Below are 60,948 nucleotides of genomic sequence, written 5' to 3' on the forward strand. Positions count from 1 at the left end.
CAAGAAGACCTGTCCCCCATAGGAAGACTTGTACCGATTTCTTGTTGGAGACATTAAAACCCCCTTTAACTAAAACACGTCTGTTGCCTCTCCATCCTGCGCCACGCAAGCCTGCGCCCGCTACATTCACTCAATCGTGAGCAAACATATTCAGGCAGACCTATGGAGATATATAAAAAACAAAACAAGCCAAGAACTTATAAGGAGCAACTCAATCACCGAAGCAATGTGGTCTTTGCATGTAAATAACCTCTATGTAGGTGATCAACCAGGAGTCTCTCAGCTTGAACACTCAGATCTTTCTGATGATTCAGAGGATTGTGCTCCCATATTTACTACTAATAGCATTCAAAAAGTACTAAGCAAAATAAGATCTTCAGGTGCACCTGGTCCAAATGTCCTCCAGGCCCAACTGTTCAAAGAAGACTTGTCATTATGGGCCGCAATACTTTCCTTACTGTTTACAACCTGCACTAAACTCCATCAAGTGCCCAACAGCTGGAGAGGTTCGATATTGCACCCAATTTGTAAAAAGAGTGAGAGACAGAATCCCTGTAATTATCGGCTGATAGCCTTACTGGACATCGAGGATAAAACCTATGCAGCTGCACTCCTAAAAGATCTAGAGGCTTGGGCAACAACAAACACAATAATTCCTTTCTGCCAAACTGACTTTAGACCCAATTCCTCCAAACTGGATAACATAATCACCTTATCCTACCTTGTCCACCAGGCAAATAACAGAAGACATCAGCCATCTACACATGCTTTGTGGACTATTCATCTGCTTTCAATCTGGTGGACAGAGGTATCCTTTGGAGAAAACTACAGGCGTGGGGCATTCCCAGCAGCCTCCTCAACGCCATCATATCGCTACATACAACTACCTGGCTGAGGGTCTAGTTGTCAGACAACGCATTAACCAAGAAGATTAACACTACCCAAGGGCTAAAGCAAGGCTGGGTCCTTGCTGCAATGTTGTTTAATTTATGTACAGCGGATATGTCCCGGGCACTTACCAACGCTAATCTAATCTCTCCAAAAATCGGCAATACAAAGATCACAATATTGCAATACACGGATGATATTGTCCTCCTTGACAACTCAAAAATAGGACTCCAGAGAGCATTAGATTCCCTTCACTTATACAATAGCGTAAACAAGATGAAAGTAAATGAATCCAAAACAAAGGTTCTATCCTTTGGAAGGACACTACAAAAAATAAATAATAATTGGTCTCTGGGTCCCTTAAAAATCTCTGGAGCCAAATCTTATACCTATCTGGGCACATGGTTTTCTGCAAACGGTGCATCAACAATACACAAGCGTCTCGTAAAGAACAAGGCAGCATTAATAACTACAAGACTTTGTCCACAATATACAGCCCTTGACAGCCCCACCTCAGCGCCAATTAGAAAGGTGCTCAGGGCAGTATTACCATCCGTAATTATCTACGGCAGCAAGGCCTTTCCATGTCAACTCACCAAAACCATCGAAAAATTACATCTAAAAGTACATAAAAGTGTTTAAATTGCCCTATTACACCAGGGGACCCTTGGTGAGACTTGAATATGGCCCGGAGGGCATCGTATGGTAAGGTCTAGTATGGGGTCTTTTATAAAGTACTACCACAGATGCAATACGGCAATGCCGGGTACCCTGAAATTCATTTTGTAAGACATTTTCAAATATAAAATCAACCCATGGTCCACTTACTTAAGGACGGCAGTAGAAACTCTACAAATAGACCTGACGACTCTAAACACTTCTTCACTTACGTCCACTGCAATAAAAAGTATTATGAAAAAACAGACTAAACTACTTTCCAAGACCACTGACCTGCAAAAAAAAATTTCTACATCGCCATTAAGGGCCCTGATAGCGTCATACATCAGTGAAAGCCAAGTTGGACTTAGAGCACAACCTTACCTTAACTGCACAATAGGGAAAGCTTGCCTGACTAAAATCTTTGCAGTAAGTATGCTGGCATTACAAATCAAAGATTTTAATCCTAACTAGCCGCTGCTCTCTAAAGTAGGCAAGTGTAGACTCTGCGGCTACAAATCGGAAACTCTTTTACATCTACTGTCCGACATTGCTCGACTGCCGCCGAACCTTATTAAAGCCACTCTTCTTAATTCATGGTATAAGAACATGCAACCATGCAATGAACTGGATTTTGACCACCATGGTCCCCCTCGAATTGGCAAGAATAGGTAAATGTTTTAAAACAGTGCAGGACTTCCTTAAAAACTCCCAACAAAGCACTGAGATGATCATGAACAGTTAACTCTTAGCTCTTGGATCACGGACATTGATGCACAGTAGAGTTTGACCACGCTGTAATTGAGTTCTCTTTTTAGTTGAAACTTTTAATCCATTTTATGGTGGATTTTTAACTTATTTTTTTTCGTTATTTCCATAACAGATAAGGGAAAGGGAAGAAGATAGAGAGAAAGCCTGTACACCAAAAGTTTTCTTTTTTAGGGCACAACAAGCCATCTACATTATAAGCTCTTGTAAGGAACCAGTATTCTCTTCTGCCTTTGTATAATCATGTTTCTTCTAATTAAATGTTTTCTAATGTCATGGTTTTAAGTAATCTACACAATAAACTTTTTATTGACTTGACTTCACAGTCCTCACCACCGAAGACACACAGAAGACGATGAAGTCAATCCACTACGGGGCCCCCACGGACCCCAGCTCCCACCACATTTTCAACAGAGCCGCTGACGCCATAGCACCCATGCTCTGCCACACCATCAACCGCTCCCTGGCAACCGCCTCGTTCCCTGATGACTGGAAACACGCTGAGATCAACCCCCTCCTGAAGAAACCCTGGGCGGACCCCACCGATCTCAAAAACTACAGGCCCATCTCCCTGCTCCCATTCCCAGTGAAAGTCTTTGAGAAAGCCATCAACAGCCAACTCGCCACATTCATCGAAGAGCACAACATCCTCGACTCCTCCCATTCCGGCTTCAGAAAAAAACACAGAACGAAACCGCCCTCCTCGCCGCAATAAACAACATCCGTACCTTACTGGACAAAGGAGAAACAGAAGCCCTCATCCTCCTCGACTTCTCAGCGGCGTTTGACACAGTCTCTCACCGCACCCTAATACGCAGACGTCACGACACAGGGATCCAAGACAAGGCCCTCGACTGGATCCGCTCCTTCTTCTCCAGCAGAACGCAGCGGGTCAGACTCCCCCCTTTTCTCTCGGACCCTACACCTACCACCTGCAGACTCCCCTAGGGGTCCTCCCTCAGCCCTACGCTCTTCAACATCTATATGGCTCCGCTTGCCCCCATTGTCAGAACCTACGGACTCAAGATTGTGTCATATGCAGACGACACCCAACTCATCCTCTCCCTATCCAACTAACCCAACACCGCCAGACACAACTTTTGAGAAGGCATGGAAGCCGTTGCCAAATGGATGAAAAACAGCTGCCTACAACTAAACACAAACAAAACAGAAGGACTCATCATGGGCCCAAACCCCGATGCCTGGAACAACACCTGGTGGCCTTCTGCCCTTGGAAGCCCCCAACTGCCATGGACCACGCAGGCAACATGAGAATCATCCTGGGCTCAGAGCTGAAAATGGACCTCCAGATCAACTCTGTCTCGTCCTCCTACTTCCACCTCCTCAGCCTCCTATGTAAGACCTTAAAATGGATCCCCCTCGAACACAGAAAGACCGTCACTCACATTCTGGTCACCAGCAGGCTTGACTTCGGCAACGCACTCTATGCCGGAATAAACAAAAACCTCACCCGCAAGCTACAGAACATCCAAAACGCCGTCACAACACTGGTCCTCAACCTGCCAAGACACTGCCACATCTCCCAGCACCTGCGCACACTCCACTGGCTTCCCATTGAAGGTAGAGTCACCTTCAAGATGCTAACCCACGCTCACAAGGCCCTCCACGACACCGAACCATCATACCTGAACAGTCGAGTCAAATTCCACACACCCCAAAGGACCCCACAATCAGCACAGCTCTCCTACGCCGGGGTCCCCCACACCAGAAAGATCAGATCGGGAGGCCGCTCCTTCTCCTTCTCCTTCCGCGCAGGCCAGAGCTTGGAACGAACTTCCGCTCTACCTCAGACAGATAACATTGCTTCCCATCTTCGCAAGAAACCTCAAAACCTGGCTCTTCGTCAGACCCCCTCCTTGATGGACTGGAACCTGCGACCCCCCCTCCCCAGCGCCTTGAGACCCTTATGGGATAATAGTTGAGCTTAACAAACACCTGATTGATTGATTGATTGATTGAAACGTTTTTAATTAATTATTTTGTTTTTTTACCCAAGTCTTTGTGTTCTGTTTGCAGGTGCTGTTCCATGGTCCTTCTTTGTAGTCTTTCTGTTAACTTCACCACAGGCCACGACTTTATGACCGTGTTTGTAGTATATCCGGAAATGCTGGGTATTTTCATCATTTTCTTCTTCTTATTGCAACTCCAGTTGGTTCTCTTTCTATCGCTTGCTTCTTTGGTATTCCTGAATGCGCTATGCTGTTTGGGTGCATAGTCCTCAGGTGCTTTCACATTTCAGTGGTACCCATTGAATACTTGTCAGTTCTGTCCTCCGTAGAACACCTTTTGGCACAAAGTGCACATCAAACCCAGCACACAGTTTTTTATTTTGCCAGTTGTAAGGTAAAAAACTGCCACACCAGTGATTCCTTCACTGTCTTTTCCTCCTGTGGTGCTGACGAAGTGCTTGAGAGAACACAAACATCATCTTCAGATGCATAAGCCTGATAGATGATGCACTTAGTGTTTGCTGGCCTCCATTTTCTTTCTGAGGCCATGATGGGTTTGGATTGTGTTACTGCAAACAGTATCTGCTAAATCCCAATCGAGTACTGAGGGTTAGCAAAATCATTTGAGGTTGTTTCTAAAGGGTGTGTTCTTTTAGTAGTGTCTCCTGGGTGGCTAATCAAATGGCTGCTTCATTTTGTTTGTTTTTTGGACCTCTCATAGGTACTGCGGTATTCCTGTGGGACCCATAGAACCAAATGAGAGGGTCCAGCTGTAATACGGTAAGTTCCAGGAACCCTCGAACCTCTGAAATAAACTTTTATTTACTATGAATGGGTGATTATTTTTCAAGTTTGAGGCTGGAGGTTTCTTCTTAGGCACAATTATGCGAGATATCTTGTGTTTCTTTTGTTAAGTGTTTCTGTTTTTAGGTGTCACAGTGCAGCACATAGTACCACAGTACCTGGGACGCTGAGGAAAGACATCTGATTGGTTGTAATAACTGGTACATTCACAAGAAGATCCCACAGTTGCCTACCCATTAGGGATTAGTACTTGGGGCTGTCAGCATTCTGTGCTGTGCACTAACACTCTTTCTGGAAAGCTCTTTTTTTTTGGGGGGGGGAGATTTAATCTAAAAAAATATGACATTTGTAGGAGAAGACAGACCTGAGCATGAGGTTGGCGAGAAGGAGAAGCCCTCCAGGACCACACCAGAATCAATCGTATACCAATATTTTTCTATACTACCCGGAGAAAAAAAGAAATTCTACCAAGATTTTAACTTGTAACCTGTTACAGAAGGAGTTCAGTAAGGTTACTGGAAAAAAAGTAGTCTTCACAAATTGTGTAGGAGAAAACATCTGAAGGTCTGGCATAGGAACCAATGTGCTCATGCAGAGCCAGGACATGAAGAAAAGGAGGCTTCAAAGTCAAATGCAGGACCCAATGTGCAAGCTGGAGACTCCTTACCCTCTCAAATCATGGTTGTGTACTGTACCAAGTGCTCATAAAATGTTGCAGTTGGAGAGCAAAGTACACCAGCACGGGACAAGTTGGTCTCTACTCATCAATCAGAGTACAGCAAATATTGTTTTTTGGTTCCAAGTTCATATACGTATTTCCTTTTTGAGTTTAATACCCCCCCAAAAAAATGTCAATAAAATTAAAAAACTTCCAAAACAAGGCTCTTTCTAAAACCACTGTTAGCAGTTAAAAAATAGAAAAAATGTTATGTTGTGCGTTATGTCTGTCTGTTAATGGTAATATACCTTTAGCCTGGCTGATGAGGGGTGTTACCCCGAAACCGGTCCCAGGATGTTTGTTTCCGGTCCAGGGAAGACCTGGTGTGGCAGTTCGGGCTGGACTGTTCCCAGGAGGCACAGGTTGTAGACTGATTTGCATATGGCTGGGTCTGAACTGCGGTGGCGAAGTGAGCTAAAGAACGATGATGGATTCAACCCACATCTGCGACTGTGGGTGTGGGTCTGAAAAGTTTCAGCGCTCTGTTCATCATCAGCTTGTGTTTGCAATATACCTTTAGAAACCATTGTAGCAGGCTCCAACAGCCACTAAAAAGCTAGTCCACTGTAATAAGCCCATTTCCTGTACAGCCAAAGGCTGGGAGTTGGACACCAGCAGTTGGTTGAGTGCATGGCTTGGCTGTAGGCCAGCCCCTGCAGCTAATCTCCTGTTGCGCATAGCTGAAGGCTAGTTGTGGTAACCCATGGGAGCATTCAACCCCTTTGTGTGCAGCTAAGCCTCACAGCTGCATGGCCTTTAGCCGTGTGTAGCGTGGGGCTGGCCTGGCTAAGCCGAGCATCCAACCCCACATGGGCAGCCAACCCCACTTCCATGCACAGCTGATAGTCAAAGGCATTAATGAATGTAATGCCTTCATCAGAGGTTGTTATCTGTTGCTAATCATCCACCCTGCAATTATGGGCCTGTGCCAGAGCTAATTGCACATAATGTTGGGAATGGCAATTAACATCTGCTTACACCTAACAACCTGTTGGCAGTAAAGCTATTATCACTGCTTCCCCGACTTAACTAGACCAGAGATCCCCAACATTTTATGTAATAATAGCTACTTATGTTTAATGAACATCACCCTACACTACTAATATTATTACTGGAGTAATAATGACCATATAAGAAAAGATTACATTAGTGTGGCTACGATATGCAAGATTATGAGCAGTGATCACCTAAATCTCAGCTTGGTTGCCAGCAGTAATGTACAAAAGGCTTTGTCAAAGTGGAATGCTTGGGTAATACATAACAACCACAGCTGCAATGCCACTGACGCCAAGGTAGTAATAGTAATGATTCTCCCCAACACTGTATGATTTATCACCCAAATATCAGCTTTAACTATTTTTGGGATTTCCAACCATTAATCTCCAAACAACAGCTTATAATTTCTGAAAATACACACATTTTGTGTCTTGAATACACACTTTTTAATTTTAAAACACATATTAATTCAACCATGCAAAGGCTTCTGATTTAGTAGATGGGCTACCTACAGGAGAGCTACCAGTAGCCCTCGAGCTACTCATGGAGAAGCCGCCTCAGAGTCACAGGGTCCAGATTTCTGGCACTATGGACTCAATCAATGTGCCAACATGACTCAGAACACCAGTTGGACTGTAACCAATACACAACCCACTGAACAATGTTTGCATAAGGTATGTTTCTGGTAATGATCAGTCCCATGAGTCAAATCACAGGGACACTTAGTGGAAACCCAAACCCTCTTTCATTAATGAATAACCCTTACAAGGATCAAAAGAAACAGACTATGCATTTTAAAATATTGATTTTAAAATCCAGATATAGTGCACATGTTCAGAACTATAAAAACATAGGGGGTCATTAGGATGGTGGGCGGACTTTGCCCGCCCGCCATCCTCGCGGGGATTGGGACCGCCCGCCATAAGGGCAGGGGTCCCGTGGGGGTATTAGGATGCGCCCGCCACTGTGGCAGGCGCATCCTGAATGTTTAGCATTGTGGCGGGCGGTGCTATCAGCACCGCCCGCCACAATGCTATAAATGCACTTATGCATTTGCATAAACAAAGCGGCAGGCACCGCGCGGTGCCTGCTGCTTTGTTTATGCAAATGCAGGGGGGTACCACAGGTACCCCCCCGTGTGCACCCTTCACCTCTCCTTCACTCTGGGGGCCCGCAGGGGGCCCCCAGAGTGAAGACCGCATAATTTTCTGTGGCGGCGGCGCCGCCACGGAAAGACATCTGTTTTGGCCCGTGTTAATATGGCTGGCGGTGTCTGATAGACACCACCACCATATTAAACCTTTTCTGCCCTGGCTGCAAGGCGACAGGGGCGGAAAAGCGGCGTCCACCGCGGTCCCCCCCGCCATAGTAATATGGCGGGGGGGAAATGGGTGGCGGGCGGGTATGGATGTCTGGCGGATCGCCACCGCCCGCATGGCGGTGGTGATCCACCAGACATCCTAATGGGGCCCATTGTTTTTACAACAGTAGAGCAGCCCAACAGATTATGAATAATATTCTAGCATGATAGATGCATGTTTATATCCCTAACATCTACATGTTGCTATTTCTAGGCGCTATGCTAGTTCTAGCAGATTAGTGAATACGAAGCCTATTCTTGAGTTTTAAAGATGGCGACCATCACATACCTGTTTCAGTACAACAGGCAGGTTGTGTCATATGGAATAGCAAGCCAGCTATTCCTGTCACAAGGGCAAGGGCAATCATGTCTGTTAAAGAACAAACACAGCCTCAGCACCAGCCAGTGAAGGCTAAACGCCTCACAGAATACTTCAGTTAAGGTGGATGCTGATGCATTGCCCGACCTGATTTTAATTGCCAGCGTGAAGTCCTCACCAAACTCTGGCTTGATATATAGAGCGGCCAATTTACAAGCCACTTGCGCCACCAGTGCATCACTCTTTGTGACCCACCGGCGACGCAGTTTGCTGCCACATATTTACAAGGGCACGAATAGCCACCCTGTGTGGCTTTTCCTGTCCTTGTAAATATGGCCCCTTTGCGTGAAAGGGGTGTTCCATGGGTGTTGCTGCGGGTGTTCCCACGCAAGACCCATGGAACCTGACACATTTCCAGATTTACGCGAAATCGTAAACTTGGAAATCATCTGAATGTTACACCTGCCCAGGGAAGGTGTAGCGTGGCACCACCAGGAGAAATGTATTCATTTCTACTTGTTTTTTCCCGCTTTCTATGCATGCTGCATTCTGCAGCACACATAGAATGAGGAAATCACCTCTTATGATTGTTTATGTACAGGAAGGTGTATTTTCCTGCACATAAACATTCATTAAAAAAATGGCATTTTACAAGTTCTATGCGTGCTAATGCAGCACACACAGAAGTTGAAAAACGTCATTTCCTAATTTTTATGTGGAGGAAGGGACACCCTCCTGCACATAAACAATCTTCCCATGACAGAGGCATCCTTGCACCATGGTGCCAGGGAGCTTGCGTCGGCGCATGCCAGCTAATTGTGCCCCAGCGTAGGGAAGAGCAAAGGGATCAGTCATATCCTTGTAGATATGACGCATCCCTGTGATTTGAAAGTTCCACAGCGTGGCGCCGCCAAATGGCTTGCGGCGCCGCGCTGCGGCATTTTCTTGTAAATGAGGCCTGAAGTTTTTAAAAGGTTAAGCCAGAAAGCTTGTTGAAAAACATTGTAATAAATATAATTTAGCCAGAGAGCTTGTTGAAAATTAATAGAATCAACATTTTTTTTAAATTCAGCCGAATGTTTGTTGAAAATTGCTAGAATAAATAATTCCAGGACTTGGATAGATAGCTTGCTGAAAATGGTTAGGCTAAATATTGACCAAATTGGCCTTGCAGCTACTACTGGATTGTTTTGCAATATTCCTTCCCGAAGGATAACCAGGACTGAGGCCCTAAATCACGTATCTTCTAGAAATTCTGTTTGTTAGAAACACCTAACAATGATATGCTCAAACAGAGATGTTCAAGTATCATGAATGTATTTGCATAAGCTTTATTATCACCATTTTATGACACATTTGTGACATGGGAAAACATTCTATGAGTGTGCATTTGATGACATTACAGCTAATCACTTTTATAAAACAAAATGATGCCTTGGACTTAAGTAGAACAGAAATTATTTCAAGAATGGGATCACTTAATTATCTCATTCTATACCTGATGTATTTGTATGAATCTAATTCTTATGTTTCATTTCACAGATAACCCCACCCTGCACAAAGAACACCTAATATTTTTCTTTTGATTTTCAATTTATTTTGAAAGAAAAAATAGATTTTTTATTTATCTTTAAGAGTCTCTTTTTACCTTATTTCAACCAACAAATATATATACAAACACACATATTGTTATTACACAGACATATACAATATATACAACGATGAACAGATACTACAAGATTTTTTTTAGTTAGCCCAACTTGTTATACAGGATGCTTTGCTTTTACTATAGCCTCAGCATTCCTTTCAAACAATAAGTAAGTACCCCAAACCTTTTTGCAAGGAGTCTATCAGATCCTATATAGTTTTTGATCTGTCTCAAGTCTTTTTTACTCCTTGTAAGGTCAATTGTCCAATTTACAGTTTTCCAATCTTTTGGTTGGGGTCTTCTTTTAAACAAAGGTGTCGACGCGTTTCAGCCCTCTCAATATGGGCCTCATCAGGACTTGGGCCAATACAATATTTCGTCTACAAAAAGTATACAAAAAATCAACATTTTACTCAATGTGTTCGTTACTCAAACAATTTAGCGACAGGGTCCTATATACACTATATACAAAGCATTCATTACCAAACAACCTCGGAGTGGTCAGACTGGGCAAACATATAGCCCCTCTCTATATACCAAAAGCCATTAATTTTAAAGTCACCAAGCATAAACCTATCTATGCTGACTCCTTGACGTGAATCTCATATTCTACCTATTATTAGTGAAATATCACCAACTTCCATAGTGTCAACCTTATTGCCCATCGGTGCTTATGTAACATGCAACTCCATGTTATTCTTTCGGAGGTACTTACTCTATTGTGGCTTCTCTCAATCACCCAAACGCTACTTCCAGGGGTGTTAGCCCTCTTTAAAGATCCGTCATGGCCACGTAAATATGGACTACACGGGACAAGGTAGAAACGAGTTTTAGCAAACAATATCTCATTCTCGTTCTACACAACCTAATTCTCTTGATGCAAAACTATTCCGCCCACCGGTTCTGTAAACTTACTATAAGGTTCTGGAAATCCGATCAAATGGGTTATTTTCAGCGCGGAGCGGCTTCTCAGCCTCTTTCTTTCCGACTCCTGTTCTGGCGACCGGAAACAGATTCCAGGCCCGTCACGTGAACCCCTTCTAGGGCAATCGACACTATAAGTGGACTAATGGGTCATGTCCTATCATAGAGATGGTAGAAATCTACACCACTTGTTCTAACAGCGACAACAGGGTATAATTAAAATATATAAACACCTCGAGTAGAGACAATAATAGGTGTATTACAAGAGATAATTTTGCCTAAAAAATATTTTTTTAATAAATATGGCCAACTGTGACATTATATCTTTTAAGTTGGGGGTGATGTCGCCCGTCGTCTGCCACTCCTCACAATCTTCTGTGCATACATCACGTATTTATTAGTCCAAACAATATTTCTAAAAATACTCAAAGAAAACTCAACAAAAAAATACAAATATTCTATATACAGTATGCCATTTTTTATGCAGTTCAAACTAAGCCTCGTGTACCAGCCTGAACCGGCCCACATAGTTCTAACATCAGATTAACAAGATCTAAATATACAGGTGAGGACTCAAAAGACATTCCTCCTCTTATATTAATGCCCACATTTCATCTCTGTCATTCAACCCCAAAGTTGCCGTCTTATATTTTTCGATCAACCTAGCTTCCAACCTGTCCAATCTTGTTTTCATGTCATCTTGTTTGTTTTTTGTCACAACACATAAGACTGTCCATGTAATGTCATTTTCTGTATGTTGGTGTGTTTCGAAATGGTGTACCAATGGTGCTCCCTGCACTTTACATTTCACTCGCGATTTGTGTTGGAGAATGCGTTTTTTAACGGCTTGTGTAGTCTGACCAATATAAAATCTTTTACAAGGGCACTTAATACAATATATAGTATTTTTCGTATTACAATTCGAAAAACTTTTTTGATAATGTCTCTGTCCATTAATATCAAAATGTTTTGTGTCGGCTGTTTGATTGCACGCCACGCAGTTGAGACACCTGAAATGTCCTATCGTTGGTGGAAGATTTAAAAGTCCTCGTAAATCCAGCGGCCGCTGTGATTGAGACTTCTCTTTTCTGCTCGCTCTTACCAGACTCTGTCTTAAATTCTTGCCTTTTTTGAAAGCAAAAAGGGGTTTTTGTATTCCCAGATGTTCAATAACCTTCCAATGTTTTTGAATAGCTTTTTTGACCTTATTTGCTTTAGGGTCATAAGTAAGTACACATGTCAAAGGGACATCTCCTTCTTTGATCTTTGGTACCAAAAGAACTTCTCTTGGAGTAAACCAAGCTCTTTTCAGTGCTATTTTGACCAGCCGTTTTGCGTAGCCTCTAGCTACTAACTTGTTTTTAAGATGTTCTGCATTCTTAAAGTACTCCTCCTTCTTGCTGCAATTTCTCCTAATGCGGAGAAATTGCCCATAGGGCAAATTCTCTTTAAGTGTGCGTGGGTGACAGCTCGTGAAATGCAACAATGTATTGCGATCCGTGCTCTTGGTATATAGACTAACTTCGAGTTGACCATTGTCCACACCAATATTCACATCGAGAAAACTGAATTTTTTACGGTCATTGGACATCGTGAAATTGAGTTCAACAGTTCTTGTATTAAGCCAGTTGTGAAACTCTTTAAGTGATGTAATATCTCCTTGCCATATCATAAAGATATCGTCGATATAGCGACACCAAAAATTTACCATGATTTTAAAAGGGTTGGTGTCGCTATATATCCACTTTTTTTCATATTCTGCCATGACCAAATTGGCAATCTCAGGGGAGAAGCTACAGCCCATCGCCACTCCAGAAACTTGTAAATATAACTGACCTTTAAAGTCAAAAAAGTTGTTTTTCAAGCAAATAGTGGCTAATGCAACTAAAAATTCAGTGGGTACCTGATGTGGTCGTGTTCTCTGCTCTAATACATGCTCCATTACTGCAATTGCTTCATCCTGCGGAATGTTGGTGTACAATGATTCTATATCAAAGGACACCAACAGCTCACTCTCGCAATCAAAGGAACGTCCCTCTGTCTTTGTTATAAAATCCATAGTGTCACTTATATAGGATTGTGTATCTTTTACCAAAGGAATCAGGAAAACATCAATATATTTGGCTAAAGGTTCCAACAGTGAGCCACACGCTGAAACTATCGGTCTACCGGGGGGTTCAGTGGTCGATTTATGTACCTTGGGCAATACATATATATTTGGTACCTTATTTTGTTCTGAGTTAAGAAAGTCTAATTCTTTTTGACACAACCATCCTTGGTCCAGACCTTCTTTTGTTGTATTAAAGATTTTTTCTTTTAAACCTATTGTGGGGTCTTCAGACAGTTTCCTATAGTGGTTCACATTGGATAATTGTCTATTCACCTCCAAATCATATTTGTCACTGTCCCAAAGCACAATACCCCCGCCTTTATCCGCTGGTTTAATTACCAGCGTTGGGTTCTTTGCCAGATTTTTTAAGGCCGCCCTCTCTTCTTTTTTGCAGTTTGAATTAAAAAAGATTTTTTGGGATTGCAGCTCATCTAATCCCTCAGTACCAAATCTTCAAATATTAATATTTCTGGTGGTAATAGTACACTTTCAGGGATGAATGTGGACTTGTTTTTCAAGCCACTGATATTATGGGACTCATTAGTTTCTCTCTCCAAAAAAAAGGCTTTAAGCCTAATCTTTCTAAGGAATGTTAGAACTTCTTTTTAGGTCTCTATAGGATTTTGTAGAGTCGATGGAACAAAAGACAGGCCTTTTGATAAAATAGACATTTCTGCTTTTGTTGGATTGTAATTTGAAAGATTATATATTGGTATGGTATCACTCTCATTGGTACCCCTTGTTGTATTTAACGTCTGTACGTTTTCTTGCGTGTTCTGAAAGGTTCGTTCTCCTGTACCAGATATGTATTGGATTGTGGAAACTGCCCTGGGGGTGGAAATTGCCCCATCTGTGGGTTGTACCCTCTCCATCTCGACCCTCCTCCCCTTGTTCGAAATCCGCCTCTGTTTAGAAAAGGTGGGAAGGCTCTGAGGTATTGGGGGTACTGATAATATCCACTCTGTTGTCCTTGATCTGAATCTGAAGAACTTTCTGAGAAAGTGATAAATGTGTTTCTTGATCGCCCTCTGTATTGTAAATTTAGGGCACTGGGATTATTGTTTGTAAAAAAATCTTCTTTTAAATAGGGGTATACCTCATCCAATTTAAAGTTTGTTATATCTTTTGCTACCTTATTGGTTTTCAAATCAGTATTATAGGTTGTAAATTCAGCAAGTGTTTTGTCTAATGCCTCCAACAATTTTTTGCAATCTATGATTGTAGTATCTTCCGATATTTCTTTCTCTAAGGCTGCAATCTCTTTCAATTCCTCTTCATTTAATCGTAGTGCAGTTTCTATTGATAATACCATCCAGTCAATAGAACATTTAGTTCCCACCCCACCAAATCTGTTTAAATAAGTTTTGTCTGCCACAAAAATTACTGGTATGTTTTTGACCTGCAGGCCCACTGGAATTGTTTTACTCCTGAGGTGTTCAGACATTACTTTAGCATGCAGCTGGGTTCTGATGTTTTTCTTTTTCAATTGTTTTAATTTTTCTATTTTGTCTAAATTTGCAGTTTGGACAGCTGCTTGACTCCCACTTAGCAATGTAGGTGTTCTTAGAAGTATAGCATTTATTTCCTCACTACTGTAACTGACCACCACCGGTTCTGACATAACACTCGACAAAGTTATATCTGCATAAACATCAAACAAAGATAGCCACAATCTACAGCAGTTCTATTTACAACAAAATATATATATATACATATATATACCTGTCCAAAAACTTATGTAACGAACCACACCGATCAACCTGTACAAAACATAACATAGAGGGGTTCTATCCTTGCAAGGCTAGGGAACCTGGTAACCGGAGTATTATTTTCTCTGGCCGAAGGGAATCTAATACGACTCCAGTCGAGATATCTCAACAAACAAGACCTCACACTTAACTAAGTGCAACAAAATACTCCTTAAACAACAGGGGTAACCCGGTAAACCTATGGCATCTGGGTATATACAATTTTATAAAACAAAATGATGCCTTGGACTTAAGTAGAACAGAAATTATTTCAAGAATGGGATCACTTAAATATCTCATTCTATACCTGATGTATTTGTATGAATCTAATTCTTATGTTTCATTTCACAGATAACCCCACCCTGCACAAAGAACACCTAATATTTTTCTTTTGATTTTCAATTTATTTTGAAAGAAAAAATAGATTTTTTATTTATCTTTAAGAGTCTCTTTTTACCTTATTTCAACCAACAAATATATATACACACACACATATTGTTATTACACAGACATATACAATATATACAACGATGAACAGATACTACAAGATTTTTTTGTAGTTAGCCCAACTTGTTATACAGGATGCTTTGCTTTTACTATAGCCTCAGCATTCCTTTCAAACAATAAGTAAGTACCCCAAACCTTTTTGCAAGGAGTCTATCAGATCCTATATAGTTTTTGATCTGTCTCAAGTCTTTTTTACTCCTTGTAAGGTCAATTGTCCAATTTACAGTTTTCCAATCTTTTGGTTGGGGTCTTCTTTTAAACAAAGGTGTCGACGTGTTTCAGCCCTCTCAATATGGGCCTCATCAGGACTTGGGCCAATACAATATTTCGTCTACAAAAAGTATACAAAAAATCAACATTTTACTCAATGTGTTCGTTACTCAAACAATTTAGCGACAGGGTCCTATATACACTATATACAAAGCATTCATTACCAAACAACCTCGGAGTGGTCAGACCGGGCAAACATATAGCCCCTCTCTATATACCAAAAGCCATTAATTTTAAAGTCACCAAGCATAAACCTATCTATGCTGACTCCTTGACGTGAATCTCATATTCTACCTATTATTAGTGAAATATCACCAACTTCCATAGTGTCAACCTTATTGCCCATCGGTGCTTATGTAACATGCAACTCCATGTTATTTTTTCGGAGGTACTTACTCTATTGTGGCTTCTCTCAATCACCCAAACGCTACTTCCAGGGGTGTTAGCCCTCTTTAAAGATCCGTCATGGCCACGTAAATATGGACTACACGGGACAAGGTAGAAACGAGTTTTAGCAAACAATATCTCATTCTCGTTCTACACAACCTAATTCTCTTGATGTAAAACTATTCCGCCCACCGGTTCTGTAAACTTACTATAAGGTTCTGGAAATCCGATCAAATGGGTTATTTTCAGCGCGGAGCGGCTTCTCAGCCTCTTTCTTTCCGACTCCTGTTCTGGCGACCGGAAACAGATTCCAGGCCCGTCACAGCTAATCACATCACTTATTTAAAGAACAAAAATGTCATATTAAAATGAAAGTTTCAACAACAAAAAAAACGTTTTTTGCAAAAATGTCCCCAGTGGGTTGGAGCCCTTGGAGGCGGGGTATGAAAGCTCAGGACAGCTCCTGGTGCCTCTGTAACTTTCTTCAGACCGCTGAGGTTAATTGTAGCAGTCACTGGGAGAGAGAGAGAGAGAGAGGGGGAGAGGGAGAGGGAGAGGGAGAGGGAGAGAGAGGAGGTAGAGAGAAAACGATCAGAGAGAGAGAGGAGAGAAGGGCAGAGAGAAAATGGATGATGGAAACAGAAAGACTGCTCAAGGAAACAAAGGGAGCGCGGATGTTTTGAATGTTTTTGCCAGGGCGGCTTTTGGTTCCTCAGTCTGGCGCCATATTTGTCTCCTCTTCATCGCTGCACTTCTTCTAATCACTGTACCTTTTCTTTATCACTGCACCACTTCCATCTTTATCACTGCACTACTTTTTCGGTTACACCTACTAGAAGGCATACCTGCCTGGTAAAATAAAACATGTTATCAGCTTATCAAGTACCTACAGTGGACTTCAAGCCTGTCCATTGCCTACCATTGATTGGCTTTATTATCATATAATGTGCTTGCTTCTTATTCGCTGCAGGCAGTGTCCATCGGTGTTTGCCCCTCACACGGAGCAAAGCCGCTTTACTTGTGTCCTCCCACTGCTCACTGTGAGGGAACAACTTTTTTTCTTTTTGCTTAAGCACTTCCTGAAAGTGAATGTGTTTTCAGTTGCCTTCCTGGTGTGCTTCCCTCCCCCCCCCACACCCTGTTGTACTCTCTCATTCATATGTTTCCCTTCCCCATGCTCCTTTCTCTTGTCTTTTTTCTTCTTCCCCAAGCTTGATGTTGCATTTTCTCGCTTTTGTGCTTCTCACCCATTCCCGATGCTGCTGTCCTTCAAGTGCTTCTTTTGCCCTCATCCACTCACTTCCCATATCTTCCTGCCCCACACACTCCTTTATTGCCCCCATACCTGCAGTCCTATTTTTAATTACATTTCTGATGTTTTTTAATGATTGCACGCACTCAAGTCATTCTGTAATTGCGGGCACGTATAATGATGCATGCTTCTAAAATGACACAACCACGAGTGCCTGTCTCATCAGGCCTTTTTTCCCTCTTCTTGTTCATGCTCTGCAGCAGGAACAAAAGTCACTGGCAGAACCAATAGTAGGATGGACCAAAATGACAAATGTTGCCTGATGCAATAACTAGAACACTCCCCCTGAGGAAGGTCCAATGTTTGGTCAGAAATGCATTGGAGATTAAGCGAGGAGCATTAGGAGTGATTAAATGCCCTGGATATACCTGTAATGACAAAGAAAAATATTAAGAATTTGGATAATCAACTGAATGGTGTTTTTAAGAAAAAGTTTGGTCAAATGAATTAATTATACACACGCATGTAAGAAACTCTTGATTACTAGGTAGCTGATGAATGTGAAACCCAACTGTGAATCCACGATGGACTGTGGAGGCCGCTAGCAAATTAGGGAATGTGTCAAAGGACTTTCTTTACTTGGGGAGAAAGCTATATGCACGTTTACTTTTTGTGCCCAATGGGATTGGAGGGCATTCTTTGACAGCACCCGATGCCTAGTCATTGATTTGTGGACCACAAAGTGATTAAAACGTGTGCAGATAAGGGAGCCCTTACTGGATAAATGTGTCATCAGAAGTTCCCATCTGAAGCCCTAGGGTTTCACCGGGAAGCTGACTTGTGATTCCAAGGGAAGTCCCTACCTACCTTGGACCCGAAAGCCTTCACCCGACTTCACCATCTATATAGAGTTTCATAGCTGATAGCGAACAGATAGCATCACAGAGCATGTTTTTGCCTACCACAATCATCATCTCGCATTATATCACCATGAACATGAAGTTTCAACCAATGCATGCCCCAATCCCGGCACTGATGTCCACAGGACACTCCCTACAGCCATGACCTACATGAAAGGAAGTCAAGCAACAGGAGCAGGATCTGGGTGTCATGAATGAGAATTGATGAAGTGTGGGTGACAGAGAGGAACCACAAAGAAACCCACTTGTCACAACATGGGTAGCACATGGGAAAAGAGGGACGGAGCAACCTGAGTGTGGACGATCAGAGAGGGAATAGCAGAACCATGGCGGATTAGTCGCCACCACCCCATTCTTGAAACGGCCAATTCCACCGAAGGGACAATTCCAGACTGTAACCAATCATTCAGAGTATCAGTCAATGATGCAGATATTATTATGCTGGTTGCATACAAAAAAAGACTGGACCATTCATACACATCTTTTTCACAATAAGGGAATAATTTTGAGTACCCCATTAAATTGCAATCCCTACACAAATAATATTTTGTGCAGGGGTCGCATCTATAAGTGATGTGCTGTTTTTCACACCCAGTAACTATAGAGTGCGATAAAGTTCACACCCCTGCATATTTCAGTAGATCAATCCTGCCGGAATTTAATGGGTGAACGAGGGTTGGCAATTAGACGAAATTGCAAATTCTGCTGCATGAGCACCACAATCTGCATGGTATTTGCCAGTCCAGAGAAAAAACTTGGAGAAGGTCCTTTTTATCTTACTCAATAAGTTCCGAGCCCTATGGTTGGATTTTATAGATCGTAAAAAATATGTTATACCCTCTGGGGCAATTGTGATCAGGCCTTTACAGGAATAATTTACCTTAGAATGAAAACATTTTAAATATAATTGGCTAGCCAATTTAAAAAGTGCACTTTCACAGTCAATGAGTAAATTAAAGGTGCTACTTATATGTTTTAGATCTGGCCTTCGAGACAGGTATAGCTGTCTTGTAAGATTATTGTTTGTCCCAAAAATTAATAAGTGATATGCATAAACAGAGGGGCTTTTGGTCCGTGGGCTTCATCCATTGGTCTGTTAATTTATCATTCACATTTTTCTTCTGCCCATCACAGCATGCAGCATGGGCCAATGGGTCAGCCCACTTTGCTCATTTGCTCCTCTTTCTTTAGAGGCTACACAAATCCTGTGAATATTATTCAAATCCCCCTACAAATAGTCCCCGTCACTTCAGTGACAAAGCTGGTTTGAATTTTATTAAAATAACAGCTATTTATATTTCCTGCACTTCAACTGCCCAGTGAGATCGTGATTTAATTTGTAACTGCTTTATAAAGTAGCTGGTAAAAAGTATTTAAGTGACATTGTAAAATTGTAGCTATCTGTGATTTTAGAGCTTGGTTATGTGGTGTATTACAGCATTCCTATTTAGAAGACAGTCTAATTTATATATTTTTTTGTGGTATATGCCTGCAATAAAAAATAACAACTTTTGCAGCAGCTTGCCAAGGCCAGAACTATTGGCTTTGGTAATGCTTGATTAAAACGGTGATGGTTTAGTGTATTAAGTGAAGAATGGAACACAAATGCATTAACTATTTGAAAATATATAAGCAGATCATGTTATTTACTAAGTGACAGGCAAACAAGCAGCAGAGAATCCCACAGGAATAAAATATTTTTCTTGGAAGTAAGGATTTTTGGCCCAACTGTACTAAGACACTTTGCAATTGCAAAGGGCCTGGTTCACCAAATCAGACCCTTTGGCACAGCAAAATGGCCTTTTGGTATGCACCAAACCCAAACTGCGATACAGTAACACGCTTCCAAATTGCAATTTGCTTTTGTGACTACATACAGAATCACTATTTTAAAGTGGTGTGTTTAGGAAGTCTCGTCCACATAGCGATTTGCATTGGGACGTATTAAAGTTTTGTGACCAAAATCCAGTCACAAAACATTAATATTTTACTGACTACTGAAAGGTAATAGTAATTCAATCGCAAAAAGCCCCTTCTCCTATGTGAATGTTGACAAAAACATTTTTCAAGAGTAGTAAGTGGCCCATGGAACCACTGCCTACCCTTAAGAAAAGTTTGCAAAATGTATCTTTTTTTATAGACGCATCCAATTTTCCATTGAGGAAAATGAGCTGCATATTAAAGAAATGATTGCTTTATTTAAAAGCAATCAAAGACATGCTGGTCTGCTGACCCCAGCCAGCCACCATCCCTGTGACAGCAGCGAATGGTAGCGGGTCGTAATTTTTGACCGACCTCATTAATATTCATGAGGCATCAATTACCTCCACAGCACATACCTGACGCCTGCTCGATTGCAGAGACTCTTCCCAAACAAACCCTCAGCTTGCCCGTGTTGCTGAGAGCATAACAGTACGAACTCTGCACCTGAACTGGATGTGTAGGGCACTAGAGCGGACCGGTGCTGGACGATGATAGTGGTGATACTTAATAAGTCTACTCGCCTTAGGCTCATGAGAACCGTGAAGTGCTGCCTACCTGGCTTGATTCCTAAGTCTCATAATGGACAAATGCAGCATGCATTCACTGCTGTGGGTCTCCTGTTAGCCAAGAATGAATAGCAGTGCAGTGACTCTCAAAGAAATGCCCCACAGTCTCCATGGGGAGCTGAGATATAACAGAATGGGCACTAGCTGAGGAAGTATGACTAGAAAAGGTGTGAACGGATGAGAAGGCGGAAGAAGAGTTGACACTCAGAGCTGAAAGGATGCAGTCTCTCATGGGCAGGCAAGGAGAGGGGAGTGGAACTGGGGTAGACCCTGAACCCCCACAATCCCAAGACAGCTAAGGCCTGCCTATTAACACACAGACATGAATTACAAAAAGGGAACCTAGGCAGGGGGCAGACTGATGGAGCAGGGAACCATTGCATAGTCACACTGAGGATAGGAGGACCACACATTACGGGGGACACAGGAGGGCATGAACCAGGACTGATAATACCAGGAGGATGGTATATGATATATTAGCTACGTTCCTCAAAACTTTGCAGAGATCCTTGGGTGAACACATACAGAAAAGGTTTTATTGTTGCGCTATTGCTGGAAAATGTAAATAAAGATCATAATTAAAAAAAAACTTAAAACAAGATATTCATGAGGTAGGGTGAATTGTGGCACACTACAATTTGGTATTTTATGAACTGACCTATTTGTACATCAGTCGGATCGCAAAATACCACACTGGTCACAAAAAAACTGTTACATGTATTGTGCAACCAGTGTTTAGTACATCTGGCCCCAAGCAATCTCTCATCTCTTGTATCCTCAGGCAAAAGTCTTAGTGAGCATGGTTATAAGGCTGGCCATGGAGTATTGAAAAATGTACATTAACATTTTCCACATTAACGTTTTTCACATTGTATGTATAACAAGCATTTGCAATGCAATCGGTCTCGCCTTTGGGACCTTATATGTATTTAGCTATGCAGCACATTGACCTGTGTGCTGAAACATCTACTGTTCTTTAACATGGAGGGAAAGTAAGCACCAAACTGAGTGACAAGCCAGGTATGGAAACACATGGAGAGAAACATTGCCTTTCAGTGGGAAATGGTTTATTCAAAAGCTCTTTTTTAATATAAAATCAGGGCCTTTGGTGGTCATATCACTGAAAATACAAGATTTGAAAAAAATATTATTGTCTACAGGTGCTTGTGGAAGACCATTTCTATGGACTGGAATCTAGAGAATGCTAAAGTGATTCTGGTATTTTACTGACCTTTGCTGGTCGTGTTCTATCAATAAAGTTAAATAGAGGCACTTGCCAGAAAAAAAAAAAGAAATCTCTCAGCGGATAGCAATTCTGGTATTTTACTCACCTCTACTGGTAATTTTCTATCAAGACAGTTACATTGAGGCAGTTGAACAGAAAAAAGTCCCTAAGTGTGAGCAGAGAAGTCCTAGAGCTGATCTCTAGAGCACACAAAGTACATACACATATAAGTATATACTAAAGTATATAAGACGTTTCGAATGCTCCACCTAAAAATGTGGAACTGAGGAGAGCACTGTTTTACAAGACAGAATAGGACTCACTAGTGAGGTAGCAGATGACTTTCATTTCCCTTTGAAACATGCATTAGGATGAATCTGCAGCAGTTGTGTTCGGGCAGCATAGAAATTGTTTATAATAACGTTGTGCGTTAAAGGCATTGAATACTAGTTTTCAATTGGTAGGAGTGGGACAGGGTTGGAACTGAACTATTGGGTTAATAAATCATTGACTGAAATTTGCTTTCCAAACTCGCTGATAAATTCTAAAGGGGCCTTCTAGCACCGGAGGTCGATGAAGCTAGGAGCTAAATAACCAAGTGATCAGACTATGTGACCTGAAGAGACTTTAAGAGTAGGAGAAAAATAATCAAAAAAAAGTTCTCTCGGTCATGCACATGTTCCCCTCTTTGTAAATGTACCACTTCTTATTCATGCCCTCTTCATTATGCACCATTTTCATCTTTACTGCCCTGTTTGCCTCTCCATCAGTGCACCACTTCCCTAATTCATGCCGTTTGTCGCTTCATCAATGGACCACTTCATTCATTCATGCCCTGTTTGCCTCATCAATGCACCACGTGTTATGATATGTTATAAAATGTATAAGGCACATTGCTGCCCCTGCGACGCGGCTTCCCAGCGCTAGTCCAGAAGTAAAAAACACAACGGCAGCAATGGCCTGAGACGAGGATACCCAAAAGAACAAGCATTGAAAATGCAATAGGTCTCGCCTTTAATTAAGTTAAAGCCATTTGCTTTGCTATACAATACCATTAGCAAAGCAAATCGCTTTAACTTAATCAAAAGCGAGACCTATTGCATTTTCAATGCATTTTCAACTTTGGACCATAGGGACAAAAAAACTTGTGAAATTATGGTGTGCAAAAATGAAACGTATGCTTGTGTGTCCCTAGATGTCCATTCATGACTTGTAGATAGCAAGCAGTTTACACTTTTGAATCCTGGTAAGGCCAATTTAGCCTTTCATCCTTCTGAGGTCAGTGAGTTTAGTACCATTAAACTGGTTTTGGTAGTAACTTTCTTACAAGGCATAGAAACAGCAGAAGTGTGTTGAAAAAGCTACCTAAAATCTAATTAGTATTGTCCATAATTTATAATTTTTATACAGACATTTGTTTCAGGCATATTCTGTGCATATGAGCGATACGGAAGGCCAAGTTCCTTTATAAGAGCATGAAACTCAGAGGTGACTTTTAATACCCTTTTAATGTATGGCAGAAGGTATTTTATAGCTTATCATACAAAGTCATACCATCACACTTCCCATAAACCGTATACATCCTTGTTGTCTTGTGTTGTCAGATGAAATGATAGTATGGATGCATGCATGAAGATTACAATTTTGATCTGTAGTACACAATTAAATACACCAAAAAGCAGTTAGTAATCTGCTCCAAATATATCACAATCATCCTAATGAAAATCGGAAACCCAAAGAAAAAAATAAGTTGTGAACGGGCAGAAAAATGCAAAAAGATTCTATACTTCCTGTAATCCCCCATAGAATGCAACAAAAAATAAATTGCTATGATAGTTCCCTTCACGCTGATCAATGTTTACTTTACAAAAATGAAAAGGCATTGTTATTTACAATACCAAAATCCCCACCAGCCTACTGACGGTTCGCAGCAGTCAGTCTGGACATCTGATGAGGACTGGCTCTGTAGCACCTTGCAGAATTACACACTGGAACCCCTATCTGCCTGTCACGTGACCCACCCCTCCCGCAGTCTGCTACATGCATTAGGCTCATCACTGAGCCGCAGACCCCCCGCACTTCACCCTTCTACAATGTGTGTAGGTGTGGAGAGCCACTAATATAGCTCGAGCTATCTAGGCGCTATACAGCCAGGCATTACAGATCCTGCGAGGAGTGGATGGACAGAGAGCGACACGACAGACAGCTCGTGAACATGAGGGACGAGAGACAGAGGGCGCTATGGGCAGAGGAAGAGTATGAGAAGATAGAGCATGTGATGAAAGGAGGAGACAGGGAGAGAGGAGACAGATCCCATGACGGAGAGAGGAAGAGTACGAGGAGACAGAGCATGTGATGAAAGGAGGGATTGGAAGCTGAGAGACAGAGTGCGCTTTGGAGAGAGGAAGAGTACGAGAAGATAGCGCATGTGATGAAGGGAGGAAACAGGGAGAGGAGAGATCGAGCCCGCCACGGACAGAGGAAGACTATGAGGGGACAGAGTATAGGATGAAAGGAGGGACAGGGAGACGAGAGACCAAGCCCATGTCGGAGAGAGAAGAGTATAAAAAGACGGAGTCTCCCGTTGATGGTTGAGCATGTGATGAAAGGAAGGATAGGAAGCTGAGAGACAGAGGGCGCTATGGAGAGAGGAAGAGTATGAGAAGATAACGGATGTGATGAAGGGAGGAAACAGGGAGAGGAGAGATCGAGCCCGCCACGGACAGAGGAAGACTATGAGGGGACAGAGCATAGGATGAAAGGAGGGACAGAGAGACGAGAGACCAAGCCCACGGCGGAGAGAGAAGAGTATAAAAAGACGGAGTCTCCCGTTGATGGTTGTTAGGGAACCAGGATGCATGCTTGATAAGGCAGAAAGGAAGAAAGACTGTGAGACGAACAGAGAAGAAGGGATAAACTGGAATGGACAGTGGGAATCGCAAAAAAGATGAGTACAAACGGGGGAAAATGGGGAGAAAATAAATAAAGTTGAACCAGTAAGTGGCACCATGTTGAATTCCAGCATGTCATGGGGACGGGGGTAAAGCCTGGGCCCGGAAGTTGCTTAAAGAAGAGACACGTGGCTACACTACTATAACAAGGGAGGATACCCGGAGAAAAAAAACGGCAAGCTCGAGGGACAGACAACACGGCATTTTAGGACAAGTAAAGCACTCCAATTACGTTGGTCGAGTTTGCGCTTAATAGGAAAGGACGAGCCCTAAAAATATAATTTGTGGCATCACTCCCAAATAAATAAGGAGAGGAGGCAGTGGTGAAAGGTTTTGGTGGTCTGGTCAACATGGCATGTTGAGGGGAAGAAGCGCTGCATAGAGGAAACCAGGATTGACGCTTGTGCTGTTTAATGGGGGGCTGACGAGACGCATGGGGAGCAGCAGCCTTTGATGTGCCGGCCGGCCGGCCATGCAGTGAATAATTAGGGGAGGAGAAATGCCGGCCTGAGGCCGAGCGCAAAGCAACAGATGGCTTTGATGTGGAGGCAGGCAGCTCGGGCGAATTGAAGCGCGTTCACGAGACCTCATGCACTCGTTGAAAAAGGAGTGCATGAAGGAGGGAGGGAAGGAGAGACCAGATGGCTGGAGTGCAGACGGCCCATTCACGAAATGCAGTTTGCAAAACAAATTGTGCAAATGACTTCAGAGATGATGCGCCCATCTTTAATCAAATTAGACATGCGAAGAGTATTAAAATAACAACATGAGTGAAAACAGTACAGTAGCATCTTAATGACATAGTGAAAATGATGGGAGCGTTGGACAGAGATAATGGCCAATATTGTTCGTTGTATATAGTGCTGTTGTGGTGCCTGATGGCCACTTCAAAGCACTCTGAGACAGTGTAGGTTTTATTGCTAAGGGTTGCTTGGGTGGCTTTGCGCACTTTTGCATCATGCCCACAGGAGTTTGAAAAGGAAGTAACTTGAAGCAATGCTGTGCGTTACTTCGCTCCAGTCCGGTGCAGCTGAGTTGTGTGTGCCGAGCTTGCTTACGAACAGGTGAAGCTGGTGGGGGAAGCAGAGAAGGGGATAAAGAGAGAAGAAAACTGAGCAGGGAGGGTTTAGGAAAAAAGAGTGGAGGAGTGGGGCTGAAAAGGACGAGAGGTTGCGGTACGGAAGGAGAGGAGGGAGGTATGGTCCGACAGGAGAGGAGGAGAGCGAAAAAAAAAAAAGTGAAAGCAGGGGGAGAAATGTGAGACACGGCCTGGCTGCCAACATGCCCACGGGAGTTTGAGAAGGAAGTAACTTGAAGCAATGCTGTGCGTTACTTCGCGCCAGTCCGGGGCAGCTGAGTTGTGTGTGCCGAGCTTGTTTACAAACAGGAGAAGCTGGTGGGGGAAGCGGAGACGGGGAGAAAGAGAGAAGAAAGCTGAGCAGGGAGGGTTTAGGAAAACAGAGTCGAGGAGTGGGGCTGAAAAGGATGAGAGGTTGCGGTACGGAAGGAGAGGAGGGAGGCATGGTCCGACAGGAGAGGAGGAGAGCGAAAAGAAAAAGTGAAAGCAGGGGGATAAATGCGAGACACGGCCTGGCAGCCGCATCATGCCCATGGGAGTTTGAGAATGAAGTAACTTGAAGCAATGCTGTGCGTTACTTCGCGCCAGTCCGGGGCAGTTGAGTTGTGTGTGCCGAGCTTGTTTACGAACAGGAGAAGCTGGTGGGGGAAGCGGAGACGGGAAGAAAGAGAGAAGAAATCTGAGCAGGGAAGGTTTAGGAAAACAGAGTGGAGGAGTGGGGCTGAAAAGGACGAGAGGTTGCGGTACGGAAGGAGAGGAGGGAGGCATGGTCCGACAGGAGAGGAGGAGAGCGTAAAAAACAAGGCAAGAAGGCAAGAAGAGGGAGAGGGGACATACAGCGAGAGAGAGGAGACAAAAAAGACTGCGGGAGCCCTGGCAAGGGGATAGGGTGGAAGAGGGAGGGAAGCAAGAGAGAAGACGCTGAAGACGACTGAGAGGCGTTATTTGGAGGTAGAGCAGGAGGGGTGATTTTGCGAGGCTTCTGGCGGGGGGAGAAAGGAGGGGCAGCGGAATGCGTGCGAGGGGAGGAGAAGTGTGGCAGGCAGATGTGCGGCCTGGTGAGGGGGCGGGAATGCGAGCCTGGTGGGGGCAGGCGGATTAGGAAGATGCTCGTGCTTGTGTGGTCACGTGACCCGCTTTGTGGCCACGTGACCTTGATGAAGCAAAGCTTCGCATATTTTGCGATCTTGCCGAAGTCATGAACCTCGTTTATGTGTAACAAGGTAATAAGTGTACGTCTTACTAATGTTCATTTTATGTTAAACGAGGTTTCCAGACGCTTGCCTATGTGTTTTACTAAAATAATTTACTCGAGTCATTTAAAATGTCTGCCGCTTGTATTTAGTTACTGCGCATGCGTCAGCCACACTCACGTGTCCTGACGGGTCTGCAGAAGTGGAGGGAAATTTATGCGCATGCGTAATTCATAGCTTTGCCTGCAACGTGGTACTGCTCGTGCCACTGCTCTTGTCACCGTTTCTATGTAGCTAACATTTAGACTGCATAAGTATATTTTATGATGATAAGTTGAAAGTACAACCCTGTGATGTGATTTCATAACGTTATGTTTGTGTATTAATTTGTTCTCGCTTACTTTTCATGTACCGCGGGAAATGGGGGTCCGAACTGATTGGGAGCCATATTGACGGTCTCTTCTGCGCATGACCAGGGAGCACTGAAAGGTGGCCACTTTGGACAGTGGAACTCAGCCAGCTGGCAGCCACAGTCAAGATGCGCCTGGGAAAGCCACCTCTGCGCTATGAGAGCGGAGAATGTTGCTCCTCATGTGTTACATTGTTAATTTGTCACTCGTATTTCTGCACGGTTTCTCATGGGAACCCCAATCTCGCTAGGCGGTACCCAAATATGTAAATGTAGCATCTAAATAGACTGATATGATTGGTGTGTTACCCAAAGCCTACCTTAGGACCAATCGAAATTGGGGATTCTGACACTTTGCAACATTTGGGGGGTGGTACACTGACCCAAAAGAGTATATCTACCCTGGGTTCACCTAGGGAATTGTCCGACTTGTCTGGTTTAGCTGACCTGTCACTGACCCATCGTACTCAATAGGTGACTGAAGATACAGAGCACTGCGGAGCACTCTGTCCGAAATTGACCATAGACTAAGGTTTTACTGAACCTTAAAGTGCTAGCGAAGCACTTTGCTGGGAGTTCGCTGACCCAATCGGGGTCTTGATCGATAGCTGCAGAGAGGGTGGAACGCAGGCGTTGCTTCCAAACTGCGGGTGTGGTCCTGTCCTGAGCGGTCCTGTCCTGAGGGTTTGCTGTCCTGTCCTGAGGTCCTGTCCTGATTCCTAATCTGAGGGTATCCTGTCCTGTCCGGGGTGTCCATTCTGCACCTGCTGTCCTTTGAGGGGTATCCTTCCTTGAGGGTTTCCTGTCCTTAACTGACCCGTGGCCAGGGTTTGGTTTCCACACCAGTCTAGGTAAATACTGCTCTAAGTTCCTTAAAACTTGCACCTTTCTATATTTCTGTCTTTTGCTTAAATAAAGACACTCCTTTGCACACGTTGATTTTTCCATGCTTTTGCCGCAAACTATTGAAACGTAAAGTCATTTTGCATAATTTTCTTGATATGTTCTCATGTTACCCTATCTTTTAGAAATCATATTTTGCATTGCTGTCTGTCATTTTCTGATATGGTCTAGAACGACCTTACTTAGATTTTCTAAAGAATTCCTGCCTTGAATGCATAGTATATTTCTTTTGCATCTCATAATTGCATTTTAATGATTACCCTGACTTTATTTCTCTATAGTTATGTACTTTTCATTATCTTGATTATCGATTGCCTTATTCTTGTAAATCTCATGCTTTCAGAAAACGAACTTTAGATAAACATTTTAAAACTTCCAGTTGTCCGTGGTCATTTAAACAATATTGAATGTTATTTGAAATTGCATTTGTTGCCTTTCCTTTTACAGCTAGGCCCCTGATCCATTGAAGTCATAGGTACCCGTGTCGGTGGATGGTAAGTCGGGTACACTGAGTAATAACAGTAGGGAACACACCCAATTGGTAGCAGCCCGTGAAGTCGCCTGGTCAATGAATAGTGTGAATTGAAAGTATATGGGCCCTGAAGCCGGAAACGGCGAAATCATTGGCTGGGTGACCTCGCGCGCTCTATCAGTTTTCTGGTAGATCAGAGGATGGTTAGGGACTAGCTAAAGGTTAGGCAGGATTAGTTAGACTAGTTAAGTCGGAAGCTGCTAGTACATTAATGCTGCTATAAGAGCGGCTGTTCCGAGGGGACTGATCACTCTCTTGTGAATACGCTGCTGAAATCAATGAACTGTTTTTTCATTATTATTCTTGTTCTTATATTGTTATATGTATTAATCCATGCATTTGTAAACCGTATTGTTTCTTGTTGTCCGAACTCCCCGGGGAATTGAAAGGGCAAGTGGTGAATAGAATCCATTGTCCTGAGGTCACAGGCTTAAGGAAAGTTAGGTGCAGGTTAGGATAACCGGGAAGCACTAACTAGGGTTTTTCTGAATATATGTGTGAATAAATGTCAGTAACGAGGTTCATTGGCAAAATTCCCATAGTGGCGTAACCTAGTAAGGGTCACATCGGAAGAGTAGCAGGTTCATCGGAGCTTGGGTGAAAGCAAAGGGGTCCGCTGGGAAACCTTAGACTCGGATATATCCCGGAAAGAAGTGGATGAGTTTAGGGGAATAACAGGTTCACCGATGCTAGAGTGAAGGGTAGGCGGAAGAGATCTGTCCGCAGTGCGTGAAAAGTAAATGGAAGTAGTTTACTTGCAGTAAAAGAAATCTTTCCTGTCTAGACACTTGAGCACTGTGGCGAATGTGTATTTGTTGTAAAATAACCAAGCACTGAGCACTTTAAAAGGAAAGAAAGTTTCCGTTACCTTGTGAAGGGAGGGAGTCAGTCGCGAAGCGCCTCTGACGTCACTCTGTGCCGCGCTGGGATTGGTAGAAGCAGCGGGCGGGTAGCGGGGCTGGAATTGTAAAGGAGGGGTGAAGCGCCGGAGCGTGAGAACAGTCTCACGAAGGGGCCGCGCACCCATTGGCCGAAAATACTTGAACGCGTGCACCTCATTGGTCGCACGGAATTACAAAACGCGTTCTGATTGGAAGTGACTTTGTAAACAGAGTTAAGCATAAAAATCGTATGTGGCACTCGTATTGTCCAGAGACTAGACCCGATCCAAGAAACCAAGGGTTTGAAAGGGATCAGTGGAAAGCTAATAGATACGATATTATGTACGGAGCTAAGAGAAAGATGTCCCTTGTAAGCAGGGTAAAGAATTTCTTCAAAACGGACAGCCCGATTAAGTCTAGAGAGGGCGTTACTATTCCGCCACCGAATACTCCTGCCTCATTCATGATGTTTGACCGAGGGTACAACACCCGTGTGTGGTTGGAGAATTGGGTAAAGTACACAAAAGATGACGGAGTATTGGCTTTTCCGTTAGACGGTACTTTTAATGGCAGAATTTTATTTAATTTGAGAACCCGCATGAATGAATTACATCCCAGACCGAGACTAACGCAGTATGAGGCATTAGAGGAATGGGAAATTGAGGCTTTTGAAAGAGAGAAACCCCGAATGGACAAAGGTCTGACTAAGTGGTACCCCAGGCTGAAACAAGAGACAAGGGACAAGAGGATGAAACAGTGGAGGCAGAGCATGATTGTTGAAGGTCTGTTTCCTATGATGCCAGCATGTACCCCGTCGGGGGGAGAAAAAAGGACAGAAAAGTGTAAGCATTGGGGAGCTCTTGGAGAGTCAGATGATGAATTATTAGATGACATCTTTACGAGAAGTCCGCCCCCTTATAATGAAGGAGCCCGACCTTCCAGTGCAGGAGAGAATCTCCAGCGTCCATCTATTAAGGAGGAGGACAGATCCCTATGTAGGGGGGGAGGGGGCCAGGTATTGCCCTATTTCGAGAAGCCCGAGCCCCCGGAGGTACGAAATATATATCCTAGAATGCCCGAGAGCTCAGAGGAAAAATATTCCCGTGAAAGAACATTTTTCCCCAGACCTCTGTATGAGAACGAAGAAAAGCCAGTAGGTTCAGGGGTGCCCTTTTTGCAGCCTCCATATGGGGAGGAGCGCAGGTCATTTGGGACAGGAACTTTGTTCCCGAAACCAAATTATGGTGGGGGTCCAAGTGAAACGCATCCTACTGCCCCGAGTCTTACCCCTCACTTGACCCCACAGATGATACCTGACCGGACATTAGGAAGAGTACTAGATGAAAGGGAGCAAGAGGCCCTAGCTAGACAGAGGACAGAAATAATTAAGAAGATCTCCCAGTTAAATACCAGTCCTGAAGCTTTGACTATTCCGGTAACAATCGGACCAGTGGTTCCATTGTACGGGAATAATCAAGGAAGTTCGAACACTCCAGTTATGAACCCGATAATGGCCCCGCCGAGGCAAGAGCCCCTACTGATAGACGATCAGTCCAGTGAGTGTGAGTCCGAAGTGGTGTTCTTGGATCTACCAAACAAACAGACCGGAAAGGGAGTGCAGAAGAGGCATAATCCTTTTGATGCGAAAGAAATTAAATTAGAATCAGCAACAGGGACTAGGAGTGTTTCCTTGGTAACGCCAGAAGAGATTGAAAATTGGAGTCGTGAGTTAGAAAAACAGGCTCCGCAAACGAAACCTTTAGACCTCTACAAGCTGAGGGTAGAAATAGAGGAATTGATGGCAGGAAATGTGGGGTTAGACAGATTGAATACCTATTCTGAAGAAGAGTTGCTGTTTATGTGTAAAAGTCTTACCAGAAGTACTAGGGTGCTCCACGAAAAACTGACCGACACCGCAGCTAGTATGGGGATAGATATATCGAGATCGAAGCCCTTGCAGAAACCATACCGAGCTGAGTTCTCAGATAAGGATTTAGAGAACTTGAATGTGTCAGGGAGGAAGTTGCAGATTAAAGAGTTGCTTGCAGTCTTGCAAAAATGGGGAGATGTGGAAAGGTGGAAAACGAGGTGGGCACGTAAGAAAGATGAGGCCCGATCAAGACAAGCTACCCCTGAGTTCCCTCTGAGAGAAGTAGACAAGCCCGAAACATTATGCCCCATGCGTGAAGTACCAGGTGGGAGGTATGTGCACGTTCCATGGTCCAGACAGGATATTGTGTCCTTTACTAACGATTTTCCGAAACTGCGTGAGAAGCCAGTTGAATGGTACCGGCAAGTGGAAAGGTTCGTAAAGGTGCAGAAATGCCTGTGGAAAGACCTGGATGGGTTTTTCGACATTGTGGTCCCGGTCGATCTATGGACCGAGTGTAAAATAGCCATAGCCTGGCCCAGTGAGGAGTACACAAGAGATAAAGAAACAGGGGAACCTTCGAAGGAAGTCATGAGAAAGTATGAACAAGTAATTCAGCACTTGAAACTAAAGGTGCCAGCTAAGGAAACTGATTGGACCAGGATAGATAGAACAACGCAGGAAAGAGAGGAGACAGTGCACTCCTATTATGAAAGGCTGTTGCAGGTGTTTAAAACATACAGTGGTATAGATAACATCTAGATGAAGGACATGACGCACTTCATTTACAGGTTTGTAAACGGTTTAAGACCTGAAATTTGTCAGTGGATAAAAGATAACAAAATCTGTTGGCACTCCAAAAAGGTAGACGAGGTCCTGCGGTACGCAAAGTACTGCGAGGACGAGATGGCAGAAAAGAAAAAGGCTCTCAAAGAAAAAGTGATGTGGGCTCAGGTGAAGCTCGCAGAACAACAGGAAAAGCAGTTGAGTAACATGGTCAAAAATGCAAAGAACGAAGGCCCTGGGGGAGGGGGAGGAGGCAAGCCCCGGCCCAAAATGAGCAGGGAAGAGGCTATGAAGAAATTTCCCTGCCATCAGTGCGGCGAAATTGGACACTGGCGTAACGAGTGTCCTTACTTGCCCGAAGATAACCCCAAAACTCCTGATTTAACTCCACAGACGCAGAAAGAGAGACCAAGAAAGACTCAACCACAGGTAAAAACAGTTCAGGTGCCCTGAGCACCAAAGCAAGTATACAGGGGAAAACAGGCAGAGGGAGATGAGATAGAAGTCTGGGAAAGCAATGAGAACAGAAATACAGCAACTTCGCAGTATCTTTTAAATGATACCTTCCTTTGTGATGACCAGTACTGACGGGGCCTGAGAGGGGAGGACGAGGAGTGCGTACTTGGCGCCTCCTTGCCGGTAGACCAGTCCGGACCATACATTGAAGGAAAGGTTGACGGAAACGATGTCACCTTTCTGTTGGACACTGGCGCTACCCGTTCTACTGTAAGAACAGTGGACGTTCCAAACCTACCCCTCTCGGGAGAAGCCATCCAAGTAGTGGGTGTATCTAATCAATTGATTAGTACTCCTGTTACCAAGCCCATGGAGATCTCAATTGGAAACTTTAAGGAAATGCATAGATTTGTCGTGTGCGACACCAGTCCAGTGAACTTGCTGGGACGTGATTTGCTGTGCAAAATGAACTGTACCATCTTTTGCACACCAAAGGGTGTTGAAATTCAGACCCCAGATGAAGACGGCATTTATAAATTAATGTTAGTCCGCCCTGACTCGGAAATTAAACGAATGACCATGCAGGATTTACCCCAAGAACTACAAGAAGCCGTGAAGCCAGAGGTGTGGGACTTTACCGGGAAAGATGTAGGGTTAATGAAAAATGTGGACCCCATACAGATAGCAATAAAGGACAATGCAGTATACCCCAATACTAAACCCTACAGGATGAATGCAGAAGTGAAAGCTGGTGTTGCTGTGGAAATACAGAAATTGTTAGAAGGAAACATCATACAGGAGGTAATGAGTAGTCCATGTAACTCCCCGATTATGGGTATCAAGAAGCCTAGTGGCAAGTACAGAGTAGTACAGGATCTACGAAAAGTCAACAAAATAGTAGTTCCCTGTTGCCCTATTGTCCCGAATCCAGCAGTTATTCTGTATCAGATTCCCTGGGATGCTGAGTGGTTCACTGTGATAGATTTGTGTCATGCATTCTTTTCCATTCCTTTGCATCCAGATAGCAAATTTCTTTTCTCATTTGCCTTCGAGGGTCACGTGTATTGCTGGAACCGGGTCCCTCAAGGGTATACAGAGAGCCCCTCTATCTTTAATCAGATCTTGAAAAAATGTTTGGAAACTTTAGTCCTTCCTGGGAACTCTGTCTTAGTGCAATACATAGACGACCTCTTGGTGGCGTCTAAAAGTCATAAGGATTGTGTGATTGACACCATTGCCCTACTGAATCACCTGTGTGAAAAGGGACATAAAGTGTCCCCTGACAAGTTACAGTTTTGTGCAAAATCGGTGAAATATCTGGGGCATCAGATAGAAAAAGGTGTCAGAAAAGTGACATCGGAGAGAGTGAGGATAATTCAAAAGATGCAGTTGCCCCGTACTCAGAAAGAAATCAGAATGTTCCTGGGTGTGATAGGATACTGCAGGCAGTGGATTCTGGGATTTGCAGTCCTAGCAAGGCCCTTGATAAAAATGACTAAGAGAGGAACACCCGAGATTGTAGAATGGGATGATGAAAGCTTAACAGCCTTCACCAAACTACGAGATTGTCTGTGTACTGCTCCTGCATTGGGGATGCCAGACTATTCCAAAGAGTTTGCCCTATTCTGTGACACTCGCGATAATTGCGCATTGTCAGTCCTAACTCAAGAACATGGCACGACGAGAAGGCCTGTGGCATATTTCTCTGCCACTCTAGATCCAGTAGCTGCTGGATTACCAGGTTGTCTGAAAGCAGTAGCTGCTACCTGTGCCAGTTTAGAGCAGAGTGAGTCAATTGTCATGGGACATCCGGTAACTGTGTATGTTCCGCATGGAGTGGTAATTTTGTTGACCAGAACAAAAACTCAGTATCTCACCCCTAGTCGGCTGACTAAATATGAGAGGATTCTTGTGGGTGCTGCAAATGTAAACATTGTTAGGTGCAGTATTCTGAACCCAGCCACCTTACTCCCCGACCCAAAGGATATGGAAGGGGGGGTGGATGATGAACATGATTGTATTGATCTAACAGAATTCAATACCAAGCCACGCCCAGACATAAAGGAAACGCCATTGCCTGTGCATGATAAAGAACTATTTGTAGATGGTTCATGTCTAAGGCATGAACAAGGAGGCCTGAGTGCTGCCTATGCAGTAGTGTCCCTAGAGAAAATTGAGGAAGCAGGTTATCTATATCACATCAAGTCTGCACAAGTAGCCGAATTGATTGCTATGATAAAAGCTTGCCAAATTGGGAAGAACATACGCATAACAGTGTATACTGACAGTCAGTACTGTTATGGGGTTGTGCATGACTTTGGCCAGTTGTGGCTACAGAGGGAGTTCCTGACTTCATCAGGTACCCCTATTCGAAATGGAAAAGTTGTCCAAGACCTTTTAGAGGCAATCCAGTTACCAAAGGAACTGGCAGTGGTAAAATGTGCTGCTCATAAGAAGAGCATGGACAAGGTATCACTGGGAAACGATTATGCTGATCGAGTGGCCCAATGGTGCGCTAGAGATCGGTATATCGTAAATCCGAAACGAGGGGGGCCAGGAACCAGCTGCCAACTTCAGGTGTTTGAGGAAGTGCCTACATGGGATGAAGTGAAAGAGTGGCAGCAGGCGGCACCTTGGCAAGAAAGAGAGAAGTGGAAGGACGATGGGTGTAGACCAAGACGTGTGGATGGTGTCATTTTAGGTCCAACTGGTATGCCTGTGTTGCCTAGACACTTACTTAGCACAATGGCAAGGTTGATACATGAAGGATCACACATTGGTAGGGACGCCATGATTCTAGTGTTCCAACAGACTTGGTACAGTAAAAAGTTCAGGAAAGTAGCAGAGTCCCTCTGCCAGAGGTGCCTGTCATGTCAAAAGATGAACCCAGGGAAGAGGACTGTGGTGGAACTGGGGAAAATTGGGAGGTCTGGGGGTCCCTTTGTAAGGATACAGGTTGATTTCATCACCATGCCCCGGTGTGAAGGAAAACGATATGTCCTTGTCATGGTCTGTTTATTTTCAAAATGGGTGGAAGCTTTCCCTACTCCCCAAAATGACGCAAAAACAGTAGCTAAGTGTTTATTAAAAGAACTGATACCTAGGTTCGGGGTTCCAGTCACTATTGAATCAGATCAAGGCTCACATTTTCAGAATGCAGTGATCGACGAACTCTGTAAGGCCTTTGGAATTTCCCAAAAGCTTCACTGTGCCTACCGTCCAGAGGCTTCTGGAGTAGTGGAACAAATAAATGGAACTATCAAAAACAGACTAGCAAAACTGTGTGATGCAACTAAACTGACCTGGGTGAAGGCCCTGCCCTTGGTCCTGATGGGACTCAGAAGTATTCCTGATCGCAAGACAGGCCTAAGTCCCCATGAAATCATTATGGGAAGAGTGATGAGACAAGCATGGGTGCCTGGAAGCAAACTGTTGAGTATTACTGATGATTTGGTGCTTGAATACTGCAAGAGATTGGGTGACCAAGTGGGTTCTATCTCTCGCCAGATCGGAGAAGACGCCATCCTCAATCCAACGACTCCTCTCCACAAGCTGGTCCCGGGGGACTGGGTGAAGATAAAGAAGCATACTCGGAAGAGCTGCCTGGAGCCAAGGTGGGGAGAAAAACGTCAGGTGATTCTGGTGACTACCACAGCAGTCAAGTGTGCTGGGGTTCTGCGTTGGATACACGCCAGCCACACCCAGAAGGTACCACCAGACGAAGTGCCTGAAGCAGAAGGACGTCCAGCAGAGGACTCTGCAGGAGCCAGACCGGAAGTAGCTGACGACGTACAGCCCAGTACCAGTCGAGCTGCAGAATCAGCAGATGTTGGCCCAAGAATAGTTGATAACGAACTGCCAGGAGTCCAGCCTGCTGAAGGGGTCCAAGAAGCTGAGCCAGAAGTAGCTGAAGACGAGCTGCCAAGCATATGGCCAGAAGAGTGGATTCCCTTGATTGATCTCACTGAAGACCCCATTCGAACAAGTGAGCGACTACAAGAAGGTAGAGAGTGGACTAGAGAGGAAAAGCAAGGCACAGGCGAAGAACCTCAGACTCTTGAGATTCACATCAAAACTGAGGAAGGAGAAGGTCAGACAGGGATAGAGCACGTGATTGATACAGAACAAGTGAATAAGACTGAACAAGTGCCCGATACTGAACAAGTGAAGGATCCTGAACAAGAGAGGAATACAGAACAAGTGATTGATACTCCTCCACTGACACCTGATATCGGGAAGGGACAGACTAGACATAGTGTAATAGTTCGAGCAGAAGAAAGTCCAGAGATCGAAGTGCTTGAACAGGATCAGATAGAATTAGAAGAACGTGTTCAGGAAACAGAGTCAGAGACACTTGAAGAGCAAACACACAGTATACCTGAACAAGGCCAGATTAGTACCCAGGCAGAAGAAACAGATGCTAGCCCTGGAATTAGTCAGATAGAAGAAGAAGAAACTGAAGCAGAATTGCCACAAGCTAATGAAAATAAGAGGGCAAGAGAAGAAAACAAAGTCCAAGTACCAACCAAAAGACTTAAGAAAAGAAAGCATCTTGAGCCTAAATACATAAAGAAATTGAGATTGAGAATAAAAACAGTAGAAGAAAAACGTGCAGAAGAAAGGAGAAGTGCTCGTATAGCAGAACAACCAGAAGACACTTCCAAAAGAAGGAGTGATCGGATAAAGAGACAAAACAAAAAGTACAAGTCACCTGAATGGACACTTGTGTTAGAAGAACTTGAAGATCTCGATATCACTGACGTAAGCGACGGAGAGCCCGTCCCTGAGTACTCTGACGAAGAAGAAGACGAGCCACCGTGAATTTGCACAAAGTAAGATACTTGTGTAGAGACACAAAGAGGGGTTGAGAAACTTCTTCTGAAGCCAAAATGTCTGATTCAAACGTGAATGGTAGACCTAGTCGCAGCGGTTGTAAAACTTGCTGCAAGGTATGTGTCTGTAGTGTAGTTGTCCTGATATTACTCTGGATAGGACTAACAATTTTCATTCCCTTTGCTGTAAGCAAAGACACTAATATTGTCCCTACTGAAATTGTAAATACTGACAGTGAAGAGCTGACAACACAGAGTGTAGCTAGACATGAGAGAGCACTGAGACAAACAAAACAAGACTTAGAAGCATCAGATGAGGAAGAACTACATTATCATAGAATCAAAAACAGGACACGCTTAAATGTTTTCGCAAACTTATTGATACACTATGTAGAGACTATGGAAATTGAAGATTGCTATGTCTGCATGAAGCTACCTACTTCTGTAGCTGAAGGCGTGACATACCATCACTTACCGCTGACATACGGAATTTCCTGTAGCATTTTAGCTAGTTTATTTTACAAAAGAGGACCGTTACAGTACTATTACTCTAACAATGACGTGATCTTTTCTGAGCTTCCTATACGTGGGAACTTGAATCCTGTACATACCAAAAGTGACGCAATACGATACATGGGGGATTATTTCCTGACCATAGGTAACATTGACATAGCGGACGCACACAGAGATAACTTGACTTGTTCTTTGCATGAGCAGGAAAAGATGTTCCTAAACATGGCAGAGAAAAGGAGAATTAAAATACAAAAGAAGGCTAATGACGAAAGTCAGAAAAGGCCAAAATGGGCAGAGAACATGGAAGGCACCTCAACTGGTGGGGCGGGTCCTGCTCTGTTGCTGGATTTTGAAAAGAAAGGCAAGCTATGTCTTCACCGCGAGAAGACTAGCTATTATAATAACATTTTCATTGGTTCCAGTGAATGCGAACATAATTACAAGGTAATTGGAGGTTGGGGTTTCAAAAATGGGTCAGAGCCTGTGTTTCCTGGAATTTATTATATTTGTGGGGACAAGGCTTATTTCAAATTGCCGGATCACTGGTATGGAAGTTGCTATTTTGGCATTGTCTTCCCGAAAATATACCATGTGAATGGAGTTGCTGGAAGCAGTGAAAATACTAATGGCTTAGTGCGTAGTAAAAGAGAAAGTATAGGTGAAATTATGGGTAGTATTTTCAGTGCACTGATACCTGGAGTGGGAGTGGTTCTGAACACTCACAGAATTTGTAAATTGTCCACTATAGTGGATGTGTTGTCGACCGAGACAGCTCATGGATTTCTGCTGGTCAATACCGAAATGGTTGCGATCAGATCAATGGTTTTGCAGAATCGACTTGCTCTTGACACCTTATTAGCGAAAGAGGGCGGAGTCTGCCGGATGTTGAAGGCGCAACATTGTTGCACTTATATTCCGGATAAAAGTGTGCAGCTCAAAAGATATGTGAGAAACATTACTAATTTGGCAAAGGAACTCAGACCACTCGAGGTTGATAGTGCCTGGAAGAGACTGGTAGATGGTCTCTCAAATGTAGGTCATTGGTTCGCTAGTATAGGTAAAGGCTTACTACTCAAAGTACTAATGCCAATTGGAATTATAGGTCTCATCCTATTTTTCATATTTGTCTGTTGCAAATGTCGCAAGCACACAAAGAAGTATGAGGTGAATGCGAGAGAAGTAAATACAAGAGGAGTGAAACGGAGTGTGGATGAGCTCGAATTAGAAGAGATGAATAATCAGATCTATAAAAAGGTGAAGAATTCTCACCCTACCAAAACTGAACGAGAGAAGCTGGAGCGATTGCTAGAAGAGATAGAAGTGTATAAGGTGTGAAAGAAAAGTTGGCATCTGGTTCCATTTGTTTGTGATGATAGTAAATATCATCAAAGAGGGGATTGATGAAGCAAAGCTTCGCATATTTTGCGATCTTGCCGAAGTCATGAACCTCATTTATGTGTAACAAGGTAATAAGTGTACGTCTTACTAATGTTCATTTTATGTTAAACGAGGTTTCCAGACGCTTGCCTATGTGTTTTACTAAAATAATTTACTCGAGTCATTTAAAATGTCTGCCGCTTGTATTTAGTTACTGCGCATGCGTCAGCCACACTCACGTGTCCTGACGGGTCTGCAGAAGTGGAGGGAAATTTATGCGCATGCGTAATTCATAGCTTTGCCTGCAACGTGGTACTGCTCGTGCCACTGCTCTTGTCACCGTTTCTATGTAGCTAACATTTAGACTGCATAAGTATATTTTATGATGATAAGTTGAAAGTACAACCCTGTGATGTGATTTCATAACGTTATGTTTGTGTATTAATTTGTTCTCGCTTACTTTTCATGTACCGCGGGAAATGGGGGTCCGAACTGATTGGGAGCCATATTGACGGTCTCTTCTGCGCATGACCAGGGAGCACTGAAAGGTGGCCACTTTGGACAGTGGAACTCAGCCAGCTGGCAGCCACAGTCAAGATGCGCCTGGGAAAGCCACCTCTGCGCTATGAGAGCGGAGAATGTTGCTCCTCATGTGTTACATTGTTAATTTGTCACTCGTATTTCTGCACGGTTTCTCATGGGAACCCCAATCTCGCTAGGCGGTACCCAAATATGTAAATGTAGCATCTAAATAGACTGATATGATTGGTGTGTTACCCAAAGCCTACCTTAGGACCAATCGAAATTGGGGATTCTGACACTTTGCAACATTTGGGGGGTGGTACACTGACCCAAAAGAGTATATCTACCCTGGGTTCACCTAGGGAATTGTCCGACTTGTCTGGTTTAGCTGACCTGTCACTGACCCATCGTACTCAATAGGTGACTGAAGATACAGAGCACTGCGGAGCACTCTGTCCGAAACTGACCATAGACTAAGGTTTTACTGAACCTTAAAGTGCTAGCGAAGCACTTTGCTGGGAGTTCGCTGACCCAATCGGGGTCTTGATCGATAGCTGCAGAGAGGGTGGAACGCAGGCGTTGCTTCCAAACTGCGGGTGTGGTCCTGTCCTGAGCGGTCCTGTCCTGAGGGTTTGCTGTCCTGTCCTGAGGTCCTGTCCTGATTCCTAATCTGAGGGTATCCTGTCCTGTCCGGGGTGTCCATTCTGCACCTGCTGTCCTTTGAGGGGTATCCTTCCTTGAGGGTTTCCTGTCCTTAACTGACCCGTGGCCAGGGTTTGGTTTCCACACCAGTCTAGGTAAATACTGCTCTAAGTTCCTTAAAACTTGCACCTTTCTATATTTCTGTCTTTTGCTTAAATAAAGACACTCCTTTGCACACGTTGATTTTTCCATGCTTTTGCCGCAAACTATTGAAACGTAAAGTCATTTTGCATAATTTTCTTGATATGTTCTCATGTTACCCTATCTTTTAGAAATCATATTTTGCATTGCTGTCTGTCATTTTCTGATATGGTCTAGAACGACCTTACTTAGATTTTCTAAAGAATTCCTGCCTTGAATGCATAGTATATTTCTTTTGCATCTCATAATTGCATTTTAATGATTACCCTGACTTTATTTCTCTATAGTTATGTACTTTTCATTATCTTGATTATCGATTGCCTTATTCTTGTAAATCTCATGCTTTCAGAAAACGAACTTTAGATAAACATTTTAAAACTTCCAGTTGTCCGTGGTCATTTAAACAATATTGAATGTTATTTGAAATTGCATTTGTTGCCTTTCCTTTTACAGCTAGGCCCCTGATCCATTGAAGTCATAGGTACCCGTGTCGGTGGATGGTAAGTCGGGTACACTGAGTAATAACAGTAGGGAACACACCCAATTGGTAGCAGCCCGTGAAGTCGCCTGGTCAATGAATAGTGTGAATTGAAAGTATATGGGCCCTGAAGCCGGAAACGGCGAAATCATTGGCTGGGTGACCTCGCGCGCTCTATCAACCTCACATACACTGTGAAGGAACGCCAGTGGTTTCACTAGCTGATCAAGCACTATAATTCTCCCCCATTTCCCATTGCTTCGCAATGGTAAAGGACGAGACCTAAAAATCGTAAGAGGAGAAAAGCCAGGTCATTAGAGTCTTCCTGAATGACAAGTGGTTCTGGGTGCTCCTGATGGAAGGGGGAGTGCATTCCAGAGAGCTGGGGCTTTTGCACCAAACGAGCAGCCTCCCGCTCTCACTCTCGTGACACGAGGGACAGTGGCCAGGGTAAGGTCGGCTGAAGTTAGGAGGCGTGAAGGACAATACAGGGATAGCAGGTTAGTCCGAATGGGGGTCATATGTGTGGTACACAGTGTCTTGATGCACACAATCTTCTCTAAAGGGAGCCAATGCAGTTTACAAAGTAGACCGGAGGCAGGGCAACATTTTGGAAGGGAAAACAGCATAACAGTGCCACGCTATGCCATCTTCCCCAATGTTTCTCTGCACCATGGAACCTCCGCCCCCACCCCCACACACACTTTTATCACCGTCCCTTCCTCATAGACCGGAGATGTTACCCTCTTTCTCACTATGCCTGGGGGGCGCTCTCTTGAAAGCAGGCCTCAAGATGAGGAAGGGATGTTTTTAGAATCCGCCCAAGCCCCAGCAACTGCAAGAACTCGCACTCACTACTTCCGTTTTTATTACCTAATCCGAGATGCTTTCCCTCCCTCTACCTCTGGAGCCTCTTTAGTTTACAGAGGAGAGTAATTCCGTCAAGAGCAACCTGGGGAAAACCTTCCCGAGCAGCAATGGAGGGGGGTGTTAGAAAATATAGCGCTTGGCTTACGCTATCAAAGTTGCCCACCTCTCGGCAGGTGACAGAGGGGCAGCTGAAGTTCGATGACAAACGTTGTACATTTAGGAAAATAAAGATGTTTAAAAGTGCGAAACAAGGGGCGCACTGACCGCACCGGACAGAGCAAGCCAGTCTCTCTTCTCTCCGGACACTTTCAGCTCCGGCTCACCCGGGCCACTGTCAGATTAAACGCCCCCCTGGTGCTGGCTGCAGTCATTTCCGGGTGTGTTTTTCCTCCCAGTGCTGCACTCTTCCTCCGCCAGAGGGTCTTGCAGTAAACAGGTGAACAGACCGGACACCTCACGGCACGTGTTTCTGGACCTTAGGCCACAGTCCAGTGGTAAGGCAAGGGTGCCTGGCTTGAGCCCTGATGCAAGTAGCCAGCCTGGGCCCCATCACCTGGGTAGCAAAACACCCACACCCACAATTAAGGAGCAGATGTCCCCTCTCACCGGTGGGCTCTCAGCCCGAACACATGCTGCACTGTTGACAGCAAGGCAGTACACTTCATATTGTGTTTAAAGGGAGGCTCTGAGGGAAATGTGGGGCGGGGGGACTTAGTAGCTATTGGGAACATAAACTGGTCCATTGCCTGAGAGGTAATGGATTAGTTTATTTGCCAGAAGCCTTTTCAGATGACCCCACACATTTGGGGCTGACAATCCTAGGGCACTTATCTTGAATTTTGTGACAAGACAATTTCATACGTAAATCATGTGTATACGTATGTGTATGTGTGTGTGTGTGTGTGTGTGTGTGTGTGTGTATATATGTGTGCGTATATATATATGTGTATATATATATGTGAGTGTATATATATATATATATATATATATATATATATATATATATATATATATATATATATATATATATATATATATATATATATATAATTATAAATATTTATATATAATTTGGAAGCGAAACCTAACACTCCCTTTCAGGCTTCCAGCTCCATAGCACTATGTTTAATCTGCTCGGTCTGCTTTCTCGTCGATTACCTGAGAGCGGAGCATTAATCTTTTAACTTGTGTACTAAGAAAGATTACCTTCTTAAAGGACTTTAAGAGACAGAAGGCAGAGGTTTAAGGAGCTTCTAATCCAAAACTTTGTCCATCCAAACGCAAAATTAATGCCTGATCCTGCAGTGAGCATTTAATGAGCTTTCCATGAAGGAACTCTATATAACAGGGGGAAAAAAACACCCACCAGGGTTACAAGGAGCAGAGTTAGGGCAAGGAGGAAGGATGGTGGGGGACGATGAGTTCTACCTTTTTAAGAACATTTCCAAGGTCGGTCCATGGGATGGACCTCAGTATCACATTGCCCCGGCATGGACCTTTTACTTCCAGACCGCCTTCATGGGCTTTGTCTTCTTCGTTGGTACCCCCCTCAACGCCATCGTCCTCATCGTCACTGTGAAGTACAAGAAGCTAAGGCAGCCGCTCAACTATATCCTGGTCAACGTCTCGCTGGCTGGCTTCACCTTCTGCATCTTCTCGGTCTTTACCGTCTTCGTAGCCAGCTCTCAGGGCTACTTCATCTTTGGGAAGTTCATCTGCGAGCTGGAGGCGTTCCTGGGATCAGTTTCAGGTGATGAGATCTACACCGGCTGGTTTGACGTTTCTTCTTTTATGAATGTGTTGTGTGGAGTTTGCTGGTATGGAGTGGGTCCTGAGATGTTTCTTCTGGCTCTCTCCACTTTAGATCATGGTACAGCAGGGCGTTCCATGTGTACTAGATGCTGACCGGTTCTGTGGCCCACATGCCAATGCATCAGCCTAGAGGATAGTGTAACGGGGATGAGAAGGAGATCAAGTCTCTTCCTGGTCCATTGTACAGCAGAGCAAAGCCTGTATACACCTCATGGTGCAAATGTGGGAGAGAGGGCTGCTCTGGAAAGTTCACCCTAAAAATGTATTGCGAAGGTAATCAAAACCATTGCAATATACCTGCCCTCATCATATTGTGCAGCAGGCACAGACCGGACTCGCAGCCGATCATAATGTGCCTGACACAGAAAAGATTAATGTCCCATTAAGTGTGTGCCCCACCACATGGTGCAAGAGTGGAGGTAAAGCATCCATTTATACTCATGGTCCACTGAATCAGCCTGACTGCAGGTCAGAGAGGACCTCTGTCCCAGTGAGTCCCTTCTTCACTTCATGGTGAGACAGCAGGGTTTCGTGGTCCATTGAGACTGTAGTAGGATGCAACAGAGAGTATCGATGGGCGGGTGAGACACAAAGGGAGTAATGGTCCAGTGAGACTGTTAAGAGGGTGAGACAAAAGGACCTGTGGTCGAGTGAGACTGACAGCACAGTGAGACAGGAAAGACTCATGGTGCATCCAGTCTATCTTTTTTGCATCTGTGGCAACAGACGGGTGGGATATTCAGACTGCAACTGATGGAACGCTAAAGGCAAGACACGAATAGAAGCACTTATCTCTACTGGTATCTATTGAATGAGAGAATGTTCTTTAACCTTGAAAAAAACGGGAAATAGGAATCCCTCATCTACATTAAAAGACTTCTGTGCTGATCGTTATACTCGCCCCTGACAAAAAATTTACGTTTTGGTGCCAAAGACTTTGTCCTTCGTCAGTCATGACTTTGGTCTTTTGAACTCAATCTCCCCACTCAAATGGCCACGTTATCTTACTTATTTGATAACACGAATTAGGATCTATGAACAAGAACCTATTTTAACTGTCCCCTGGCTAAATGGATTGTGCCGCCTGAAAGAGGTCCTGACGAAGGTGGCCTTGAGCCGCCGAAACGCGCGTCGACCCAGTGCGGGTTCTCATTTTTGAGACCGATTAGTTGGCATGAATACACGGCCAACGAACTTCAGCTTCTCCAGACGTTATGGCTGTGTATGGAGTTTGTGTATGATAGTGGTAGCCTGTGAGTTTGTGAGTGATTGAGTGTTTGTTTCCAGGGGTCTACTTATTTATGGTATTTTGTGTTATTCTTTTACATTTATGGATTATTGCATTAGATTTCCCTTGTTTTATAGAGAATTGTACATACTTTTGTAGACTCATATGTGTGATATAAATGTTTCTCATGAAATGAAAACTTGATGAAGTATTTAAAAATATTAACAAATTGATAATTGTAATAAAATAAATCTCATGGTTTTGGAAAAAATTCCTAATAAAAGTATGTTGTGTTTCTGTCACCTTTTTTGCAATTTAATATGAAATATACACCTGTGTTAAAAGATTATGGCCTCTGCTGGAACATCCCTTTTCAGTGTTGTTTTCTTTTTGCCCCTCTGTTTCTTGGCCTAAATTAACCTTCTGAGGGGGTCCCTTCATTCTTGCTATTAGCATCCAGTCTATCTGACAGAAGGGTGTACAGAAAGGGCTCAGGGCCCAGTGAGTCTGTCTGGTAACCGGACGAGACGATAAGTAAGGCAACGGACTGAGATCCAAAGGGAGTCATAGCCTGGTAACAGGGTGAGACACCAAGGACTGATGGCCCTTCGAGTCTATGTGACAGCTGGTTGAGACATAAAGGACAGGCGGTCCATCGAGTCTGTGTGACAGCTGGGTGAGACGTCAAGGACCAATGGCTCTTCAAGTCTGTGTGATTGCTGGGTGAGACATCAAAGACAGGCGGCCCATCAAGTCTGTGTGACAGCCGGGTGAGACATCAAGGACTGATGGCCCTTGGAGTCGTGTGACAGCTGGTTGAGACATCAAGGACTGATGGCCCTTGGAGTCGTGTGACAGCCGGGTGAGATAGAATGGAGTGTTGGTCCGGCAAACCTGTCAGCAGATTTAGACACAAAGGGAATCACAGCCTGGTGAGCCTGGTAGCTGGGTTGAGACATCAAGGGCTCATGGTCCATCATCAGCCTGACAGCCGGGTGTGACAGAGAGGGTTCTTGGTCTGGAGAGACAAAATAGCCTCCTGGTCCCTCCGTCTGCCCCAGCACAGGGTCTCATAACACTCACAGATACGGGACAAGAGGGATTCTTGGAAATTCAAATCTGCTCCACCGTCTTAGAGGGCGCAGGAGAAAAACCAGGCTTGCTTTACACAGAGCCCACAATTGAAATGGTTCTGGTGTTAACCTGGGCTGCTATGGGAATTCACAAGGGCATATTATCAAGCCCATTATTGCTGCTTTAGCTGCAGTTTCCTGCCGATAAATGTGGCGATAATGTATCGCCCTTTCTTGATAATATGGCCCCTGATTCACTCGGGGTCCCTGTCTACTATCGGTGTAACAGAGGGGGCTGTACTTGTGATGCTGGGGTTTGTTTAGCACGAGCTGCTGCCGGAAGTGTGGCTCTGTAGCATTTCCTGCACCTCGTCCGGGTGTTTGTAGACCTATGCGCGCATTGCATGACTGGCAGAGCACGTGGTTGAAGTGTCCTGAATAGGAAGTGTTTGAAGTCACCCGTGAGGCTCCCAGAGTCCCAGGAGTGCTTGGAGTCACATATTGCGCGTATTGTAGTTGTATTTCTCCAGCGCTTTCATTGGTGCTGGAACACTTTTCAAAATGGGGGTGCTACCATAAATGTTACGTCACTGAACTCATAGGGAGTCTGAAAAATCATAGCATCAAAAGAACACCTGTCACAAATGAGCCACGCCCTTTCAGCAGGAGGGTGATATGGGTGAATTATGTAGCTGGTGTTGCATTTAGGAGCACCCTATCACAAACATATTACTAAAGCATGGTGTAATAGCAAATTGTCTTTTACAGACACCACTTTTTCTATTGAAATGGCCACAAAATTTGCACAGACATACTGTTTTACTGATAAAGCTATTTAGCGCACAAACAGTAATGTGTGCAAATTGGTTTTAGTTGAATATTTGTCATTTGCGCATCGCCAAGTAACGTGTCTTGATTTGTTTTGATCGTATTAAAACACACGTCGGAATTAGGAAAAAAGCACCTCCTTTGTGCTTTCCTAACAGTTCATTTATTTTCACAGATTTGTACAGTTTAATTTATAGTTATTTACATTTTGTTGCATTTAAAGAATACAACATCCTATTTAGCCTTTCCTTTCACACTCGAAAGACTGTCACATTGTTAACTTTAGAAAATCCTCACACTTTGCAGTAAGAGAAAGAGAAGTAAACACCAGTCTCCATGTTAAAAGAATAAGCAGCAATGTGTCAAAAGACTAGGCTGGCATTTGACAAATAGCAAACGTGACAAGATAAACAAGATAAAAACAACATTTAAATTAATCTTTAATACTCATTCACCTTCTGAACTCCAGCATGGTTATTTTGGGGGATGCTGCAGCACCCCCAATATCCCTACTTCCAGCCCATATGAGCACTAAGAGGAATCGAAGCATATTGTACGCAGAGGGTGCGCAGAAGCATGCTTGTGTAAAGAAGACTTTGAGACATGTGTTCCTGGTAAAGGCATATAGGACACACATATATCTACCTGGTAACAGCCACCACTGTATGTTTCCGAGGTCCTTCTGGATGTAAAAGGGGATGGTATGGGGATCCCCTCCAATCATTGGTGCGTCTGTAACTATGCACTCACCATACATCTAAGAGGTTTGGCAGTGCACACTATAATGTTCTAGAAACAGAAATATACTTATGGTCGTTTTCGCCTCCCCCTTCTCCCTCGAACGCCTTTTTGTGTGACAGGGTAGATAGAGCATTTGGAAACCTCTAGCACCAGGAATCCATCTCAAGAGGAGGAAAGATAAAATCACAAGAACAAAGCAAGAAACAGACAGAGGAAATATCAACATTAAGCACCAGAAGAGGAAGGGTGGCAGAGTTTGGTGCTGAAATGGCGCCCAGACAACAACATGGGAATGAAGTACTTAACATTGAAGGAAGATCTTACAAGACGCAGGCAGCACTGAGGCACCAGAAAGCCAAAACCCCCCAAAAAAAAACCACCCAAAAAAGACACCCTAGATAGTGGACCTACCTAAACTTGAAGGAAGGAAGAACTACAATAAACTCTAACACAACATTTGATTCTGTCGCAATCACTCACTGGTGCTGCTGCTGAGGTGATAAACAGGGTAGGCCCAAAGTGTTACATCTGGTTAGAATTCAACAAATAACACTTGTAATGAAACTAAAAATAATGCACGTCTAAACAGAGATTAGAAAGTGGCCCAAAGTCCAAACATAACGCTAGAGTTAGCGTGAAACCCCAACCACCACAACGCTGAAACCTAAGAATGGAATGGAAATCTAGGCAAAGTTTGGTCTCTAGAATGCTGAACTTAGCAGTAAATGCACACCTGGTGCACCTAGCGATGGCCTAGGTACTGCTTCAATGAGTGCGTCAGGGAGAACCATTCATGCAGCCACTTAGATGCACAGGCATCCCTCCAGCAAGGTGCACACCCACCCCTCCAGCAAGCCACCTCACTTTCTTCCAACCCATCACAGTACAAATGCACTGGCAAGCTGCCACTCTCAACAGAATTCTCCACCGACCCCTTTCTATCATACCCATGCCTGATTCCAGCGCAACTCACGTACCCTGCATGCACACATAAAAAGACCCACATCATAATCCCCCATATGGCCACTAACCACGCTCAGTGCTACACTTGTACGCCTATATCACCTAAACAAAGCTATCTCATGAGGCTCTATCTCACTTTATAGAATATGACCTGCCTGAACACCCAGCACGTTTATGCCATCATGTGCTAACCAAGCCACCATAGCCAGGTCAGCTCTATGGGTCCGGTTCTGGAGCCTCCCAGAAATATACATTTGACCAGCCGAGATACGCGAGGCAATATATACTCCAAGCAGCTCAGAAAAAACAGCTATGGAGCTCAGACAGCCCATGGAAGCGAATACACCACACCTGTGCCAGATACCTACAACACAAATACTGCAAACAAACCTAAACACAGCGAACAGAATGTACCCTACGAAGCCTAGAGTGGTGATCCAAGCACAATAGAGAAGTTGCCAAGGTATATATAAAAAGTGCATACCTCAAAGCAGGCAAAGAAAACTGCAATAGACTGCAGCCAGTAGACATTGAACAAGGACAAGTGGTCACTGCAAGCAACACCCCCGAATATAAATCCTGGAGTAATAAAGTGGGTTGTGGCAAAACAATCTACACAACCCTAATGCACGCTCAACGTTGATCAGAAATGTAAAGTTTGCAGACAGAATGAATCCAAATTCAAGCTTGCCCCGACAGCACAAACGACATTTAGGGCATCATTTAGAGCCTGGAGAAAAGTTAAACTCATCCGTTTCTGGAAGATCCTCTAAATACAGAGTACAATCCATAGGCTGAATTTCTACCACCACAGAAATATTATTTTAGAGTAAATTCGGCAGATGGATTCTGCTCCATATTGAGCTTCCTCCAGAAACTGGAGTTTAGGTTACCTTCAAATGCTAAATGAGGCCTTGGTTTATTAAATTTGGCTCAACAAAATAATAGTTAACTATAACATAATGCACTGGGTTGTGCACAGAGCTTCTATATCTCTACATGATGGGGATCTGGAGCCTAACAACCGTCCACCTCTACCTCTTCCTCTGAGTTCTGTCATCTCATCTTTACTGATACCTTTTAGACTTGCCTCAGAGAAATTTCTATCATGTAACACATTTCACTAGCTCCATATGTTTACTAAGTATGCTCACGCTCTGAAACAATAGTTTTTCTTTGTTTCTGTTGTTGCCTTAATCGATAAAAAAAAAATCTTTTTATTAAAAGCAAAAAACGCGGATAAACAAGCTATCCATCCCTGCCTGCTCTAAAGTGGTACAAAGAAGTTCAAGGCAGATGTGGTTTATCTAGTCTACAGCAGAATGGGCTCATGGCTTGTTGTGTCTGCCTACCCACAACACTGTGGATGATACACTAAAGATCCATAAAATATCTTCCCAGTGCAAGGTATAAAAAAGGCATTGGAGGGCTAAGGCCATTAAGTCTGTCTACTCCTCACGCTGTAAAAGATGAATGTTGGAGGCATGTGCGGTCATATCTGTCCTTCATTATATGGAGTAACAAGTATAAAGGACTTGGGCCGTAATGCCTGTCTCCACCATGTGGTCCACTTCCACTGCACACCATACAAAAAACACAAGAGAGACCTAGACCTTTAAAAACCCTTCGACGCTCATGACGAGCCCAGCTCGTCATGGAGTTTCCATTGACTTCAATGGAAATTACATTCAAAGCCATAAAACACCTTAGCATCCAAGTGGTTAAGTCTGTCTCTTATCATGTGGTTTAACAAAGACGTAGGACATAGCTGATGAAGTCCGAATCCACCACTCACCATACAAGAAGCACAAGAGAATCCTAGACCTTTAAGTTTGTCTCTTATGATGGAGTTTAACAATGACATACGGACTTGGTCCATGAAATCTTCCTCCAGTACAAGATGGAAAACAGACATTGAGGGAGTCATAGCCCATTAAGCCTGTCCTCGTACTATGGTGTAACTACTGAGGCTTAAGGACACAATCCATGAACTCTGGGCGTGATTTAGGTCTTTGAGGACAGGTTACTCCATCACAACGGTGACGGATATCCCGTCCGGCAAAATATAAATCACATAGAATATAATGGGATTTATATTTCAGCAGACATGATATCTGTCACCGTTGTGACGGAGTAACCCGTCCGCCAAGATCTTAATCAGGTCCTCTATCCCCATCGCAAACTGTGTACGAGTCATTGCCCATCAAGCCTGTAGCCTGTCCCTCTTCATTGAGTGTAACAGAGATAGGATACAGGGTTTTACAGTCTAGCTTTAACACAATGGCCCATCATATTGTGAGGATACATTTTACAGTGCATAAGAAACCTCTCAATGTATCTATTCCTTCTTCACCGCCTTTATACACCTTTCTGCAGCTGACACCGGTTATAATTTCATTTTGGTGATTGCTGGATGTTCCCTGTGGGGGATGTTTTTATGGTGTGCTAAATAGCTTTTTTTGAAATGATCTTATGTGTTGATGCTTTGCATTGTGATATCAACTTCGGACTGGAAGAACACCTCTTGATTTGGGTATGGAATACTGGTAAGATGCTAATTATGTCCATGGAGCAGTAACTAAAACAGTAGTTTCTTGCGGGGACTGATGGTGATGTCAGACGTATTGTCTTCTCCTCCACAAACATGTCTGTTTTTATTCCTCCCCAGGTCTGGTCACAGGATGGTCTCTGGCCTTCCTTGCTATTGAACGCTACATCGTCATCTGCAAGCCCATGGGGAACTTCCGCTTCTCCTCCAAGCACGCCTTGATGATTGTGCTTACCACTTGGCTCATTGGGTTTAGCGTTTCCATTGGTCCTCTTGTTGGCTGGAGTCGGTAAGAAACTCTCCGGTGAATGCTCAGGGGTTTCCATCAGTTGGACTGACTCGGTCTATCATTGTTCTATGCTATATCAAGTGCTGAATATGTTGAATTCGTGGTTAGTCCAGTGTTGTTGGTCTTGTTGATTACTAGGATTAGTCTTGGGCACTAAGGCAAACCATTCCCTGCATTTACTCCAATTTATTTGTGGTAGATTAATTTAAGAGGAGTTAGGTGTGAGCATTAGCGGGGTGAGGGGGTTTGTGTGAGTTCCTGCAGAAGGATTGGTGGCATTAAAAGATGAGCTAGAGAAGATTAGGTATTACTGGATTGCAGGGTATGACTTGCAAAGGGTAGGTTGTGACCTTTTAAATGAGTTGTTGGCAATTTGCAGAAGTACATTAATAGAGATTAAGGCAAACATGCATGCGATTTAGAAAAGGTTGTGTTCAGATAGAAGGCATGCAGAGGATGAAAGGGGGAGATGACCATTTGAAACAAAATGATGTGACAATCTAAAGTTTTAAAGTAAAGGGCATTTTTTAAAGTCAGATTTTAGGAATTAGATGATGACTTTTGAGATAGCATGCAATTTGAGGATTCGTGGCTGTAGAAGGAGACAACATAATTTGCATGAGATGATAGTGCTATGTTAGGTACTTTTGATGACGCTAGAATCAAGCAAACATTCTGTGCACTCTTAGCCTACTATTAGTTCACCGCTCCAGCAAGGACAGCTGACCAGCTCAGGAGTTGGAAGCGTAAAGTAATGGCTGGATGCACATTGAAGGAAATGACAAGAGTTTTAGGTGATATTTCAAAGGAAGCTTTAATTCTGTGCCCGACATAGCTCCCTCGCCCAGTTCTTTTCTCTTGGTCTGACAAGAGGATAAACATATGTAACCCCATGAAGCATGAACAGAGGGTGGGACACTTGATAAAAGAATGACTGATGAAGTAAGTGTACAAAATACAAGTGCCAAGTAAAGTTCAAGCAGTACAATGCTACTAAGAGGTAACAATGAAGAAAGAGGTCTGCTGAAGAACTTCCTCAGCAGTCATGGGTCAAACTAAGCAGCTGGTTTAGAATGGACTTTGGGCACACCGTGTTCTCAGAAAGTGTGGAGCGCAGCAATCATCTCAAGAAAAAAGTCACAGAACACTGGTTGCTTATAGATTTCAGAAAATCCTTAGTATAAATCCATTGGATGCCCCAGTAACAATACAGTGCCCACCAGGCCCTGGCTGCAATCACTTGCAATCGGACTTTCTCTCCCTTGGCACTGCTCTTCCTACTCTACAGCCTACTGCAACCACTACTGCGGTTGCTCAATACACAACCTGCCCTGCTCCACTTGCTGCCCCAACACACGGCCCACCCATGTCTCTAACACACCCGGCCTTCCATGCCACACTTGCAGTGATCCACCCTGCTGTAGCCGACCTCTATCCACCTATGCCGCTTGAAACATTGTTTTCCATGTCCCAAACTGCACTGCGCTTCATCGCTTTTCAGCTAGGTGTCCAACACACCCTCCCCCCCTTTCATCTTGGGGTTGCAGCCCCCTCATCCATTTCGTCACCTCAGAAGAAACGCGTCTTGGCTAACGGGGAGCACCTTACATTGGTGTAGGTCGGGCTGTTAATAGGAGTGTCTAATGTTTGTTACAGAAGAACTCTGCATCTCATGAAATGAAACAAACTACAAGCTGTCCCCTTTCCATAGCAATATATTGTAGCAGACCTTCTCATTCAGGTGTGGTTTGGGAGGTAGAGCCTTGTTTTAGGAATCACTGAGACACCTTGACTTACGTTAATGCTGAGGTAGGGGTTCCATCATTTCTTTCTGCCCCCCCATATTCATGTTGGGAGCATTTTCCGATGGGATACCTGTCAGAGATGGAGAAACTTCTGGCTCTACAGACTAGTCTCAGACCCATAGGAAAATCCCATTCTCTGTGTGTTGAGGGCAGACTCTGGGGCAAATGTAGAACATACTGCCCCCAAAAGATCAAACGTCACTGGCACACAGGAATGACCCATGGAGGGCATATGCCGCACACACTCCTATTATTGGTTGCCCACATACCACAGCTGGTGCAGACAATACTGGTGCCCTCTCTAGCAGCAGCCAAAAGATGAGCCAATGTGACTGAGGTTTTCAAAGACGGGGATATCGTTTGTGGTGATAGGGTCTTGTTTTCTCTGTTGCTCTGTCAGGATGATAGTAGTTCATTTGTAACTCACGGACACGCCATACTCAGATAGACAAAAGGAAGCCTGCGTGCTACAGACCTTCGGCTTTAGAACATTTCCAATGACTGTTGGGCAATTATTCTTATTAGCACCTCCTACTTTAGTCAAAAAGTCTCTCCGCCAATCAAAGTGCGTATAATGCTGACACTAACTACTGTTTGTCTGAACTTCAGGAGCAGCTTAATGAAACGGGGGCAGCAGGCATGCTTATTCGCCAGTGTTGGGTGAGAGCAGGAAGACGAATGTTAATAGCCTTATTGACCAGATGCAGCGGGGCATTAATATCTGTTAATTTCTCCTAGCCATGTGCCCTAAATTTGGCTCATAATTGTGGAGTGAATAATACCAATAAAAACTTCCTCTACAGATGCTGTTACCACTGTTATCGCCCTAACCAGAGGGTAGAGTAACATCCTTGAATGCTTGCTCTGTCTGGGTTTCTTTTTCAGCTACATCCCAGAAGGCCTCCAGTGCTCCTGCGGCCCAGACTGGTACACAGTAGGAACCAAGTACAACAGTGAGACCTACACTTGGTTCCTCTTCATCTTCTGCTTCATCATACCGCTCTCTCTCATCTGCTTCTGCTACTCTCAACTCCTGGGAGCCCTACGAGCTGTGAGTACTCACACCATGGATCTACTAGGAAGCGTATGCTGTAATCTGGAACCAAGAGAACACACACGTGTGGGAAAGAAACATGTTTATACTGGGGTGACTGTTGTGTAGTTAATTTCCCCTATATGGTACTGTTTATAGTATTTGGTCAAAGCACCAGTGTAACCTCAGAGTCACAAGTTCAAATCCTGGCAAGAAGGACTCCGTCAAAAAACAGAATAACAATAGAGGCTTACCCTGCCAGCCGCCATGATCTCGTGCTCCTGCAACGTGCTGCTCCTCTGCTCCCGGCACTGTAATTCCCATGAGCACAGACTCCCAGACACCACGCAATCCCAATGTTTCTCTCATGCTATTACTCCTAGCATGAGAGAAGCGCTGGGATTGGGCACAGTGGGCCGGTTTTGCTCTCCAGCAGGGACTGGGAGCCTGTGCCCCTGAGCACTGCTGATGTGTCCAAGAAACAGCCTGGAGATATCCAAGTGCGCATGTCGGTTTGCCCGACCGTCAGTGCCTAACACTCCTCCTTCCCCTACGGCTGACACTGCGGCACGGCCCATTCACGCACCAGACTCCCAAATGGAAGTGAAAAATCAAATGACAATATAATAGTTTTATTGTCATTTTATTTTTCTTCAGTCTGCTGCGTTCTAGCAGTGGGTCGGCGCTCCTCCGCCATAGCGGAGGAGCCGCCCTTCTATGAGGTGTCACAAAGACCCTGTGAACCAAACCCACACAACAACCAGAAGAGGCTGCTGCAACCCAAACATGCACTCTTAAAAATAAATAAATAAATAAACTTAGTGATCCTGCAGAATGAATCAGAAACAAGCTCTAGTGCCGAGACATTCTATACCATAAGTCACTAACGCAGAACAAGAGTATTTAGTGTTGCCTAGGTTGCAGCTATGCAGCTCTCTACCAGATGGATCTCTAGATTTCAGCCAAAGTTATTGCGATTTCCCCGTTTGACATTCAGTACACTTCTTTTGTAACAAAAATTTCGGCTTCAGAGGAAACAGTTCATTATGACAGTGACATGCCTGAAGTCTTTCTCGACTGCCATCACATGCCGAAGTCACAGAGGTGATCTGCCTTCCATAAACTAACTATTCCCTTCAGATTTAGCCTACCAGTCAAAGACAAGGTTTCGGGAGTACTTTGCCTTTAGGTGGTCCCTCAAGGCATTCTTCTCTTTTGATTGCTCGTCTTTCACACCTTTTTTTATTTCTTTGGACTTTCTAGTGCTTTTGTTGCTCACAATGTTTTTTAGTTGTTAGTCATGAGTGTTTTCTCAGTGGCAAGAAGGCACTTGAGCATGCCTGGGCGAAATGTTCATTTCAGTAAATACGCTGTACTCTTGTAATGTGAAATTATCGAAATTACGCGATTACTCCAGCTTGAGTAATTAAGACTAACTTGGGGCAAAAATCCTAACCAAGCAGCACAGGAATAACGAACCTAGAGAGTGAGTGACAGCTGGCTATTGGTGTTCGTGTCATGTAGCATTTAGTGCTATTTTCTAAGAGCAAACTTGCATCTGCTGGCCCATTTTGGATGCAAGGGTGCATTTTGCACTAAGAAAAAAGAGCTAAATGCTGGATTAAGCTTCTCGCATAATTACACATAATTATGAGTCATTTTGCAGCAATTACGCCAGGAAGAATGACGTCAGTTATGCCCACCTCTATACTTGAGATGTGTATGCACAAAACCACAGCCAATCAATCAATCTTTGGGTGGGGCAACACGGTATTGGGTACATCCAAACAAAGAAGCTTTTTTTCTTCAGCCAATGAGTATAGATAAAAAGGCTGGTGACGCTGTCTCATGTGCACAGTGAAACCTTAAAAGAACTTTGGGCCTGAGCGCCGCATCTGAACGCAAAACCAATGCATGTTGTTGAACATCTGTACCATCTCTTTGCATAAAATAGATTCCAGATCTCCCAACCTCCTAGCCGATGTTAGTATAACCAGAAAAACAACTTTCATCATCAGGAAATAAACATCCACATTCTCTAAAGCTTCAAAGGGATGAATTTGATGGATCAACTGAATAAGAGACACACCCGAAGCCAGTACTTGTGGCCTTCTTTGTGGGCGAACAATCCTAAAACGACTTAAAAGATGGGTCACTAGCACCTCATGTTTCAGAAACACCTCTGTACCACGATTCCCTGAATGCTTTCATGGCTGTCCACTTAATCCAGAGTTGGAAATGGCACCACTACAGCAAAACTATCCTGCAAAAAAATGCAACACGATGCAAACAGCGTCCAGAACGGATGATAAATCTCCATGAACATCTCAGAACACACATGGTCAGGTCCTGCACTTGAGGAAACACCCAACTTAATTTACCAGCCTGGGTGGTCCGTACACTTTGGATGCGAGTTAGTCTCAGTGCCACATTGCATAATATGAATAGCAGTGTTGCTAAGCGTATGGACCTGGTACTACAAGTCCCAAAATCCATAAGGCTAGAATGGGTGGCAGATCTTTTCTACCTTCAAAATTTTGGAATAGCTTTTTTCTAGCCTTCCGCAAGGCCCCGATGATATCTGTGTTCAGGAAGAAGTTAAAAAAGTTTATTTTCCATTAAGTTTCTCACTAACTCTCCGCCACCAGGTTACAATCGTTCTGCGTGCCGAGATGCTTCTCTGAAGCAGTTGCACGCTCTACAAGTGGTTGATTATTACTACCCCTCTAACAGTTTAAAGAACTAAACACTTGCCTCTCTGCCCAACTCTCCACCTGATTCTGCATTTTAACAGGTGAATCTATTTCCTCCCTCAAGCATGGACGCCAGTTAGGGGTTGTTCAGGGTAGCAGCTCACCACTCCAGCTAGCCATTAAGTACCACTGGCAGTGTCCCTTCTACCGGTAACTCAGGGGTCATTAATACAGCAGGAGGAACAGAAAGGAAACACCGCTTTAGATTCCTTGCCTCGGCCTATACCCTCAGCAGTGAAAAGGAGACTGTTCAGGGACCAAGAGCGGGACAAACGGTCAACTCTTAGCTTGCCGAATGGCGAGTGATGTCACTTGGGCAACCTCTACATGCTAAACATGTGTCAGTTGACTGCTGTTGTCCCAGAGAACAGACCATATACTCTGCAGTGCTGCCCCGCTTGGAAGAGATGGTGGGAAATCATCACAGTACCTCTGATGAAAGCCCAAGCCCAGTAGGAGCTCTTTCACATCCAATCCCAATCTCAGACACGACAGGAAATTGTCAATAAGGATTGTGGGGGAAAAGGTCTCGACTCGAGTACAGCTCTGGGAATGAGTGGGTTATAAAAATGTTTTTAATTGCTTCACTCTGTGTAAAGTTTTCTGGGTGGGAGGCGGGTGGACTGTGGGAAGGAAGAAGAGCATGGTGGTGATGTAGTTTTACACAAAGTGTAGATCTTGTTAGGACCTCACTGTCCAATGAATGAAGTGGCTAGACATTGCATGGGCTCAGCTAGTCCTGAATACCATCTGATTTCCTGCAGGTGGCTGCCCAGCAGCAAGAGTCTGCCACCACCCAGAAGGCAGAGCGCGAAGTGACGCGCATGGTGGTCGTCATGGTGGTGTCGTTCTGCCTGTGCTATGTTCCTTATGCAGCCATGGCCATGTACATGGTGAACAATCGTAACCATGGGTTGGATCTGCGGCTCGTCACCATCCCCGCCTTCTTCTCCAAGAGCGCCTGTGTGTACAACCCCATCATTTACTCCTTCATGAACAAACAGGTAAGAGCCAGACCTCGGCTAAGGGCAGAGTTGAGACAGGATAATCGTGACGTTGTAGGAGTTGTTCTATTTACTGCTTTCTCTTTCAATGGGTACATGCCAAACACTACACTTTTTTTTAGTTGGAGGCCCACATCTCATACCATTAAAATTCAGCAGTTATAGTAGCTTCCTTATATTTATATGTTTGTAAAAAGTATTCAGCCCCAGAGGGCTCCTTTAATCAGACCTAAAAACGTCTTCCATGTTGTAAGCCACTATACCAGAGCTTTTAAGACTGTCTTCGGAGCAAATGTAGATGCAAATGAAATATTTATTTTTCTTTTGTTTAGTTTCGTGCTTGCATCATGGAAACTGTGTGCGGGACCCCTATAACAGACGAGTCCGATGTATCTAGTTCGAGCAATAAAACCGAAGTTTCATCCGTCTCCAGTACCCAGGTCAGCCCTAACTAAGACCACACCACATGACCTCACCACCGCTGATCCACCCGGGAGAGTGGACTGCCATCAGGGGGCAAGGCCAGCAAAGGATGCTGCTTGTCAAACATCATGCCCACCGACTCCACAGCTGGCAGGCACCTCTAAATCACCCGCTCTAGCTGGACCACAACTGCGTTTCATTGCTCTGCACACATTGGATGGAACTAGCCAAGGAACTGAGGTGCTAACTTGAGCAGAGGGATGCAGAAGTTGGTAACCGATGTCATGCCAATATGAATCCTAATGTCCCCCCCAACTTCTGCCTACTTTATTATCCTAATCGCTTAATAAAAATGGTGGTAAAACCTCATAGATTCAATTTCTGTAAATTTACATTTCTCAGTGCAGCACTGTGAAATACACTCTTTGCACCTATCGCAGGTATATGTGTTTCCTTACACTACATAATGTCATTTTCTCTCTCTTTCTCTGGGTAACAGTGTCTTGAGAGTTTGTAAATATCACCGAAATACAGGGATGTTATTACTGGTCGTTAACATATATTGGCAATAAAGTACTTTTTATACTATATATAGAGTCAAACATTGTATAGGATTCATGTTAAACTCCATAACTCACAGCAATTATGCCATTTATTTGAATTATAGGAAAACAAATGATCGAGTGACATAAATCCCGGGTTTTCAAATTTATAAACCACTGTCATTTGTGAAAAAAATGCCCTGCAAGCACAAACATATTTTTAAATCTAATTACCTGAAAAAAATTGTAGATTAAACTTGTATGGCTTGGATAGAAACTTTAGCATTGGTGTAGCTTGGAGAATAAAGCAAATTAAGCAGCCACAACTGCTAACATTACGTGTTGAGCTATTATTTCTCCTGGTTGTACTGGTTATTATTAATGCGGGTGATGTTATTTTATGTTATGTTGTGATTCGCCTTTTTATAGCGTACCTGCTCTCCTGACTCAAAGGAACCCCTCCTTTTGCGAGATTCTCATTTTACCAGGCTGGAAAAACAAGTTGACTGTAAAATGGCGCTACAGCGCGTGCACGCACATGCGTAACTTTCATTGGCAGGTGGCTTGAGCGCGAGGTTCTAGTGAAAAAGCTGCTGTACGCCTGAACACAGGAGTCAACACGGAAGTACCACAGAGGAAGAAGGAAGTGCAGGTATCAGTAGTGTCCTAAGATGTTGGTCTTCTGGTCACTGGTGGGAGAAAAGCCCCTGCAACTCCAAAGCATACAGCTTCAGCCTGTAGCCCCTGACACGTGATGCACCGAAGTCCCATGCGAGGAGGAGGATAAGAGGAGGAGGAAGCAGAGAAATGATGAGAGGTGATGCAGTTAGAATTTTGGCTATTGTGTTTTCACTGAAACAGGGGTTTAGTTAACGAAGTTGGTTGGTTTCTGACAGGACAGTGGTGACACCTACCAGCACGATGTGGATTCTGGCATGAATATAGAGCTTTAAAGGCCTTGGCAAAGCTGCTTTTGGCTGGAATCCCAATGGTGCTGTGCAAAGCAGGGCAACGTGGCTGCTTGCAATGCACCGGTGCTTTACTTACTGGAGCAATGAGTTTCATGACATCGGCACTATACATACCTGGCAATGTGAATTCTGGTATGCCAATGCTTGTTTACATACCACTGAAATGTGGCTTCTAGTATGACAGTGGTGTTGTACATATGTAGAAACTGCCATTGCAAAGATGTGTGGTTTTCACTGCAATGCAAACAGTGCATCACAGCAGGGATCACCCAGAATTCGGGGAGAGACTGGGTTGTTTAGCGTCACGTTATTAGCAGCTCTGAAAACTTTTAGTAGGCTCTTAGCCCCTTCCATGCTCCTGTCGGCCGTTGGCCGTCTCGAGCACTACCTGGCTGGTGCTGCGAACGTCCAACGGCCGACG

The 60,948-nt window shown here is 43.9% G+C and overlaps 1 protein-coding gene across 1 annotated transcript; it reads left to right on the forward strand.

Moving 5' to 3' along the window:
* The first annotated feature begins 43,898 nt into the window (after window positions 1-43,898).
* Window positions 43,899-59,880, forward strand: OPN1SW (opsin 1, short wave sensitive). Its single transcript, XM_078656194.1, has 5 exons — window positions 43,899-44,264; window positions 51,828-51,996; window positions 54,687-54,852; window positions 58,352-58,591; window positions 58,924-59,880. The coding sequence occupies exons 1-5, from the start codon at window positions 43,919-43,921 to the stop codon at window positions 59,044-59,046; spliced, it is 1,044 nt and encodes a 347-aa protein (XP_078512320.1). The 5' UTR covers window positions 43,899-43,918; the 3' UTR covers window positions 59,047-59,880.
* Window positions 59,881-60,948: the final 1,068 nt, after the last annotated feature.

Source organism: Lissotriton helveticus, chromosome 1_1, assembly GCF_964261635.1.
Source record: "Lissotriton helveticus chromosome 1_1, aLisHel1.1, whole genome shotgun sequence".
In the NCBI taxonomy this organism is placed as follows: domain Eukaryota; kingdom Metazoa; phylum Chordata; class Amphibia; order Caudata; family Salamandridae; genus Lissotriton; species Lissotriton helveticus.

Excerpts from the sequence above, each read along its gene's own strand:
- OPN1SW (XM_078656194.1), top strand. The coding sequence starts at position 43,919 with ATGGTGGGGGACGATGAGTTCTACCTTTTTAAGAACATTTCCAAGGTC. Across the intron at positions 54,853-58,351 it reads TCCTGGGAGCCCTACGAGCT|GTGGCTGCCCAGCAGCAAGA; the intron begins GTGAGTACTCAC and ends GATTTCCTGCAG. Across the intron at positions 58,592-58,923 it reads ACTCCTTCATGAACAAACAG|TTTCGTGCTTGCATCATGGA; the intron begins GTAAGAGCCAGA and ends TCTTTTGTTTAG.